Source organism: Amborella trichopoda, chromosome 11 (genome assembly GCF_054954075.1).
Source record: "Amborella trichopoda isolate Santa Cruz 75 chromosome 11, AtrichopodaSantaCruz75HAP2 v2.0, whole genome shotgun sequence".
NCBI lineage: Eukaryota > Viridiplantae > Streptophyta > Magnoliopsida > Amborellales > Amborellaceae > Amborella > Amborella trichopoda.
In genome coordinates, this window is record NC_142346.1 from 15,358,841 (window position 1) to 15,430,929 (window position 72,089).

At 37.3% G+C, this 72,089-nt stretch overlaps 1 protein-coding gene and 1 long non-coding RNA gene across 40 annotated transcripts; both read left to right on the forward strand.

The window, feature by feature from the left end:
- Nucleotides 1-17,449: 17,449 nt before the first annotated feature.
- Nucleotides 17,450-33,806, forward strand: LOC18444850 (Thioredoxin superfamily protein). 39 transcript variants are annotated; one of them, XR_002282780.2, is made up of 7 exons: nucleotides 17,456-17,830; nucleotides 17,901-17,987; nucleotides 22,932-23,115; nucleotides 24,387-24,412; nucleotides 26,401-26,562; nucleotides 26,842-26,905; nucleotides 33,410-33,806. XR_002282780.2 is itself a non-coding variant. In XM_088852573.1 (7 exons), the coding sequence occupies exons 5-7, from the start codon at nucleotides 22,945-22,947 to the stop codon at nucleotides 33,627-33,629; spliced, it is 417 nt and encodes a 138-aa protein (XP_088708699.1). In that variant the 5' UTR covers nucleotides 17,705-17,830; nucleotides 17,901-17,987; nucleotides 20,558-20,625; nucleotides 22,472-22,665; nucleotides 22,935-22,944; the 3' UTR covers nucleotides 33,630-33,806. The 39 variants fall into 39 exon arrangements, 32 of the variants coding, with proteins under 32 accessions (XP_020529628.1, XP_088708679.1, XP_088708680.1 ...); XR_016045039.1 differs by having other exon boundaries at nucleotides 17,658-17,830; nucleotides 22,927-23,115; XM_088852573.1 differs by lacking the exons at nucleotides 26,401-26,562; nucleotides 26,842-26,905 and adding exons at nucleotides 20,558-20,625; nucleotides 22,472-22,665 and having other exon boundaries at nucleotides 17,705-17,830; nucleotides 22,935-23,115.
- On the forward strand, nucleotides 30,093-30,613 carry LOC148779770 (uncharacterized). The gene is made up of 3 exons (XR_016045042.1): nucleotides 30,093-30,197; nucleotides 30,347-30,421; nucleotides 30,518-30,613. It is a non-coding gene; the product is annotated as an uncharacterized LOC148779770 (long non-coding RNA).
- Nucleotides 33,807-72,089: the final 38,283 nt, after the last annotated feature.

The following is a 72,089-nucleotide window of genomic DNA, read 5'->3' on the forward strand; positions in this document are numbered from 1 at the left end:
TCATTATATACGTTTCTGTGTCGCTCATCAAAATTTAGCTCGTACGAGAGCTCAACTATGTACTGCTTTCTGTCTCAAAATGCATTGGGGACCTCAGAGCATATTTCCTTTTCAAGAGTCGTTTTGAAATCACTAATCTCTTGTTGTAACTTAGAAGATGACAATTTTTTTTCAATGGTTTTATATTTTATTTCCTCTTTTAAATAAAAAAGGAATTTCTCTTTAGTAGAGATTTTATTCTTAATATTGTTTACCTCATGAACTCTAGGTTTATCAACGAAGTTAAATTTTACTTCATGTCCTTCAATATTAGCTTCAATTCCTGTATCATCAATTTTTATTTGGTAGAGTATATTTAAAAAATGAGTTCTAAGAATAACTGGCTGGCTTGACCCTTTAACTATAATGAATGAGATTTTAAAACAGACCCCATTATTGCAAACCTCAGCATCAGACAATTTGTAGTTTATCATTATTTTACTACCATCAGCAATATTTAAAACCTGAGTAGTTTTGCCGAAGTATTTCGTAGGGACTAAGCCCTCATTTATACAATTTAAATTAGCTCTTGAGCCAATAAGAGCAGTGGTTTGAAAACTATATTCTTGTTGTACCACTATTTTAACAGTAGTAAACCATCGTTGTGTTACAACCTTATCCAAAATATTAATGTATTTAAGGTCTTAAAATGGAGGCTTTTCTAAGGTGTTACACTGAGACCCTCCTTCCAGAACTTTTGGTAGAGTATCTTCTACTTCGAGTAGTATGAGATTGTAAGGATATTCGTCTATCAAGTCATTAATTCTTCCTCAGTATTGAGATCTTCTTTTCTTTCCCAAGAGTAGTAGCTATTTCTAGGATTTGCACTCTTATTTTAAGAGTTATTAGTTCATTGCGAACTTCATTAAGTTCATGTTTTAATTTGGGAACTAAAGGTTCTTTATTAATTTGAGTTTTATTTTGAATCCTTTTTAGAATATCTTGAAAACTGTATTCCTCTTTTGTTGGTACGAGAGAAGTCTTGGGTGTTGAAGGCCTGGATGGATTTTTGGCCATGTTTATGTATTAGATTAAGGCTTCTTTTTAGCCTCTGGGTCATTAATTTTGTCTATCAATTCAATGATTAAATTTTCTTTTTTTGTAAGAGTATCCAAACTTAGACCATTTATATCCATAATAGCTTTGTAAAAATTACATTGGCAAGAATCGCACAGTCAAAGTACACACAAAGCACACTCTAACTTTCGATGCCTTCTTGGATGGGGAACTCCTACTTTTATAGGCAATATGTATCTGGACTTGAAGGATTTGAAGTCTGTCGGACTTGAAAGGGTAAAGTCCGTCTTTAATAATTGTATTGTCTATAGTAAGATTGCTTATGTCCTTTTGTACAGGGAAAAGGAGCCTTGCATTATTGGTGTCGGTGGCTATAATAATATTATGCATTATTGATGTCGGTGGCTACAATAATATTCTACATTATTAGTGTCGGTGGCTACAATAATATTCTGCATTATTGGTGTCGGTGGCTACAGTAAAAAGGTGCCACTTAGTATCTTGTTGGGACTCGTGTCTTAAGTAGTGTTGGAGTCATATCGCCCCTTCTGTTTCTTTTATTTTATTTTGGGGGAAAACTGATCCCTGCACAATCATCACCGTTTAGAGGACTATAGTCTTCATCTTATTTCTCATCTTTTGTTGATGTGGATATTTTATGACCGTCTTCTTCTAAAGCTAGTAATAGCTTCCTTTTAAGCTCTAATTTTGATAGTGTTGGATGTGTTGCATTATTGCCACATATTCCATTATTTCAATGTTAGGGTTTGGTGAAGAGGATACTAGTTTCATATTAATGTTTTCAGGGTCTAGGATTCATTCTTATAATTATCCAACCATTTTACCGAAATTTGTCGGCGTAATTAAGGGATATAATCTCACCTATCCATATCATCTTCTGAAATCTGATATGTCCATTTGAGAATCCAAAGGACTAGATATAAAGCCATGAAGTAAAGATGGTAGTTTCAATTTAAACAATGCCTGTTATAATAAGAGAATTTCTCTGGGATACGTGCATTTTCTCTGGGAGTATTTGGTCATATCATCCCCATAAGTAGAATAAACTTTTGAACCAGTTTGGAAATTTTTCAAATTCAGTTAGTTTAAACTGAATATACCAGCTGTGTGAATTTTTTGTATTATGATAGGCAAATACTTCATCCCATGCTTTTATGTATTCAAAATAGTGGTAGGATTTGATTTTAAATCCTTTGGTGTTTAACAACCTTGGTTTTGAAGGGTCTAGTCCCCATTCTCTGTAAGAGATAATTTTGTGTATTTGGAATTTTGAATGCGTAATTTCGGAATCATTATTCTTGTAATGGTGGACTATTGTTGCCGATCCTGATTCCACGGGTATAGGCTCATAGAATTCTCTACATCTTTCCCCCATATTTAGGTGTATATGGTTTTTTAAATAAATCGCTGCTATTTCAGCGGGGTCTTTTAACTTATAGTCTTCTTCAACAATTATCAAAGGTATATAAGTTGTTTCAATAAAGGGAGTCCTATTAGGACTTGGACTAGGACTATTAATCCTTAGAGGGGATTGTTGGTGAGATATATCAATCTCTTGGGTTTGTTTTTTTTATTAAAGCGCTTGGTGATTTTGATGATGTAGACAAGCATTTACTTGGGTTGGGAACTATCTCCATTGGTTGCTTTTGGAATCTGTTGTCCACCCTACAAAAATTCTCAGGTTAAAAAGTCAGGAAGATGGTTAGCTTTTCTGTAAATATTCAATAGTAAATTCAAATGTGGAAAGGATACCTTGTCATCGTGCAAATATTTGTTTTGAGACGAGATTTTTGACATCTTTTTCGAGAATGTCCTTGGATGCTTTACAGTAGGTTTGAATAAGAAAATGTTTATTGAGCAAGTGACTTTGAAATTTTGTTACACAGTGAACAATTACAAGAATTTCTTTTTTAACTGTATAATAATTTTGTTGAGTTGGATTCCAGGCTTTTGAAGTAAATCGGACCATTCGTTCTTTTTCATGAAATTTTTGTTTGAGCACTCCTCCTAGCCCTTGCTCAGAAGCATCGGTTTCAATAATTTTAAACGCTTCGGGACTAGATAATGCGAGATAGGGTAATTCTTTGGCCTTAAGTTTAATTTTCCTAATGGCTTTGGTATGCTCATCAGACCAATCAGGAGGGTTCTTTTTTAATTGTTGAAACAAAGTTTTAGCGTCAATAACAAAATCTTTGTAGAAATCAGAAATATAATTCAAACATTTAAGGGATCTTTGGAGTTATTTCATATCTTTTATAATATCTCGAAATTTGTCCACAAACTCAATTACTCTATCAGTGGGAACAATTCTCCCCTAATAAATATTGTGGCCAAGGAATCTTATTTTAGCTTGGAAAAGACTTATCTTTTTTGTTAATACGACTAACCCAGCATTTTTTTATAGCTTTTAGAAATATATTCAAATGTTTCAAATGTTGGTCAATAGATTCAGAGAAGACAAACACATCATCAATATATAATATCATGAGTTTAATGTAAGGATTAAATATGTCATTCATGATATTTTGAAATTCAGATGGTGCGTTTTTTAAATCGAAAAGCATGACATTCCATTCGTAATATCCAAAATGGATGTTAAAAGCTGTTTTATATTTATCTTTCTTAGCAATTTGAATTTGCCAATATCCAAACTTTAGATCAAAATTTGAAAACACATAAGCACTAACGAGCCTATCAATGATATCTCTTTTGTTGGGGAAGAGATATCTTATCCATCGTAGGGCTTTATTCAGTGGTTTATAATTGATAACCAGTCTTGATGCTCCTATTTAAATTTTAGAAGCCTTTTCGACATAAAAGGCTGAGCAACTCCATGGTGATGCACTTTTTCTAATAAGTTTTTTATCAATTAATTCTTGCATTTCTTAAAAACTTGAAAGGGTTTGAAGTCTGTCTTTAATAATTATACTGTCAATAGTAAGATTCCTTCTGTCCTTTTATACAGCGAAAAGGAGCCTTGCATTATTGACATCAGTGGCCACATTAATATTATGCATTATTGGTATCGGTGGCTACAGTAAAAAGATGCCACATAGTATCTTGTTGGGACTCATGTCCTGAGTAGTTTTGGAATCGTACCGTCCCTTCTGTTTCTTTTATTTCATTTTGGGGGGAAACTGATCGCTACACAATCATCACCGTTTAGAGGACTATAGTCTTCCTCTTCTTTCTCATCTTTTGTTGATGTGGACATTTTATCACGGTCTTCTTCTAAAGCTAGTAGTAGCTTCCTTTCAATAGCTTCAGATGTTGTTGTTGCATTATTGCCACATATTCCATTATTTCCTTGTTATATTAGTTTTATATTACTATTTTAGGGTCTAGGGAGTCATTCTCATAATTATTCCACCCTTTTGCCAAAATTTGTAAGCGTAATTCTGGGATATAATCCCACCTAACCATATTGTCTTTTGAAATTTGATATGTCCATTTAAGAATCCAATGGACTTGATATAAAGCCATGAAGTAAAGATGGTAGTTTCAATTTAAACAATGCCTGTAATAAGAGAATTTTCTCTGAGATGCTTGCATTTTCTCTAAGAGTATATATATATATATATATATATATATATATATATATATATATATATATATATATATATATATATATATATATATATATATAGGTAAATGCTTGCACACGTCCAACGGTTGTAATTCGTTCAACGAGAGAGAATGGTGTGGCTTCTTTTTTTCAGTCATCTCACCCGATAGAGAACCTGACATTTGCTGGCCTCTCTCGCAGGCTACCTCCCATCTTACCCTCCCTCTCTCTCAGCTCACCCTCTCTCTCTCTACTCGACAGGAAGACTCTCTCTTAGCTCTCTCTCTCTCGCTTTCTCTCTCAGCTCATCCTCTCTCTCTCTCCCTCTTAGCTCTCTCTCTCGCTTTTTCTCTCAGCTCATCCTCTCTCTCTCCCTCTTAGCTCATCCTCTCTCTCTCTACACGACAGGAGGAAGCCGTGAAAACAAGAGGAAGCCATGCGCCTTCGCTGAGCTTCATTGTTAACAAGCTTTTCTTCTCTCTCAATCAGAGCATTTCGATTTGCCTTCTACTTTTAAGGTATTTTCCTTCTATTTATTGATACTTGATTCATGGTGTCTACTTATGTAGGTTATTCTGGACTTGTAGATTTCTCTATCATTGCCACGGGGTCATGCTACAATTTTTGCTTGTTTTATTTTATTTTGATCTACTTCTTCTAATAGAAATTGTTCTGGTTAAGAAAATCGATACAATCTTTTGGGTACAGAGTTAGGGTTTCAATGTTATTTTCCTCTTCTGGATTCCTGCATGTTGTTTGTATGTTGTTGTGGTTGGATATGTTATTTTGATCTACCTCTTCTAATGGAAACTGTTCTGGTTAAGAAAATCGATACAATATTTGGTATACAGAGTTAGGGTTTCAATGTTATTTTCCCCTTCTCTCTCTACAATAAGATTTGTTTTTTTTTTTGGCACATATGCACATATGTAATTTACTGAGAAGCTGCTCTGTAAATTAAAATTCGACTGTGAGGATGAGGACCCATTATAGCCATTGTAGTCAATGCAGCTTTGAGAGAGTTTTCCCTTTTTCTTTTTATCTCATATTACTGAGATTCTCTTCACCATGATGAATATTTTGTTTGGTCATAATAGTTTGAAGTTTGGATGAATTTTTGATGTCAGCAACTGCATCACTTGTATTGCTTTCTCAATGATGGAATTTTTTATGATCGGTTGGCATGATAGTTTGAAGTTTGCATGAATTTTTGATGTCACGATTTGCATGATTGTATAGTATAAGCAGACCCTTTATTCTCATTTTATTGTTGATAAATTTGGTGCATGAAAAGTGTGATACTCTGCTCATAATCTTGTCTCCTAATTAGCTATGTTGAAACTTTGGTTATCGTTACAGTAATACCCACTCAAGTACAATTTCGTTTAAAATTGTCAAATTCTTTTTTTTCCACCGACAATGTGTTTTAGAGTTTTAGCAAGAAATATTGCGTCGGTGTCTGTAATACGGCTTGATAACCAACTAAACCTAACAAACAAAAGAAAAGATATGCAAATTGTCAAATCATTTATTAAAAAATATGTGAAGTGTTGAAGTAATTAATTGACAAATAAAATGTATTTTATGTAGGATAATTTTAGGGGAGACCTACTGTCACAACCCCACTTCCTGGCTCCTACCGTACCTTACCGGAGGACGACAGAGTGCGGGGTCACGACCGGAGGTCACGTATCATCAACACGTGTTATAAATGTGGAATCAAAACAAACGATGAGAAATAAGCGAAACACCCACTAGAAACATAACAAAAGCTGGATAAATTAAAACCATTTTGTATCCATATACAGTCTCCAAGGTTATAAATAATATCAAGAATATTACAATTCATCCAAGGCACTATAGGCCTAACCACAAAATACATAACTTCATAAAACAACAATTACATGGCCGACGACTAGCAAACACCTACACAAGATCAGAGATCCACTCGTTGAGCACGGGCTTTCAGTCCACCAAACACAATCACCTCCCGCAGTCCTCGACCTACAGCAGTCAATCTATAAGAATGGAAGCAAAGGAATGAGCAAAAAAGACAAGTAAGTAGATCACAACATCATGCTTCCCTTCCTATGGATACCATCTCACAATACATATTAACATTCTAAGCCATGCTCATAAAAGAGGAGTCATGCATCACAATTATGTCACAATTATAGGATGATGTTTTTCATGGTAGAGCAGACACAATATAAGATATCATATATCATATACGCTAGCAATCTATCAGATTCAACAAATCAACACAAACAAGAGAGCATAACAAAATCAATAGACTCTAACTCACTCCCTAGCCCTATGCATCAGGCCAAACACATATCTCAGATAAGTCATATAACTCAGGTAATCATATATCTCAGGTCAATCTCATAACTAAGGTCAATCTCATAACTCAGGTCAATCACATATCTCAAGTCAATTACATAACTCAGGAAACTACCTACCTCGGGAGATGCAATTTGCACAAAGCATTACCGGGAAGTCACATATCACCTCGTGCGCACTTCACTGGTGTCAGTCATGGCCATGCGATACACTCAAAGCATGCCAAGTAATCATATAACAGTCACAATATCACAATATTCAATTACCAATGGGTGACTCATTGCGTAGTGGTCAATATCACATCTGCTCACACATTCACAGTATGCCAACGGTTATATATCACCTCATGTGCACTCAAAAGTCACATATTCCAATCAATGCAATATGCCCAAACCATGTCGAGAAATCCCAAATCACCAGAGATATCACCATGTTAACAGCTAGCCGTGCAATACACTCAAAGAACGCTAATAAATCACATATCACAGTCATATCATATCACATCGTCACACTACCAATGGATGACCCATTGTGTAATGCTTTATATCACATCATGGCATGTCTCATCTCATAAGCATTATCTGATTTAGAGCATTCACAGTTTCATGATATTCACTAATTTAGAGTATTCATGGTATTCCCTATTTCAAGTGTGGTAGGTTCACAGAAAATAGGCATAGCACCTGATTTATAAAGAATCACAACTTGGTCACAACATGACAATTGAAGTAAACACAACTATCTCGCATCCAAAAGTGGTATGGAATCAATTGAGAGCCGTTTGATCAGTCTACACTTGGGTACAACAGAAACATCAGTTTAGGGGTTTTTTGCATTTTGCTAACAGTGACATGTCCCTCTTTACAAAAGCGTAACTCTCAATCTAGAGGAAATGTCAAGATGATTCCAACATGAAACGTAAAGAACACATACAGATCTTTCTAATGGCAGTGGTTTGGGAGCAATAGGACTCTATTTGGTCAGCCAAAACCTATAGCAATAGAGGCAACAATTTGGCATTTCAGTTAATCAGCTAACAGTGATATGCTATCACAATTTGGATCATAGCTTCCCAATTATACAGAATTAGAATCAGGTTAAAACATCAAAATCACAATAGACTTATGTATCTTTTAAATGGATATAATTTTGTGTCATTTGGATTTCAATAGGTCAGACAAAGTCTCAGTGCAACAGAAACAATGTTCCTGAAAATTGTCATAGTCTGCTAACAGTGACATATAAGCACAAAACGAAGCATATCTTGCAAACCATCAAGACTATCAGCTAGTCATAAACACCAAACTAAAGGTAGAATCATAGACCTTTCACATGATAGTGATTTGAAACCAATTGGATATCATTTTCTCAGTCAAAGTCTTATTACAAAAGCATGTAAATTCCTTGGAAAATACAGTACAATCATGCACATTCCAAAGACCACTCCATAACTTCAAATCCATACAAGATAACAGCATGAAACATTTTCTATCTTAAACTAGATTCACACAAGCGTCATTCAACAAAATTTTAGAATCCACAAAAGTGATAATAATGCCCAACTTATCATACAAATAAGACTTAATTGCTGAAAAAACATAACACAAACATACATGCTTAACTTCAAGCCTAATCCATGCTTCATTCATGGTTAATTCACACTTTATTCATGCTTAATTCATGAAAATTCATGCTTAAATCTCATACTTTCATGCTTAAGAATCATGATTCACACTATGGACACATAATAACATAATCTACTTACCTTGTGCTCCAATTGTGATTCCCGATCCTTTACACAACTCACTCTTCAAGCTTCCCAACAATGGGCACAAAGGGCTGGAATTTCTAAGGGTTTAAAGAGGGAAAAACGTGGCGGAGAGAGAGAGAGAAGATACAAAACTCTTGAGAAGGATATGGTGGGGGGTACTTATAAGCATAAAGGGGAGGTAACATGCAAGTGACAAGTGTCATTCATGCAAGGCCTAAATGACATACAAGTGTCATGTGGTGTTCATGCTCATGCAAGTGTCATGTGGTGCTCATGCTCATGCAAGCACAGTATAAAAAGGTTTCTCCCTAGCATTCACGCACGATGTTACCCATTACACATATGGCGATAGCTCTCTCTTTACACAAACGGCACTACCCCTCTCTCTTCACAGCCGGCGCTGCCTCTCTCTTTACAGTCGATGCTGCCCCTCTCTCTTCACAGCTGGCGCTGCCTCATACCTATCAATGATAGATATGTACCTCGGGCTGAGATAGAGGCAGAGAAAACGAAAGAGAAGGAAGTTACCCGAAAGTAAACATTTTCCAAATGGAGTGGACATGGCAGAAGGAATTGTCCAGATGTCGCATGTTTAAAGTGTGAATGAACTATTGCTCAATCTTTCGTACTTTTTGTGATGGTAATACGAATTCCTTAGTTATAAATATTTGAAGTGGGTTGTCTTCATTTAGGTTAAATGTTAATATAAAATGCATAGATGGATCAAGTGAGAGTGTGGAACACGATGAGTAATGGTAAGAAATTTTAGTGCTTTGCATTGTAATCAGTAAACTAGTATTTGTTGCATTAAGTTTGCATTGTAAGAAATTTTATTGCATTCAAATTTTCATGCTTGTGTGTTTAAGATATACTTTGGCAGGAGCAATTATGCAATTCTTTGATGAATTGATGTTACTTTGAGAATTTGTTCTTTCTTTTGATTGGTGAATGAGGTATGCAAATTTGTAATTTATGGTGCAGGACTCAGAACCCTAAACAATGGGATTCTGGAAAAAATTTTGTCATTTATTATCTTCTTGTATGGCTTTTGGAGTAATGCAGTAGATTGTGGCAGGATCTTTTGCATAATGCAATCGACATTTTAAATGAACTTTTTGTAATTTCTCCTTGAAATGGTTCAATTTGTTTTGGGAGGCTTGCTTTTATGAGTATTTAAAATTTTGATGAAACCAGACATTGTAATTGATCATTAGAATACAATCCTTGTATAGAATTGATCAATGGTACATAATTTTTAATGCAAAGCCAATTTGGTCACTTGACAAAAGTGAATGGACTGCTAACAATCACTTGGAATTTGCTTTCCTTAGGATCTTTGTATTACTGAGCCATCGCCGCCATAGAAGTAAATGCTTGCTTCACTTGGGTGGTGAGTATCTCCTAAAATTTTATATTAGGCTATATTAATTCGAGAGTCATTCTGGATCTAGCGAACAATAGCATGGCCTCATTCATTTATCCATGTTAATTTTTAATTTTTTTTACACTTTGTTCTTTTCCTATTCACAACTGATTTTATTGTTTTTCTTCTTTCAGGGGCTTCCAAGTTACTTTGGAGTAGAGAATATCTATACAACATATAAGTACAACTGACTAAATCAAGCAAGCATTGAGCTTGTTTTTTCAGGGCGTATAGAAGCATCATATTATGTTGCGCCTTAGCTACTCTTTTAAAATGGAACTATTACATGTATCTAAAGAATTTTAGTTTTGGAGAGACCGAGCTGTCATAACAGCGGCCTTACTGGACTTGTAAAGCAGTGGTTATCTGTAAGTATTAGTGAATGTGTGTTTAGGGCCAAGTGCTTGTATGTACAATGAACTTTATATTATATATGTGTGCGGGCAAGCGTGTGCGAACAATTATGCAATTCTTTGATAAATTGTTGTTTCATTGAAAATTTGTTCTTTCTTTTGATTGGTGAAGGAGGTATGCAAATTTGTAACTTATGGTGCTGGACTCAGCACCCTAAACAATGGGTTTCTGGAAAGAATTTCTCATTAATTATCTTCTTGTATGGTCTTTGGATTGATGCTGCAGATTGTGGCAGAATCTTTTGCATAATACAATCGTCATTTTAAATGGACCTTTTGTAATTTCTCCATGGTATATTTCGGTTTGTTTTGGGAGGCTTGCTTTTATAGTATTTGCTCAGTTTTCGTTGAAATTGTTTGCCATTAGGTTCTATGTGATGCTCTTAGTGGATGCAATAATGGAGGACTAGTTATTTCTGTCTTTTTTCTTTGATGGTTTTTTTTTTTTGTTTGTTCCTTCTATTTTTATTCTTTTATAGCTTTTGTTTCTTTGAGTTTTTCAATTTTTTTTCTTATTTGTTTTGAAGAAAGTTAACAAGGATGATGGATTATTGGTTAGAAGTTTTAGATATTACAAGAGGTTTTAAAACATTTAGAGAGTTGTTTGTTAATATGTAGGGATTTTGGTTTATTTTTTATTTGTTCTATTTTATCTTTTTGATAATATTAACTGTTTATTTGTTCTATTTTTGGGTATTGAATTTGAAATTTGTGTAATTAGTTTCTTGGAAAAACTGTGAATTAAATTCTGAATGTGTAATTCTTTTAGCTGGAGTTCAGTTAGGAGCTGATTGGAAAATATGGTTCTTCTTTTCACTTTTTTTCTGATAGAAAACTGAGGTGTATCAATCACTGGTTGAAATCTATTTCGAAAACCATTGCTTAATTTATCTCTCTCTCTTTCTCTCTATCTATCTATCTATCAATCTATAAGACATTTGTTGGAATAGGACAGTTGTTGGAACATTGGCATTTAGAATGAGTTGACTTCCACAATGAGAATAATTACATTAGTAACAGAGGCAACCCAGAAAACTATCACATGTTTCGAATAAGGACTACAAAAATAAAAAAGATGAGCACAAGCAAGCACATATTTATTATACATATTTGTTCATTGTACATTATAAAGCTCAATTATTTAAGTTTGGTTTGATCATGCTTGCACAATAAACTCTAGGAATAATTGTAATCATGCAAGTATAGCTTTTAGGTTTGCCACTCTTCTCGGTGGCTTTTGAGCCCAATGGGGACAGCTGTTGTACATTCTCTACTTCTACTCTTAATACGGGTTAACAATTGAAAAAAAAAAAAAGAAAGAAAAAAAGAAGATTGGAAGGCAGAAGATGAGCTAGAAAGATTTGAAATCACCTATCGAAAAAATATAATAGGCACCAAAGTAGTTAGGAAATAGCCTGCGGAAGTTTCGCAAGAGTCTATCAATACTCTTAAAACATTGACAAATTGAGCTAAGGAATCTCCATTAACCTAGGCTCTAAAAAAAATTTCCTACAGTTATTTAGGTCAATAAATTTCACTTTTATGTGAATTAACAAATGAAATTATTTCACTTTAAAAAACACATCAACTTATATGATCAACATGCTTATCCATATGCAAATTATCTGATGAAATAAAAAACCATAGTTGGACACAAACCTTGGAAAGAAAATTCAACTGCATTAAGCCCCAAATAGTGCTCATTGGGAATTGGAAATTGGTAGCAATTCAGCTTTTAAAATTGGTAGCAATTTAGATTTTCAGCTTTTAAAATTGGTAGATCAGTTCTTAGAATATGGCTCAAAGTCGAATCTTATTTTGGGTCCTCATCCTCACAGTCAAATCTTAATTTAGAGAGCAGTTTCTCTGTAAATGACATATGTGCATATGTGCCAAAAAAAAAAAAACAACAATCTGGTTGTAGAGAGAAGGGGAAAATAACATTGAAACCCTAACTCTGTATACAAAAGATTGTATCGATTTTTTTAACTAGAACAACTTCCATTAGAAGAAGTAGATCAAAATAACATATCCAACCACAACAACATACAAACAACATGCAGGAATCCAGAAGGGGAAAATAACATTGAAACCCTAACTCTATACACAAAAGATTGCATCGATTTTCAGAACAGTTTCCATTAAAAGAGATAGATCAAAATAACATAAAACAAGCAGAAATTGTAGCATGACCCCATGGCATTGATGGAGAAATCTACAAGTCCAGAATAACCTACAGAAGTAAACGCCATGAATCAAGTATTAATAAATAGAAGGAAAATATCTTGAAAGTAGAAGGCAAATCGAAATGCTCTGATCGAGAAAGAAGAAAAGCCTGTTAACAATGAAACTAAGCGAAGGGGCACGACTTCCTCCTGTTTTCACGGCTTCTTCCTATTGTGTAGAGAGAGAAGAGAGGATGAGCTGAGAGAGAGAGAGAGAAAGAGGCCCTGTCGCGTAAAGAGAGAGAGGATGAGCTGAGAGAGAGAGGCTCTATCAAGTAGAGAGAGAGAGTCTTCCTGTCGTGTAGAGAGAGAGAGGATGAGTTGAGAGAGAAAGAGGGTAAGATGGGAGGTAGCTTGAGAGAAAGAAGCTTGTGAATGTCAGGTTCTCTATCAAGTGAGATGAGTGGAAACAAGAGGCATCATCGTTCTCTCTTGTTGAATGAATCATAACCGTTTGGCATTCCCATTTCTTATACGTGAATGAGCGTATGCAAGCATTTTCTATATATATATATATATATATACTCCATGTAATTGCCGTTAGATTGTGTAGTTTCTTGAGATACGGGTGGAGTAACGTATTAAACAGGTTGCCTTTTCTTTCTTGTAAATGGTCTCATTGTATACTTCTCCATATATATATATATATATATATATATATGGGGGAAATGACCTTGTGTGACCCTAATTGTTGCCTCTTAAGACTCCATGTAATTGTCGTGTAGTTTCTTGAGATACGAGTGGAGTAACATTTTAAACAGGTTGCTCTTTCTTTCCTGTAAACCTCTTTCTAATCTTTCCAATAGTAGTTGTTGCTGAGAGATAATGGTTTGGTAAAAGAGAACGAAGGGACCAACTTGGAGGGGACAAGAAGAGGTAAGTATTTTGATGGTAAAACATGGATTAACCCCTCCTCTTTTTATAGGTTTCCATCTCTCTCTTCTTGTTCCCACCTCTTCTATAAACTTATTTATTTGTGATTAAATCTCTCATTTTCACTCTCACTCTTATTTTCATTTTGTATCCATCATGTACATCTTCTTTGTTTGTCTCTCTCTGCAGTCTTATGTGTATCTTGTGAGGTAGATGGTTTAAGTCTATATGCTATGGATGGGCTGCAACGAAAGCACTATATGATACACACCAACACAAGAATTAGGGTTTTGGAGACCTCTGAATCGTCATTCTGAATCTCTCTCCACTAATATATATATATATATATATATATATATATATATATATATATATATATATATATATATATATATATATATATATATATATATATATATATATATATATATATATGAAGATGCTAGGGTGAGCCCACTAGCTCACAGGAAAAAATGGGCCCAACAACCCAGATTGAATCTGGGCCGATCTGAGGATCACAGATGTCTGGTAGTGTTTAAAATTTAATGTTTTTTTCTTAGAAATCTAAATCATTTAAAATTTGGAGCGTATGTAAATAAAAAATAGATGAATCTACGAAAAATATCAAAAAAATATTTTATATGAATTAAATTGACCAAAATACCCCCAAAACTTTTCAGAGAACAATTTGTTTTCACAAATTATCTTTTTTATATTTTTATAAGGTGCGGTTTGATGAAAAGAACACACGCCCAAAAATTTTAGTGATTTAGATGTTTAGAAAAAAAATTAAAATTCAAACACTGCTGGACATCCGTGATCGTCAGATCGGCCCAGATTCAAACTGGACCGTTGGGCTCACTTTTTCCTGTGAGCTAATGGGTTCACCCACGATTTAACGCCTATAGGTGAAAATGAATAGTGATTTCGCCGACCCCCTCATCACGGTCCAAAGTTCATTGCACGATCACGATCGTCTGGTAGTGTTTTATTTTCCATTTTTTTTTTATAAATCAGAATGACTTGAAATTCCGAGCTTGTGTTCATAAATAATAGGCGAATCTACGAAAAATATCAAAAAAATATTTTACACGAAAACAATTGACCAAAATACGCCCGAAACATTTCAAGGGTATTTTGGCCATTTTTTGAATTTTTTTGTTTATATTTTTATTAAGTATGCCTCACTAAGATGTTCACATGTTTCAAATTTCAGTTTATTTTGATTTGTAGAAAAAAAATGAAAAATAAAACACTACCAGATAATCGTGACCATGCAATGAACTTTGGACGATGATGAGGGTAGACGAAATCACCGTTCATTTTCGCGTATAGGTGTTGGGAAGACTTTTCCTATATATATATATATATATATATATATGGGAGTCCATGCTGTATGCCCATACGCGAATGGCCCAGATTCAATCTGGGCCATTATGTGACCCATCTGACGCTCACGGATGTCTGATAGTGTTTGAATTTTAATTTTTTTTTCTACAAAACTAAATCACTTGAAATTTTAGATATGTGTTCTTCAAAATAGGCGAATCTACAAAAAATATAAAAAAAATTTTACATGAAATAAATTGATCAAAATACCCCCAAAAATTTTTGGGGGTATTTTAATCAATTTAGTTTTCTCATATTATTATTTTAGATGTTTATTAGGTACGACTTGATGAGAAGGACACACACCTAAAATTTCATATTATTTATATTTGTAGAAAGAAATTAAAATTCAAACACTATCGGACATTCGTGAGCGTCAGATCGACCCAGATTCAATCTGGGCCGTAGGCGTTTACTGTAGCAGTACGCACCTGGGCGCACATCATCTTTTCCACACACACACATATATATATATATATATATATATATATATATATAAGTAATGATCCTATGAGACCTTCCCATACCCATGTGTGTAGGACCCCAAAGGATCACTATTAAATTTGGCACAGATCTCTAGCAAAGTCAAGTACATACATGGGTGTGGGAGGGTCTCACAAGGTCATTTCTCTCTCTCTCTCTCTCTCTATATATATATATATATATATAGGGTTTACCAAAATAAATCCCAACGGCCAAAATCTTCAATTTTGGGTCGAACTCAATTTTTTCAATAGCAGCGTTTTAGGCCAAAATCGACCTACAATTTTATATAGATTGAATAAATTGAAACAAAGATTTCCTAAAGGTTCCTATTATCTATCAAACGGCTAAAATTTCATGAAAAAATCATTCGACATTGAAGATTTATCTATTATCTATCAAACACCCAAAATTTCGTAAAAAAATCATTCCATATTTTGAAAAATGACAGAAATTTCAAAACCTGTAAAAAACCATCATTTTAATCAACTGAAACTCTTATTTATTTATGGATATTTGATTCTATAATCGTTGTGTTTATAATGATTTACATCAATAATAAAAAATGCTAAAATATAGCGGAAAAAAGAATAATAAAAAGCAAAAAAAAGTGACTCACAGGATTTGTGCCGTAAATAACGGTGCCTGTGTGAAATAAAAGTTCCCTACGATATTTCAGGCCAGATCGTGCACGAACTAGCCGGTTTTATCGGGGACCGGAAGGATCACTGTTTTGGTTAGAACCGGCCGTTTTTTCAAACATCAGTTGTATGCCTCTCCTTGTTGAATAGACCAACTATTCATCAAGATCACAGCTGGTTCCATGATTCCATCACTCATTTATGCACTCGAAAACTAGGGATGGGTCCATAACGGAGAAGTCCCATGGCCATTATTTGAGGCCATCTAATCCTCCCAACAAATCTCGATCCATGTTGTCTTCATAGATTCTAATATTGGAATAGAGAAGCAAGTATACCTGAAACGCTTGGATAAAATGGAAGTTCTTGCAAGAGTGAGAGAGTGCAATCAATGACTACATTAGAGAGAGAACTGACATATCAGTCTAGGATGTGGTATCAATTTTCCTAAAAAAATGACCAGGGGAACTTGGGTTTCTTCCATGAAAAAGCATGATGGCATTGGGTCTCCAAAAATATCGGGAAAATCAGGTATAGTGAAGTTGGGTCCCAAAAAATCTAGGGACTGTTTGGGTACATGGACTTTAAGGCATGAATTTCTAATAACTTGAATATAGCTAAAATCTATGGTTTGGATGGCTTAAAATAAAAAAAATCAAAATCATAGAATAAGGCCTACTTTTCCATGATTTCATTTTCATCCCAAAACCTATTTTCTTGAATTTCCAAGGCCTATAGATTTCACTCGTTGGCCCCCCTCAAACCGAAACATAGGAAACATTTGATAGGTATGAAAATTTTAGAAAGAGAGAGTACCTAATTTTTTTAAACAAAGAAACTATTTCAAAATTTTTAAATAGAGAAACTATCTTAAATTGTAACTTTTAGATAGAGAAAGTATGTTAAAATTTTAGATAGAGAAAGTATGTTAAAATTTTAGAGAGAAAAAGTATGGTAAAATTTTAGAGAGAGAAAGTACCAAATTTTTTTAAAGAGAAACTATCTCAAAATTTTAGAGAAAGAAACTATCTCAAGTTTTAAGTTTTAAAAATAAACTATCATATTTTAGAGAAAGAAACTATCTCAAATTTTTAGAGAGAGAAGCTATTTCAAAATTTTTAGAAAGAGAAACAATATCACATTTTAATTTTAGAGAGAGAAACCACATCAAATTTTGGAAAGAGTATATAAAAAGTTCTAGTGATAGAGACTAAAAAAAATAACAAAATGGCAAGGCTGTGGCCGGTTGTGTGTGACGATTGAGTTGGCCAGTGTAGGGGGGGTCCCGACGTATTTGAGGGATTTAGATCGCCGTTGACGATTATCAATCTAAATCAGGCGATTCTGATATGGATCGTCGAATTTTCAAACCTTCACTTCACCCATTAATCTCTTCTGACCAATTACGCCGTGTCTCTATGGTGTGTTTGATAAGAGGGAGTTGCTTCCTGGAAGTTGGAACTTCCGTAATTACTCAGCCGCTCAGCACCCCTCTCTTCGCAATTAGCCGCTCAGCAAAACAGCAGCTTCACTGCGAAAGTTTTCTCTCGCTCTCTCTTCCCAGTAAAGGCAGCCTCTCGCTCAGTACTATTCGCGGCCTTGCAACCTCAACAAGTACCTCCAATTAGTGAGTTCTTTGTTGATTTTGCATTTTTCTTCTTCTTTTTTCTTGCTAATTTCGGATTTCTCTGCGAAAGTTTTCTCTCGCTCTCTCTTCCCAGTAAAGGCAGCCTCTCGCCCAGTACTATTCGAGGCCTTGCAACCTCAACAAGTACCTCCAATTAGTGAGTTCTTTTTTGATTTTGCATTTTTCTTCTTCTTTTTTCTTGCTAATTTCGGATTTCTCTGTTAACAACACTGTTCTCAGTGTTTGTTTTGGAGGAAACCCTATAAAAACATTTCTAGGGTTAAATCTACTTATTTTTGTATAATTTCCTATGTTGAATGTAATATTAAATTGGTTTAATAGTTTTCTATGTTGTAAATCGAATTCTAAGGCAATGCAAAAGCTTTATTACGGGATTTTTCTATGTTGTAAATCTAGATTCAGGGTTAACTGATTGTTTTGAGTGCTTGAAATCAAGTTCCCTGACAATCTATCCGTATTAGAGTGCTTGTTGGTTGTCTGCATGATAAGATATTAGAGAGCTTGTTGGTTGTCTGCATGATAAGAATATGGATGTGCACAATCATTTGATAGTTTGGGTTCTTGATGGAATCAGTATACTGCATTCCAGACTGCTGTAATTTTGATTGGCTTGATTCGCTGTGAGATTGCGACATTAGCATCAGCCTAGTTCATGCAAACCTTAAAATTTGTTATATTGTTTTTATTATGGAAACAATCCCATAAAAAATTCAAAAAATTGAATTAGAGCTCCAAGAATGCTCAAGATTAGGAAAAAAAAAAAGACTTACTTTGTTCAGATTTTCAGATTAGCTTGGGTAATCTGTAAAAAAAGTAGTTTTGATTAGCTTGGGCAATTCATATTTTCCTGTATCTCTCTCCTCTACCTCTTCTCCTACTTGCTTGGTTCAAATCCACACAAAAAACCATATTCTCTTCTCCTAAACTCATTCTCCAATTCAACTGCAGATTGTTTTGGTACTGGGGTAAGGCTGGATCTCCTTACTCTTCACCAATCTGGACCCTTTATGGACTTTGAACACCACCACTTTGATCCTTCACTTCCAAACCTATCAGACTATGAGACCACCATCCCCAACTTCTTCGAGTTCTGTGATACCAAGCACAAGGACTATTTGTCCATGCCATGGCACCAAGAGAGAGAAGAAATTTGAAACCCATATACTATTTTTCAGAGACTATTAGCATCAAATGAGGATTATTGGTTTTAGTTTTGTAGGACTTTTGTCAAGAAACTTTAGTTTCTGGGAATGGTCATAGTCAAATTTGGAAATTGGAAGGTGGTCTAGGGTTCATAATGAATGAGGATTTGGTTTCAGTGCTCTTATTGAACACTGATTTTCGAAGTGATCAACTTTACTTTCATGGCTAATTAAAATGTTGTTTGTCGTTTTTTCTGTATTTCTGTTTAACTAATCCATGTCACATCCTTATTTTTGAAACTGCTCGGATGTCGTTTGGATGACAATTCAATTTATCCATTAACCTTTTCAATGCGCTTTAGAAAATTATTGCTGAGTTATTGAGAAGGTTTTCTTCATTATGCTGCAAATTGCGGCAACATTCTATCATGAATATTAGCATCCTATCTGTTATTTACTGTAAGGATCTTCAGTTGTATTTGGTTTGAAGGAAACAATAAGATTGGCTGCAATGATTATGATGGCATCACAAAGTTAGCATGATTTAGTCATTAAGGGGAAGGTGAAGTTATCAGGTGAGATGTTTTCATGCAACATGTGGGTGTAGAGAGAGAGAGCATTAGCTGGGGATGGACTTGATGACAATATTCTGATTATGACATGTCATATGGAATGGCTCATAATGGAAGACATTGCTTTAACCGCAGATGAGACCTTGGGTTCTCTTCTTATATGAGATATTTCCTTGTTCTGATACTTATCTATTTCTATGCTCTCTAGTCTATTAATTGCCATTTAGCTCCTTACTGATTGTGTATACCTGCCATATTCTATGCACCTTTTGCTTGGGTTTTTATGAATGTGAATTTGAATTATAGACAACTTGAACGTAGAGAAACCTATGCTTGAAGAATAGTCCCTTGCTAATTATCTTGCTCTCTTTTATAGGATTTGATTAGATTTATGTTATTATGCTCTCTTTTGTTATGCTTTATTTATGGTTCAATAGTACAGGGTGGTTATGTTTCTGGTTGAGCATGTACATTTCCAACATTGTCTTTTTTGGCATCCTTGGGAACCCTTTTGTGTGCTAAATGCTAAACAGTTCAGCATGTTAAATTGTGGTCAATGCATTCGTATTCTGATATTTTATGTTGAATTCTATGATGGTTTTACTTTGTACTGTTTTGGCATATTCAACGCATTGAGTTTCCTTAAGCTCTATATGACAATTTGTTGCGTTGTTTCTTTTTAAAGTGTCTAGATGATATAGATCTGCATTGTCGTTGTTGTAGAACTTGGTTATTGGATTGTACTTTGAACTTCCAATGATTACTAAAATTCATTGTGGTACTTTGTTTTGGCTTTATCTGCATTTTCTCTATTTATGTTTGAGCTATAATGCCTTGTACTTTTTATTAATTATTTATGCTTAATATTTAGTTCCATCTAGTTTAAAGAAATCAACCTAACGAGGCTTTATTATAACTGCTAAATATTACCGTAACAATATGCGCCAGTGGAACCCTGTAGAGGAGGCCCACTAACTTCTTTAACTTCCTAGGAGGTTATCAAACACAGAAACCAGGAACTTCTTTAACTTCCCAGGAGGTTATCAAACACAGAAACCAGGTACTTCTTAAGTTCTCCAGTTCCAATTGTGATGATGTTCGTTTTTGGAGCATCGCCATTATTTTACAGTGACAAAATGTGAGTCTTAGGTGAAGGAAGAGGAAAGAAAACATTGGTTTTCACTCTTTATGAGAAATAAGAAAAAAAATATGCAAAGAGAATATATATTTTTTGGTTGAATATAAAGAGACTATTTACTCTTAGTACAAGTCACAATCATTTCTTCTTAAAAATTTAAATCGAGCGGTCTGAATATTTTAAGGGAAAAGTTTATATAGAGTCGAGGCTCTAAACAATCACATAAGAGCCTACCTCAAAAATTTCACTAGAAAAGATTGTTTTGATGCCCAAATATCCTCAAATTGATAATCTCGACATCAAGATGCATGGACATGAGAAAAAATGGATTTCAAGTTTCGGAAATAATGTATTCTGTAGCGCATTTTTGGATCGTCAATTTTCAAAATTTTCAAGTTTTCATAGATCTGTCGATCTACACTATTTTTGAAGCTTTAAACTTTACAAATAAAATTGAAAATATATTTTAAAACTATCACAAAGATTTCCAATATTGAAACCACATTTCTCGACACTATTTGAAGGTAGGCTCTAATTTGATTATTTAGAGGGCCTAGGTAGGCTCTGCACAAACCGCACCCATATTTTATATTTTAAATCAGGTTGTCGTAAGTGTATCATCGACAAGAGTTAAAATTCAAAGAAAAATCTTTTGCATACCTCAAGACATCCAATTCGAAGTTAGTGTTGATTGTAACCTCACTTTAATCACAGTACACAAGGATGGCTAGTTCAGGGGGGGCACGGCCAGATCTCGACATATTTGAGGGATTTGGATCGCTATTGACGATTCTCAATCTAGATCAGACGATTTTGATCTGGATCATCGAATTTTCAAACCTTGACTTGACCCATTGATCTCTTACCTGTTACTCTCTGTCTCTATAGGTGGTGGAGAAGTCCCCAATTCCAATTGTGATGTTGGTGTTTGGAGCATCGCCATAATTTTACAGTGACAAAATGTGAGTCTTAGGTGAAGGAAGAGGAAAGAAAACATTGGCTTTCACTCTTTATGAGAAATAAGAAAAAAAATATATAAAGAGAATATATATTTTTTGCTGAATATAAAGAGACTATTTACTCTTAGTACAGTCACAATCATTTCTTCTTAAAAATTTAAATCGATCGGTCTTAATATTTTAAGGGAAAAGTTTATATAGAGCCGAGGCTCTAAACAATCAACTAAGAGCCTACCTCAAAGATTTTACTAGAAAAGATTGTTTTGATACCCAAATATCCTCAAATTGATAATCTCAACATCAAGATGCATGGACATAGAAAAAATGGATTTCAAGTTTTGGAAATAGTGTATTTTGTAACGCATTTTTGGACCGTCAATTTTCAAGATTTTCAAGTTTTCATAGATCTGTCGATCTACACTATTTTTGAAGCTTTAAACTTTACTAATAAAGATGAAAATATATTTTAAGGCTATCACAAAGATCTCCGATATTGAAACCACATTTCTCGACACTATTTGAAGGTAGTCTCTAATTTGATTGTTTGGAGCCTAGGCTCTACACAAACTGCACCCATATTTTATATTTTAAATCAGGTGTTGTAAGTGTATTAAGAATTTAAAATTCAAAGACAAGCTTTTGACATACCTCAAGACATCCAATTCGAAGTTAGCAGTGATTGTAACCTCAACATAATCACAATACACAATCCCATGAAAGGAAGGTCCGTAAGAATCCGAGAGTTCCCGTATGAATGAGTAGGTCATCTCCATGTTTGGCTGAACCTCCTGTCTTTTCAAATGAGATAGTTCGACGAAGAAAGAGAGCAAGCATAGAAGGATAGAGAGACATAGAGAGCACCATCGTTGCAAAGAATGAGAGTGAGAGGACTGGTTCGGGGTCAGAGAGAGGGGAAAACCTTAGACGGAGGAGAAAGATAGAAAGACCCTAATTGGCTCCAGTCTTATCGAAGTCACGGTGCTGAAATCAGAGCATCTCTTTGGTGAGTTGAAGAAGGGCTAGTGCATCTCTGTGTAAGCTAGATTTTCCTAACCTCATATTCACGCTTTTTTTCTGCTTATTTTGTGCTTGGAAATGTTTCTTATTTGGGTTCATCTGGTGTGTTAGGGGATTAATGGAGGTATATAGGAAAATTTAGGTGGAAATTGGAGTCTTCCATGTCTGTGTTCCTCTCTTTGATGACCTCTTATACTGTATCCGAGCAGTTTAGTTTACTGAAATTTTCCATGTGTATTTGTGGAAGGAAAGCAGTAGAAGAAAAATGGGCGATCATTCGATTGAGAGTGGTAATGAGGCGGAGGCACCAAAAAGAGGAGGATTGGAGGGGACGGGCTTGAATCTGCCGACAAACCTCCATATGAACCTCAAGAAGGCATCGAGTGACAAGGACATCAAAGATTTGCTCGACCACCTCAAACGTACCAAACATCCTGTGAGTCTCTCACTTCGATCGTTCTTTCATAGGTTTTCTCTCTCTGTCACTTGAACGTCGAAATGACTTGGCTCGGTTATTCTCTCCCTCTATACATGGGGAGTGATTTCATGCAACTCTCTTCTAGTTGAAATATACTGTAAAAAATCATGTTAGGAGCACTTGTTTGACCCAGATTTTTGAACATACACTCAATTCACTATAATGAATAATCTAAAAAAAAAAATGGAAACCAACCATGAATCTTGCATTTTTCAACCCAATCAACATAGCACCATCCATTTGATGGTATGATTGGATCAAGGCCTTTCACGGTTTATTTTCCGGTCCCAAATCTTGTCCTGAATTTTGTAGATGGCCTTATGAACGTTAGGTGAGCAATTCTCAAAGCAAAAAATTGATTTTGATTTCTTAAAAGCCTAGATCTCAATGTCCACCAAATGGATGATCTGGATTCATTGTTGAAGTGTGACTCATTTTGATATTTTCTAGGGCGAAAATTCAGCTTGTTTTCTTTTGAGCATTGATTAGCATTGATTGTTGGGATGACAAGAGTGCGATTGCAAAATTTGAGATCACACAAATACTACAAATATGGTTTTTTAAAACCGTGGTTCCATTATATTATAATATAATGCTGGCATCAATATGTCAACCTTATACTATTGAAGTAGGGCGCACTTCAAAACTATATTGAAAGATGCAGTTTCAGTGTTGGAAAGCATTTCAATAACATTATAATCTCTTGTTATTCCTAATTATGAAATTCAAGGCTCTAAAAAGGATGCAGATAGCGTAGACATATGAACACTTAAAATTTTTTAAAATGGATGGTCCAGACAATGTGTTACAAGATGCACTATCTTTTTAACTTAACGCCTTTTTTTTTTTTTTTCACTTCTATACATCTCGAGGTTGAGATTATCAATTTCAGTCTTCTTTCATTAGAGCAACCTTTTTCAATCGGATTTTAAGATGTGCCTTACTTCAATAGTATAAGGTTGACACCTCATATTAACTTTCTCCATAAGCACACACACTTAAAGATTGAACTGTACTGAATCGACATCTTAGGCTGGAATCCGGCGCTGATCTACCCATAGAGGAAGAAAAAAATCGGCATCAAGTCTGATCTTGCTTGGAATCTAAACTTTGGGATTGTTGCAGTGTCTTTTATCCCTTGGACTTAATTTTCTCCTTTAATGTCTACCCAAAATGGGCTGGATTATACTGAAGTTGTTCATGAATAGTTTTGGGAATTTTATGTGCAGGCTATTATCAATTATGGAGCTTCTTGGTATGCTTCTTCTGTCTTATTGTATTTTTTTTGGTCTTTTCTTGTATTATCGGGAAAATTGGTGTGATTTTCATTAATGGTAACAATTTTAGCTGGTATGGGGATTATGGTTTGATATCTACTATGATAGTTTGGATTTTGTTTGGGAAAACTGTTTTAAATAACTTATCCAAAAAAAACTAAAAAAAGCAACTGTTGTTTCAATCAGCGAACTTGGCCGTAGATTGGAAAGATGCTTTCTTTAGCTTTCTAGGAGTTGTATTATGGATGTCTTTGATCATAACCCTCATTTTCCTAATCGATTGGCCATGTTTTTTATGCAAGCTTTTTTCTTTGAGTACAATTTGTTTTGAATGTTTAATCTTAGGTTTGTCCTCTTCAATGACCTTTAACTTCTACAATTTTCTTAAGATGCAGGGAGTTTGAGTTCTCTTAATGTTGGTACCGTGAGATTCTTGATGATCAATTGTGTTTGAGCATGGCAAGAAACTGTGTAACTTGTGCTTCTGCCCCTAATCTCTATGAGTGATGGATTTCTAGCTTCTATCATTTTAATCTGTGTATTTCATACCTTGTCAATATGCAATACTGTTTTGCATATTGATGGAGATTAAAAACATGAAGTCAGGGTCAAACTTGCTAGGATCCCAAGCCTGAGTCATCCAGTTTGACTCGGCAAAATCTCAACATGATACAGCTGAGTCTTTGAGTAAATAGTACAGTAGGATCCAGGACTCAGTGCTACTAGACAAGTTGTAAGGTTTTTAATCTGGAACGGCATCCTACCAGACCTGAGCAACTGGGGTGAGTCTGTGCCTATATCCTGGTGCTTTAAATCACTAGTGACGTGTATATATAAATCTACCATGATCACATGCCTATGCAACATGTAACTAAAAATCTAACATGGTGATATAGGTACAAAGTCATTAAAAGAATAGTGAAGTCAAACTTTGAATCTAAATGAAGAACTTTATTGAGATTTCCAAAGAATGGGTAATAAATTATGCTGGGGTATGTCATGAGGGATGGGAAGAGTGACATATTGCCCTTCTCTGAGCCTATGGTAGTGGGGATTCAACTATGGGTTGTATTGTTGGGGTTCTTCTTAACACATGGTCTTTGTGAAACCTATTAGAAATTCAGTATTTAAGGGAATTCCATTGATCTGTTGATTAGTTGTAGGACTGACTGTATGTCCATGGTGGTTTAGCAGTATACTACCTATAGATTTTGGTTTGTTATGTTGTCTTCTTATGTATGATGTACCAAGAGAAGTAAATTTCATGGGAATGACTCAAGTAGTTTAGGTGTAATTAGGGAATCTTCTTATGGCAATGAAAAGCTTCTTTTACATAGCTGTGTCTTCACTTTGGGTTGGAACTAGCAATGCAGAAAAGACAACTATGTGCACAGGTCCAATACTTTCTAGATTTAAGATGGTATACTGCTCTTTTTTACCTTGGCCTCTGGGCCCGGGTGGCACCTTTTTTTTGTGAGGGCTGCTACACCCAAACTCTTGTAACTTACTCCTTGTTAATATCAGTTAACTTTATCAAAAAAAAGAAGATGGTATACTGCTCATTGAAAACAGATGGATGTGGCTTTATCTAAAGGTAATTAGATTCGATTGTCTTACCGGAAATTGAATTGGTAAAATCGATATGCTCCCTTTTGTCATAAACAGCTATATGCAACAACTGGAAAATACCTTCTGCTTGTACTGCATGATTTTTATTTTGTAAATTTGTAGCTCCCAAATTGTGTTTAATAAATACACCCTATTATCCTCAGCCAATTGGATCCATTTTCCTGTTTTCTACCAGTGTAGTTTATAGTGCAACAATCTGCAGTTCACAGGAATCAGGTTGGATCTGTAAATGGGACCATGATACCCAGATATTCCTGTTCGACTTGAATATGATGTGAGGTTTTTGTGATATTATGTATATTCTTTCTATTGAGCATAAATAAACTGTCATGTCCAGGTGTCCGTTCTCACTTCTCTTATTGGAGTTAGTGAAGTCAATTACTAATGGAGATCTTACTGCATAACAAAATCTTGTTGGCTTCTTCAGAGTTTGTCTTTGTGGCTTACGCATGTGTTACCCGATCTAATTGACAACAAAGGGCTTAGCAGTTATTTGAAGGTCAATTATTGTACTCTTTCTACATGGAATTTGAAAAGAGCAAGATTATAGTTCTTTACGCATCATGATCTACTCTTAGTTTTTGATTTGTCTATAAGATCTCTTAGATCTTGCATCATTGCATCCCAAATTTAACCCTTAGATTGAGTCTATAATTCCTTTTGACTTTTGAGTATTATGTCACATGTTCCTTCCTGTATTCCTTCACAGGATATTTTATCTAAGTCTTGTGATTAGGAACATATTCAAGATTACTGATTCCATCCTTATCACTTCCAGGATTGTTTATGCCATTCATATGCAGAACGTGAGCAAACATCTTTTAGGTTGACTGCTTCATCAAGTGAGGATGATTATTTGCACTTCTTTAATATCATCATGAACAAAAAAGGATCCTTTAAATTTTCTAAACCATGTAACGCTACTTGGGCTGTAAGTAGGGCTGCCAATGGAACGGGCTTGAGCAGGACCTTAAATGAAATCTCGGGGCTAGGCCAGAACCTTGCCTGAATGCCTCAGTTGAGGCCCAAGCCCGCCCTGACTTAATAGCTTTCTTATTAAGTGAATTTGTAGATGAACTTAAAAACATTTTATACTTGTCCTTTACCTCTACCTCTCTCTAGTGGATGTGGGACTAAAGAGTATCGATGGAGTGAGGTAAGACAGAGTGAAGATGGATGCCCCAACAGTTTCTAGAGATGGAGACGAGTTTCCTGGTTTTATAGAGAGAAAAAGAAATGTTGGGTCAGTGGTCTATGAGAAGAAATTTATTGGTGATTTCGGAGCTCTCGAGCTTCTAGTTTTGTGTGTCTTTAATGGTATTCTCTTTGCAAAGGGATCAGTTGTGGTTAATGGTTTGATTAGTGGGGTCGATTCCTTATTGGATTATATTCTTCTTTAGGCATGAGTTCCTTACGTTCTTGATCTCATTGTCCATTCCTCCAGGTAGCTGATCTGCTATCCGAGACACTGAGACCACCAGAAATTGTCCAACAATGAAAATTTCATAAGGGAGAGAAAATGTGTCCCATCGCTCTCTCTCTCTCTCTCTTTCAGTTTTCTGACATGTTAAGAAGTGAAGCTCTCTCTCAATGTTTTGACACATGCCAAGAACTCTCTCTCCCCTCGACTACTTATTGCTGAGAACTGCGTCAGCGATTTTGACACTTAATGCCATAACCCAAATTCAAATGTTCATCCAATTTTCATAGTTTTTAGTATGAAGGCAGGATTCCTCTCTCTCAAGACAACAAGGGTGTTCATACTCCAACCATAGTGAGATCTCTTCTGAGGCATGGAAAATGCTACTTTCTGGGAGACTGCAGTTCTGGTCTTTTCCTGGTGAAATAAATTCTAAATGGACTTGAGTGGGTACTTTGAATTTTGGCAGGAAACTGCATATTTTGGCACCACTTCCATGGTTCTCACTTCAATGAGAAATTCTCAAGAGCTTATGACCAGTCTATTAAAGCACTGGAGGACTGAATTTTAGGAATGGTGCCCGATAAGAGATCGTGTCGGAGGCTGAGCCCTCTTAGAGAGAGAAGATTTTCAGTGATTTTAGGGCTTTTGCGAAGGTTTTACAAGGATGGAGCCTGGTATTTGAGTTGGAGCTCAGGTCAAGGAGTTGCAGGCTTGACAGGTTAGAGACTTAATAAGGCAAATAACCATTGACACAGTTGTTAGAGAGAACGTGCTTGTTGAGGTTGGCTATAGCTAAAAGGGCATGAATAGGGAAAGGACCAGTGAGATTATCGTTGGAGTGATTCATGTATTTGAGCATGTCTACTCTTTAGTCCCACAGTGACTAGAGAGAGAGGGATAGAGCCAGAGCACACATATAAATGGTGGTTGAATGGGGTTTATTTATATTGATTTTACTCTTTGTTATTATTTGTAATCATGATCCGTAGACCATTTCATAGTTTGAATGTTAGTCTTTGGATTATATATTCTATCTTTAATATGCAAAATTCATAGTCTATAGTATATGAACTCTAAAATATGGACTAGAAAATTCTAGTTCATAAACTCTAGAATATGCAGTTGAAATGAATATACTGTAGAAATTCCGGCTGGGATTCTTAAATAATCATGTAATTTGTGTTTCAAAACAACTATGAGATTTTATAATTGTTTAGGACGATTTCTTAAAGGGAGAGAATGCCTTAGCGAAGCATGTGAAGAGTGCATAACGGCACATTCATGTGTGAGCAAAGGCAAATAACCATTGACACAGTTGTTAGAGAGAACGTGCTTGTTGAGGTTGGCTATAGCTAAAAGGGCATGAATAGGGAAAGGACCAGTGAGATTATCGTTGGAGTGATTCATGTATTTGAGCATGTCTACTCTTTAGTCCCACAGTGACTAGAGAGAGAGGGATAGAGCCAGAGCACACATATAAATGGTGGTTGAATGGGGTTTATTTATATTGATTTTACTCTTTGTTATTATTTGTAATCATGATCCGTAGACCATTTCATAGTTTGAATGTTAGTCTTTGGATTATATATTCTATCTTTAATATGCAAAATTCATAGTCTATAGTATATGAACTCTAAAATATGGACTAGAAAATTCTAGTTCATAAACTCTAGAATATGCAGTTGAAATGAATATACTGTAGAAATTCCGGCTGGGATTCTTAAATAATCATGTAATTTGTGTTTCAAAACAACTATGAGATTTTATAATTTGTTTAGGACGATTTCTTAAAGGGAGAGAATGCCTTTGCAAAGCATGTGAAGAGTGCATAACGGCACATTCATGTGTGAGCAAAGGCGAGGGCGAGAGTTCTAGGTTGGTTCACATTCACTCGTTGCCTAAATTTTTGGCCTTCAGAATCATGTGGTCTCTACGGACCATCATAATATTTTAAAAAGAAAAAAGGAAAAAAAGATCTCGGAGAACTCTTCATGGAGGAAAAGGGTCAAGCAAAGGAAAACAAGATAAACCGCTAGGGGATTGAAATGGTAGAGGAAACTTAGAAGCCAAGCTCCATAGCCACACCTTACAATAAAAAAGGAAACCTTAAGGATAGAAGTAAAAAACTAACCTCACCCTACATCATAACCTATTTAAATCCATAACCCTAGCCAAAGTACAAGCTGGACCAACCATTACAAACTTTAAATCACAATCGTAAACATAAAGCAAGAAAGCAGCAAAAGGCAATCTAGTCCAAAATGCCCATAAAGATGAAACTACTGCTATAATTTCGTAGTTTGCACTTTGAATGCCATTTTCAGGCCTCTATAAGCTTTCTTTGACAAAATCGGTTTCTGCAATACCACCTATTCTGAGCTGCAAGCAAAAGTTCTGCATTATCGAAGGCATGCTGCTCAACAAAACTGCCAAGATTAATTTCCCTTGGGTAGGGATGACTCGCCCTTGAGGCTTGCTCAGCCATGATCCTCCTCCACGCTTCCTCATCAATCTGTTTTAGGTCCTTTTCTCAGATCCATGTGGTATATTATTCCGATTTACCCCTCCACTGGACTAGGTATTGGTTATATGAACAACGCCAAGTGGTGATGGTCCAAATATCCAAGACTTCGTGAATGACTTCAGCTGCTCGCTTATGCAGCTGGGCTTCCAACTTGGATGCTCACAGGTGCTCCATGATATGCATAAAGGTCAGCAACATTGAAACATGGGATATGTTATACCCCTCAGGGAACTTAATTTTGTAAGCGTTGTTACTTATTCTTTGTAGCACTCGAAGGAGCGGACCTTCTTGTACTTCAGTTTGATAGGTGCTAACGAGGAAGTGCTCTTGCCACAGGTGCTCCATCATACTCATAAAGGTCAGCAACATTGGAACATGGGATATGTTATACCCCTCAGGGAACTTAATTTTGTAAGCGTTGTTGCTTATTCTTTGTAGCACTCAAAGGAGCGGATCTTCTTGTACTTTAGTTTGATAGGTGCTAACCAGGAAGTGCTCTCGCCGCAGGTGCACCATCATCAGATCTTCTTCATTATACTGTTTCTCTCGTTTGTGTTGATCAGCATCATCCCCTTATACTTGGCATGGTTCGCGTGTAGCTTCTTTCTCACTTGCCTGTGGATGTCATCAAGTTGCTCGATCGGTACCTCTGCATCATCACTAGCTTGTTCTTTATCGGGAAGGGGAGCTAGGTCAAGCACTTTGCTTCGCTGCTGACCATACACAACCTCAAAAGGGAACCTTCCTTTTGACCTTTTGACACTAATGTTGTAGGAGAACTCGGCATGGGATAGGACCTCATCTGGGCTTGTCCTCAGTAAGACTCTGAAGGACATTTTCCAGGCTTCGGTTCACCACCTCTGTTTGGGGTTCTGTTTGTGCGTAAGCACTGCTGCACTGAAGTTTGGTGCTGACCTTCCTTCACAGATTTCGCCAACAGTGACTCATGATTTTGGGGTCTCCATAGAGGGAAACAACTTCCTTGAGGAATAAATCAACCGCATGGGTTGTGTCAAGGTTATTTCTCCATGGGATGAAGCGTGCCATCATCAAAAACTGATAAACCATGACAAAGATGGACTTGCAACCTCTAACTGTGCGATGTTGTCCCATCACAAAATCCATACTAGTGTCTATCCAGGGGTTGGAAAGGATGGGCAGAGGGGTGTATAAGCTTGTGTTTTGGGACTGAACTTTGTTCAACTGGCAAGTTTGGCATCTCTCCACCAGCTGACTGGCATCTCCTTTGAGTCTAGGCCAGTAATATTTCTCTTCCATAGTTGCAATTGTCTTATCTCGAAGTGACCCTTTTGGGATTCACAGTCTACTCCCTTTGAGAAGGAAACCATTTTGCAATACGAAGTCAGAAGTAGGAACCTTGAACGATTTATGTAGTTTAAAATTTTTCTTTTTCCAAATCGGCTAGGACACTTACATAAATCCAAAGATTACATTGAATACTCAAATAGATAAACAAGAACTCAAATTTGGATTCTCACTTGCTGTCACTCTCTTTATTTCATAACCAAAAGTTTGAACTTGGGAACAAGAAACATAAAGTGCAATAACTTGACAGAGATGCCAAAAGATTACCTCAATTGGACTTGATACACCCCACTCCGGGTCTCCTCCACTGATGACGCATGGGAACAAGGTATTTCTTAAATGTCACAAGTATGGAAAGCTTTGTTTAGAAACCCTTCAGAGGATGAGAGATGTCTTTTCTTCTCAATCTCTATGCGTGGGGTGTGACCCTCTAGAATTCTATCAATGGTTGGGACGTGCCCCTTCTTTTGTCAAAGAGAGAGAGTTTGAGCGATGAAGAGATAAAGATAGAAATAGATAAGAGAGGGTGGCATGCCACCTTGAGGGGGGAGAGAGATGTAGGTTGTGGTGTGGAGAGGGATGGTCCCCCATAGAGATCTTTTATAGACTTGTGGTTACGGTTAGGGTTTCTAGGGTTTGCCATCCTTATGGAGATTTCATTTCGACCATTGATCAAAGAGACCTTTGGGGTGAGAAATTTTAGCCATACAATCTATAAATCAGCTATCATGATCAAATAGAAGGTGTCAGAACATTATCTCTTAGTTTCTTTAACCTATCCGATTAATGATATAATGTAGAGAAATATAATGCACCTTCCTTTTATTTTCACTTAAATCTCTACATATTCTTCTTTTGAAAAGTTAGTTAACCTTATTACAAAACCGTCATATTTTATTTCATTCAATTGAATGGCCCATCATGCAAGCCAACCAAAATAGAAAGAGAGGGAGAGATGTGGGGTGTGCCACCCATGGAGGCACTTGTGGAACCTACACCTTCATCAAACTATGCTATAATGGTGGGGCTCATAGAGTATAATGCCCACCATGAATTTTAATAATTTTAAAACCTATAAAATAGTTTTTAGAAAACCATAAGCATTTGTATTTTCAATTTGAATAATTGTGTACTTGAAAATGCAGTTTAAGCTTATTTAAAATCAATTTTGAACAAATAAAATATCCAGAGAACTCGAAAATTTTTATTTTATTAATCTAAAAATCATTTATAATTAAATTAATTATTTTTAAATTAATTTAATGGGAATCGGATCCAATTTCATTAAGAAAAATGCGAAAATACTGAGGTACTCCATCTCTACTAATGTTTGTGGTTGGAAGCACTTATTGCCTTCAGAATGATAGATGGATAGTCGCAAGTTTTCTTTTCCCAGAAAACCAGAAATTAGATAGCAGTTCCCTTGTGCATGCGATTCATCTCCAGCATACTTCTGAGACAGAATCTTTTATGAGCTTTTTTGCACATATAGGATCGGGGGTTATTTTTTGAAGGCTTTATTTGATGAACTCCTATGTATCATCAGCATAATTTATTTTTTATATTCAGATAAAACCAACTGGTAATCTGCATTTTGTTTGGCCATACTCAGGTACTAGCTTCATTTGAGTGGTTATTTCAGATTGACATTAATTTTAAATAGACGATTTTGATTTGAAAAGCTCATGCCTTTCTGGAAACTCTGAAACATCTATTCAGAAGCTATCCTGTTTGTACTTTTTTACAGTAAAACATAGCGAACTGTTTTATTTGCACTCCAAATACCTTTGCACCATTATGCTGTCATTCATTTAGTGGTCTTAGTCAGGGGCCCGTTTACTTATTTTGGAAAAAGATAGAATGTCGTGCATTTGAAGCATTCACAAGGTTGTAGTGGTGCAGTGGTAATACCAGATTTTAAATGTTTCTTTTGTGTCTAGAATTGTTAGTGGTGATTAAAATTGAGAGCTTGTAGAATAGCTGCACTAGTATTTTGATCTGTATATTGAACAATCTTTTGTTTCTCTTTTTATGCTTTATACTATAATTATTGACTTAATCACTTCTCTGCAGGTGTCGTGTTTGCAGCCAAGTCCTCCCTACCTTCTGTCATCTCAGCAACAAATTTCCAAATCACACATTTATATATGCAGATATAGATGAGTGTCCCGACATGACTCAAACTATACGTTACACTCCGACTTTTCATTTCTTTCGAGATGGTGAAAAGGTAGATGAAATGCTTGGTGCTGGAGACCAAAGGCTACATGATCGGCTGTGGCTGCACTCCTAATCCGCCAACGCATTTTTTTTTCTTTTTGGGGTGGGTTTGAGGTGTGGGGGAAGGGATTTTGGGGTTGGTTGCTGTGGCACAATGGCATTCTAAGGAGATTATGTTCTAATCTATGGTTGTCAGCTTATCTCCACTGATTGCATTTATAAGTGGCCAATTGATATTTGCTTTCCTCTACGTATAGTACTCGTCTATGTCAGTATCTTGCTCATTTCCTCCAGTGTGATTATTTTGAAGTTAAAAATAGAAACAAAAATGTGTGTATGCCTGCATGCATGCGTGCTTGTGTGTGTGTGACAAGAAAGAGTTCTGATGATGGCCATCTAAATCCCACCTCCTCCATTGACCAACGAGTACCATTTTCTCTCTTCTACCCTCTCCCCTCTGCCTTTTGCCTTCAGCTTGGTTTCTCTGTAGCATGACATAGCCAAATATAAAAAATATTAATAAATAAAAATAGAAGATTCCCTTGTAGTGTGTGTGTTTGCAAAATCATTACTTCCCATAAGAGTTTGTGCTTAAGATGGCAAATCATTACTTTCATTGTAGTGTATGTATTTAAGTTGGTTGATTTGTTGTGCTGTATGTGTTTACTTAATCGGCCTTTATCTGTCAGTTTGGCAGAGCCCCTCATTCCTAAAGAGTTCAGTTGAATGATTGAAGGAGATCTGTTGTATCAGTAATTTTTGAACCTCTACAAAAGGTTACCTTTCACAAGCTGGAGAACACTCTGTGATGAAGTATTAAATGTCTTTAATTTGCATCTGACACGGATACCGATTATAAGACGTAAAAAGTCTATTGGGGGAATAAACCTTTGTATTACGTTGATTTATTGACATTGGATCAATGAAGAATGGTTCCGTCCACTTTGTAGTCACCTTTGTGTTAAAATGAATTGTGATGAAAATTGGATATCGTAATGGGGATGAGAAATGTTTTCTGTGTTTTTGTGCCTTACATTGTCAAACTGGCCATGTAGTAAATCCTTTTATAGTAATACCACAGCGTGTAAGCTGCAAAACCTGCGCATATGTGACCCCCCTCAAACAAAAGGAAGAATTATTTTGAATAAAGGGAAATTAACACAAGCAAAATGGTTAGATAGGGCTGCAGCCCTATTAAAACAAATAAAGCCTCACCTCATAACTCATCGAAAATTGCAATTCAAGCATTGGAGAACTTTTACATCATCTTGGATCTCGGCATGAACATTATCGTTGTGAAAAAAAGTTAGGGTTTCAAGCTCTAAAAGTAATATATATTGCAACAAATTATCAGGACCATCTATTTCGCCCTAAAAATAAGTGTTCATAGATCTGCAAGATCTGTTTTTTGAGTTTCAAATATTATTGTCGGTATTGGAAATTGATTTTAGAGCTATCATGGAGATTCTATTGTCGAAAGTGCTTTCGGGATGAGGATTTGAGATGAGGTTTGATTTTGTTTTCATAAAGCCTAAGCTTATAGAAACCTCAGCCATATATATACATATATATCAAGGGTCCAGTGTTTTCCCCTAAGTGGCTCTCCTGGCCTTGGCAGGTACTTTGCTTAGAGTTCTTTCGTCTCTGGCCTTTAACTCTCAGACCAACTTTCTTAGATGAAAATTTAGTTAAGTTTCTAAGATATTACAGTAACTTTTACTGGTCAAACTCTAAGAGTAATAAACAAGGACATAGTAATAAATGATGTTGAAAAACATATACAAACTTGGAATATTCCCAAAGTACCTATCTCAGATATTTATCAAAGGAGAACATTTAATTTAAAACTAGGATATGCAATTAAGACAGTAGAAGAAAGTTTATCAGTAACACAACATCAGGAAGACTTCCAATTGTTATCTCGAAAAATAATAAGAAAACATAAAGAGAATAATTATAAATATTTACATATTGGATTAATCCAAATAGCAATAAAACCTTTAACCAGGTTAGGTTTAAACACTTCAGTGCTCGTATGCCTAAGAGATACGAGGCACAATAAGTTTTCGGACTCACTCCTAGGCATGGTTGAATCCAGCCTTTGCAGTGGACCCATTTACTTTAACTGTTTTCTAAATTTTTCTATCTCATTAACAGATCCGAATATCCTAGATATATTAACAATAAACCTTAAAACACATGGATTCCATATGACTCTTGGATATCAAAACTTAGCCATAGTATATCGTATCTATTACAAAGTCGTGAATACTCTTTGTCCTAATATTATGCAAATAGATAAGAAAGAACAAACTGTATTATTTCAAACTAATATAGAAAAATCGAATATCATTATTCCAAGAACTATTTCTTGGTCAGATATTATTTTACCCCAGTCATGGTCAATTCAAAATGACAACCAACCAAAAGAAGTACCTATGAATCATCTTCCTAATCAAATTATTGAACATCAAAACGGTAATATAGAAATAAAATTTCAAAATAATAAACCAATAGTACAAGATGACTCAGAACTAAATAAGAAAAGAATTAGAAAACCAATAGTTCCAGCAAGGAAATCTTGCGATACAACTCCAGAAATAATCATTCTTCCTTCATCAACACCTACATGATCTTCAGATTTACAATTACAAGGAACAAATAAGCCGCAGATCATATAATCATACCTACTTATACATCTGAACCAGATATTGCTGACTTTCAAATATTAACCCTACAAGTCAAAGAAAACATGGAGATAGATGAATACCTAGTAAAACCAAAAAGAAAAAAAATAAATATCGAATATATAAAAAATGATTATTTGGCTCCAGAAAACCAAGGTATTAGGGAATGGTATCTTAAAGCGTTTCAGCCCCGATTAGTAGAATTATTTAATAAAAAATACAATAAATTTCTAAAGAAAGAAAAACAAACAAAGGGATTTTTCATATGATTACAAGAAATCTGTACCCAATATAATATCCAAATTCCTCAATTTGACATTCAAACAATAGAAGAGAAAACATATATAAGTACAGATGGTACAAGTACTGCAAGTATTCACCCTCTTGAAAAAAGTATAGTCCTCAAAGGAGTAAAAACTCCACCACTGAAAGGTGAACCACCACAAGCCTTATACGAGATTATTGCAACACCTTATAAAGTTGTACCCAAGGAAATGACTAAAAAACATGAATTAATACTCCATATAGTGCAATAAAATAATTATACAAACCTATATATGCAGTCCTTAGGAAAACAAGCAGAACGCATAGAAGAGTTAATTACTCATCAACCTAAAATAATAGTCCCTCCTGTTCCTAAAGCTGTTTTATTCAAACCTCCTCCGGAACTAAATAAAACTAAATTTCATATTGGAGAAGATAACAAAACATTAATGGATCAGTTAATTTCAAAATTAACCCAATTAGATATCAAAGGAATATCCTCCCCAACAATAAATCTTTCAGTACTTATACCAAGTATCCCAGAATCATCCGATAAAGGAAAACAGAAGATTACTGAGCATGAAACCTTAATGCTCCATGAACCTCCTGAATATGAAAATTTAAGGCTTCAAGAGGAAGAACCAACCATAGTAGATAATTTGCGAAATAGAGAACTAGCCTTTATGGATACCTCAACCAATAACCTAAATAGAATAGCCTATGGTAAATCATGGAAACCGATTACCGCTTTACCATATTATAAAAGACTTACACCTGTTGATGTCCAATTAGAAGAAGATGCCATACAACAGGCAGTATTCTATTCCTGTAGATCTATTGTAAATTGGACTATTGATGGTTTATCTGATTTAAAAATATTAGATGTAAATAGACATATGACTATGTTTGCATTCACCAATAAGATGACTGGTAACCCTGATCAAGAAGTTGCCAAAGCGATAGTTAACGGATTTACAGGCTGGCTAAGAGGCTGGTGGGATTTGTATGTTGATGATGAAACAAAAAATAAAATCCTAACCAACACTAAGCAATGGACAGCCAGAAATGAACATAATCAAGAAATAATCTATACAGAAAGTGATGCTGTAAATACTTTAATTTATACTATCACCTTACACTTTGTAGGTAGTACAACTTTATTAGTAGCAAGATCAGAAGATTTGCTGTCAAACCTAAGATGTCCTACATTATCCCATTATAAGTGGTATAAAGATGTATTCATTTAAATATTATGGATAAGAGAAGACTGCCAACTTGATCATTGGAAGGAAAAGTTTATTGCTGGTCTTCCTTACTTATTTGCCGAAAAAGTGAAAGAAAGACTTAGAAAGAAACATAATGGAGTTATAATTTATTCTGCATATACACTAGGCGAATTATCAGCAGAAATATGTGCTGAAGGATTAGCATTATGCACAGATCTAAAACTCAAACGCCAACTCGACAAACAACAAATTACTAAACGGAAGGAGCTTGGTGATTTTTGTGAGCAATTCGGTTATCATCTAGATAGAAAAAATAAACTAGAAAAATTATATAAGAAAAAGAAAAAATATCATAAAGAAAAATTCAAGACAGATAAATCTCACAAAAAATATAAAAAGTCTAAAAAACAAAAGTTTATAAAGAAATTCACTCCTCATACTAAAAATAAAAAGAAAGTACCTGTATGCTACAAGTGTGGAAAACTTGGACATTATAAACACCAATGTAAATTAAAAAAGAAAATAGATGCTTTACAATTAGATGAGATATTAAAAACTAAAATATATACCATTATCGATTATGATAGTACATCCTGTTCGAGTACAAATTCCAATGAATCTTTGATAGGAAATATACAAGAAGATGATTTTGAATGGACAGATTCTTCAGATTCCTCTTCAGATTCCTCTGAACGATCTTCTTATCTTATGCAAGAATCAAATTGTGCTTGTCCCATCCAAACGCATAGTCTTCATACCTTAACATAAGAAGATAATTTGATTTTAGATCTTATGGAAAAAATTACAGATCCAAAGGAAAAAAGATCTGTTATTACGAAATTTATTAATCTAACAAAAACCAAATAAAAAACACCTCCTATAGTTAAAACACCAGATGAATATAATTTTGCAGCTATTATGAAAAAAGTTAGTGAACAACATCTCACTAACAAAAAAGAACCTTCTATTTCTGAGTTAAAACAAGAAATAAATGAAGTAAAGAAAGAAGTACACCATTTAAAAAATAGAATAAAAATCTAGGAATTACAAAATTTATCCAATCATAATTCCGATACAGATGAAGTAGAATTCAACCATCTAGTTACAACATATAGTCCCGATAAACCAATAGAGACTCTAGTAAATATGCCAGAAACTTCAAAAACTAAACCACTTCTGACAAATGATTGTCCTCCGTCTGTTAACCTTCTGGATAAAATCATTATACAAAAACGGCTTGTATTAGTAACTATTATAGTAGCAGAAGACTATAAATTTCAAACATCAGCTTTAATAGACTCAGGAGCTGATTTAAACTGTATAAATGAAGGACTGGTACTAACTAAGTATTTTGATAAAACAACTCAAATATTAAATACTGCAGATGGTAGTAGGCTTTTTATCAATTATAAACTATCGTATGCTTCTGTTTGTAATAACCAACAGTGCATCAAAACACCTTTTATTATGGTAAAAGGACTTAGCCAGACAGTAATTTTAGGAGTCCCATTTCTTACATTATTATATCCTATATCCATAGACCATACAGGAATAACATCTACTTACCAAAATGTCCAGATACATTTTGAATTTATTAATAAACCAAAACTTAAGGAAATAAAAAATATGAAAAGCCAACTGAAAAACAAAGAAAAGTTTCTCTGCACTTTAAAACAAGAAATTAAATATAAGAATGTAGAAGAAAAATTACAAAATCCATTGATTATACAAAAAATTCAAGAACTCCAACACCAGATAGAAACTTCTATTTGTAGCGAACATCCTAATGCTTTTTGGGAAAGGAAAAAGCATAGTATAACCCTTCCATATGAACCAGGATTTGATGAAAGACAAATTCCTACAAAAGCAAGACCAATTCAAATAGATACTATTTTACTAGAATGTGTAGAAAAGAAATTGCTGAACTCCAAAATAAAAATCTTATTAGACCAAGCCTATCACCATGGAGTTGTGCAGCTTTTTATGTCAATAAGAATTACATCTTTATACCACTTACAATGGGATAATGTAGGACATCTTAGGTTTGACAGCAAATCTTCTGATCTTGCTGCTAATAAAGCTATACTACTTACAAAGTGTAAGGTGATAGTATAAATTAAAGTATTTACAACATCACTTTCTTTATAGATTATTTATTGATTATGTTCATTTCTGGCCATCCATTGCCTAGTGTTGGTTAGGATTTTCTTTTTTGTTTCATCATCAACATAAAAATCCCACCAGCCTCTTAGCTATCCTGTAAATCCGTTAACTATCGCTTTGGCAACTTCTTGATCAGGGTTGCCAGCCATCTTATTGGCGGATGCAAACATAGTCATATGTCTCTTTACATCTAATATTTTTAAATCAGATAAACCATCAATAGACCAATTTACAATAGATCTACCTGAAGAGGATACTGCATGTTGTATAACATCTTCTTCTAATTGGACATCAACAGGTGTAGGTCTTTTATAATATGGTAAAGCGGTAATCGGTTTCCATGATTTATCATAGGCTATTCTATTGAGGTTATTGGTTGAGGTATCCATAAAGGCTAGTTCTCTATTTTGCAAATTATCTACTATGGTTGGTTCTTCCTCTTGAAGCATTAAATTTTCATATTCAGGAGGTTCATGGAGCATTAAGGTTTCATGCTCAGGAATCTTCTGTTTTCCTTTATCGGATGATTCTGGGATACTTGGTATAGGTACTGGAAGATTTATTGTTGGGGAGGATATTCCTTTGATATCTAATTGGGCTAATTTGGAATTAACTGATCCATTAATATTTTGTTATCTTCTCCAATATGAAATTTAGTTTTATTTAGTTCCGGAGGAGGTTTGAATAAAACAGCTTTAGAAACAGGAGGGACTATTATTTTAGGTTGAGGAGTAATTAACCTTTCTATGTGTTCTGCCTGTTTTCCTAAGGACTGCATATATAGGTTTGTATAATTATTTTGTTCCACTATATGAAGTATTAATTCATGTTTTTTAGTCATTTCCTTGGGTACAACTTTACAAGGTGTTGCAATAATCTCGTATAAGGATTGTGGTGGTTCACCTTTTGGTGGTGGAGTTTTTACTCCTTTGAGGACTATATTTTTCTCAGGAGGGTAAATACCTACAGTACTTGTACCATCTGTACTTATATAAGTTTTCTCTTCTATTGTTTGAATGTCAAATTGAGGAATTTGGATATTATATTGGGTAAAGATTTCTTGTAACCATATGAAAAATCCCTTTGTTAGTTTTTCTTTTTTTAGAAATTTATTGTATTTTTTATGAAATAATTCTACTAATCGGGGTTGAAACGCTTTGAAATACCATTCTCTAATACCTTGGTTTTATGAAGCCAAATAATCATTTTTATATATTCGATATTTATTTTTTTTCTTTTTGGTTTTACTAGGTATTCATCTATCTCCATGTTTTCTTCGACTTGCAGGGTTAATATTTGAAAGCCAGCTATATCTGGTTCAGATGTATAAGTAGGTATGATTACATGATCTGCTGTTCTTTTTGTTCCTTGTAATTGTAAATCTGAAGATCCTGTAGGTGTTGATGAAGGAAGAATGATTATTTTTGGAGTTGTATCGCAAGATTTCCTTGCTGGAACTATTGGTTTTCTAATTCTTTTCCTATTTAGTTCTGAGTCATCTTGTACTACTGGTTTATTATGTTGAAATTTTATTTCTATATTACCGTTTTGATGTTCAACAATTTGATTACAAAGATGATTCATAGGTACTTCTTTTGGATGGTTGTCATTTTGAATTGACCATGACTGGGGTAAAATAATATCTGACCAAGAAATAGTTCTTGGAATAATGGTATTCGATTTTTCTATATTAGTTTGAAATAATACAGTTTGTTCTTTCTTATCTATTTGCATAATATTAGGACAAAGAGTATTCATGACTTTGCAATAGATACGATATACTATGGCTAAGTTTTGAGATCCAAGAGTCATATGGAATCCACTGGTTTTAAGGTTTATTGTTAATATATCTAGGATATTCGGATCTGTTAATGAGAGAAAAATTTGGAAAACAGTTAAAGTAAATGGGTCCACTGCAAAGGCTGGATTCAACCATGTCTAGGAGTGAGTCCGAAAACTTATTGTGCCTCGTATCTCTTAGGCATACGCGCACTGAAGTGTTTACACCTAAACTGGTTAAAGGTTTTATTGCTATTTGGATTAATCCAATATGTAAATATTTATAATTATTCTCTTTATGTTTTCTTATTATTTTTCGAGATAACAGTTTTGGAAGTCTTCCTGATGTTGTGTTATTGCTAAACCTTTTTCCACTGTCTTAATTGCATATCCTAGTTTTAAATTAAATGTTCCCCTTTGATAAATATTTGAGATAGGTACTTTGGGAATATTCCAATTTTGTATATGTTTTTCAACATCATTTATTACTATTTCCTCCTTGTTTTTTACTCTTAGAGTTTGATCAGTTTGGGTTACTGTTTTACCTTTTAGATTTCTAATTAAATTTGCCTTCTGTAGATTGCGGATAATGACAATCTGGACGATCAAGGGTCCATCGTTTTTCCTTAAGCGGCTCTTCTGGCCTTGGCGGGTACTTTGCTTAGACTTCTTTCGTTTCTTGCCTTAATTCTCGGACCAACTTTCTTAGATGGAAATTTAGTTAGGTTTCTAAGATATTACAGTAACTTTTACTGTTTCATATATTGTAAGGCTTTCACTGTTGGCTCTGTAAAAGGACTTAGCCAGACAGTAATCTTAGGGGTCCCATTTCTTACATTATTATATCCTCTATCTATAGACTATACAGGAATAACATCTACTTACCAAAATGTCCCGATACATTTTGAATTTATTAATAAATCAAAACTTAAGGAAATCAACAATATGAAAAGCCAACTAAAAAACAAAGAAAAGTTTCTCTGCACATTAAAACAAGAAATTAAATATAAGCATGTAGAAGAACAATTACAAAATCCATTGATTATACAAAAAATTCAAGAACTCCAACACCAGAGAGAAACTTTTATTTGTAGCGAACATCCTAATGATTTTTGGGAAAGAAAAAGACATAGTATAACCCTTCCATATGAACCAGGATTGGATGAAAGACAAATGTATCTGTAAGCTGTAAGTGTTTGTTCATGTTTTTTCTGTACGATTTGCTAAAGACTGTAAACTGTAAGTGTTTGAAGATATGCTACAGTTAGTTTGTTGTTATACAGATGGTTTGTAATCTTTATGTAATCTAATGCAGTTTAAACTTGTGTTCAATATTAAAATAAGAAATTACACACACACATCGTGGTTTGTAATTGATATTTCTGTTATTCTTTTTATAATAATAATCTTATTCTGCCTAAATTATGTTCGTATCTCACATATAAAATCACTGTAGGTCTTGGTCCGTTTTGGTATCCGAGCCAACAATGAAAACCTCACAATATATGAAACAGTAAAAGTTACTGTAATATTTTAGAAACCTAACTAAATTTCCATCTAAGAAAGTTGGTGCGAGAGTTAAGGCAAGAGACGAAAGAAGTCCAGGCAAAGTACCCGCCAAGGCCAGGAGAGCCGCTTAGGGGAAAACGTTGGACCCTTGATCGTCTAGATTGTCATTATCCGCAACCTACAGATGGCAAATTTAATTAGGAATCTAAAAGGTAAAACAGTAACCCAAACTGATCAAACTCTAAGAGTGAAAAACAAGGAGGAAATAGTAATAAATGATGTTGAAAAACATATACAAAATTGGAATATTCCAAAGTACCTATCTCAGATATTTATCAAAGGGGAACATTCAATTTAAAACTAGGATATGCAATTGAAACAGTGGAAGAAAGTTTATCAGTAACACAACATCAGAAAGACTTCCAACTGTTATCTCGAAAAATAATAAGAAAACATAAAGAGAATAATTATAAATATTTACATATTGGATTAATCCAAATAGCAATAAAACCTTTAACCAGGTTAGGTTTAAACACTTCAGTGCTCGTATGCCTAAGAGATACGAGGCACAATAAGTTTTCGGACTCACTACTAGGCATGGTTGAATACAGCCTTTGCAGTGGACCCATTTACTTTAACTGTTTTCCAAATTGTTCTGTCTCATTAACAGATCCGAATATCCTAGATATATTAACATATATATATATATATATATATATATATATATATATATATATATATATATATATATATGAGAAAAATACTGAGATTAGCCCACTAGCTCATAGATATATATATAGAAAAAGCTGGGGTTAACCCACTAGCGCATATGAATATATGAGCCCAATGGCCCATATTGGATCTGGGACGATCTGACGGTCACAGATGTCTGTCAGTGTTTGAATTTTAAATTTTTTTCTACAAATAAAAAATAACTCGAAATTTTAGACGTGTATTCATCAAAAATAGGTAAATCTTCGAAAAATATCAAAAACTTATTTTACAAGAAATAAATGGATTAAAATACCCTCAAAACTTTTTGGGGGTATTTTGATCATTTTATTTTTTACGAATAATTTTTTTTTATATTTTTATTAGGTGCGCCTTGATACGAAGAACACACACCTAAAATTTCAAGTAATTTAGATTTATAGAAAAAAATTAAAACTCAAACACTGACGAACATTTGTGACTGTCAGCTCGTCCTAGATTCAATCTGGGTTGTTGGGCTCATATGTTCATATGAGCTAGTGGGCTAACCCAGATTTCTCCTATATATATAGGAAAAGCCTTCCCAATGTCTATAGGTAAAAATGAACAGTGATTTCGTCTATCCTCATCACCGTCCAAAGTTCATCGCACGGTCACGATTGTCCGGTATTATTTTATTTTTATTTTATTTTTCTACAAATCAGAATGACCAGAAATTTGGAGAGTGTGTACATCTTAGTGTGACACACCTAATAAAAATATAAAAAAAATAATTTGTAAAAACAATATTGACCAAAATATCCCCAAAACATTTAGGGGGTATTTTAGTCAATTATTTTCATGTAAAATATTTTTTTGATAGTTTTCATAGATTCGTCTATTGAATACATGCTTCAAATTTCAGGTCAATCTAAAATTTAAAATAAAACAGGCGTGCACACACACACAATCAAATTTATATACATGCATAAAAAAATACATGCATTAGTTAGAAGCAGTCAAGAAGAAGAAGTTATGCTATGCATTCTAGAAAAGCAAATGCATAAGAGGCTGTCAGTGTTCTTCAAGAAAATATGGAATGACATGGGGCATATTAACTTAGCTTGTCACTGAGTACCTACAATTGAATCAATCCCAATTGGATGCCCTTTCATATTAAAAACCACATTCACAAATTCAGACTTTCATTGAATATCTACAAGTGAATCAATCTGAATTGGAGGCCCTTTCATCACAACAACCATATTTATAATTTCAGACTTAAAAAGTAGGGTAAAAGAAAATAAGAACGAAGAAAGAAAAGAAACTAATCTTATAACTGGTCATCCTGAATTGTACTAATGAGAGCAAAAGATACAATTGTCCATGGTCAAGAGTATGTGCACTCCAAATCATTCAAAAATGTAGGAAAAAGTATGTGAATATGTTGTTTATTACATGTCCAATATGACACAGAAGTATCTAACAACGCAGGTCATCTATGCATTTATTCGACATCAGTTAATTCCACTTCCTTCAAGATGCAGTAAATTAAGTAATCACTATTAGAATGAAATTATAAAACAAAACAGTGCACACACACACTCGATTAAATTTATACACATGCAGAAAAAAATGCATGCATCAGTCAAGAAGTAGAAGTTACGCTATGCATTCCAAAAAAGCAAAGGCATGAGAGCTTGTTAATGTCCTTCAAGAAAATATGGAATGACAGGGGGCATATTAATTTAACCTGTCATTTAGTACCTATAATTGAATTAATTCTAATTGGAGGCCCTTTCATTATAACAACGACATTCACGAATTCAGATTTTCATTGAGTACCTACTAGTGAATCAATCTGAATTGGAGGCCCTTTCATCACAACAACCACATTCATAATTTCAGACTTAAAAAGTGGGGTAAAAGAAAATAAGAATACAGGAAGTAGGTGTACCTAGTGTCGTCTTTCGGTTTTGGTATTGAGAGAGAGAACCCAAATCTACAAAAGTGAATTTTTTATGTTCAGTATTTTCTATCTCACACAGTGTGGTTTCTGCATGTATGACAATGTCAAATTCATTTGCAATTAATACGAACTGTGGAACAGTGATCTGGAGCCTTGCATTGGAGATTTTGTAGATGAGTCATTCTGTAAGTGCTGAAATAAATAGTTGAAAGTCTTGATAAAAGACGGAAGCAACAATGTCTTGTCCCTGTAAAAATATAAATCGATTAAACAACTAATGCTATAAGTGTTGACGAAATTAATAGAAATAAGTAATTTATGTACCTCTGTGTCGAGGAATATTAGCGATGAACTGTTTTTGAGGGTCATTTATGTATGACCATATTGGTGAGACATGCTATAATCTGCATATGAGAGACATAGTTATGTGGTCTCGGAGCAATTCATTGAATCTGGATAGGTATCTTTGTGTTTGTGTTGAAGGTGTAGTCATTTGCTATGATACAATGGTAAAGATAAATTTCATGTAATATAGTATAACAAAAGTGAATGATATTGAAAATATTGTATAATCAATAAAGAGTAAATGCAAATGTTAGTTTTTTTTTTTGGTTTCATATATGCCAAACTGACCAGAAAAAGATTAAATAAAGCAAGTCGGAATATTTTTTTAAGATAATATTTCAGTGTTTATGATGTTCATGGCATCATAATCTTTATTATGTTGTATTTTTTTGGCTCAATATTTTGTTTGTATTTCTAGTAGAAGTTCCTGTTGACAAAGCAACATAGAATTGTCCATGCGTAAAAACATATTCTGATAAATATATAGCAAACTTATGGATGGTTTGTCGTTGTGATTTATTAATAGTCATTGAAAAAGCTAGTCGTATAGGAAATTATTTTCTTTTAAATTGGATGGGTAATTTGCAATGGGATTCTTGGGAGAAAGACTATTTGTCTAGAATTATTTCATGTGATTATTTGTGCTTCAACTGTGTTTTTGTGAATGTTTTGCAAATAACTTTAGTTCCATTTACATAATCCTTGTTTGGGATCTAGATTACGTTATAGTTCACTTGGGTTTTTTTTAGATTTAATATGTGCGGAGGTAGTGCAGCTGTTTTTATACTGTTAAGGTATTCTTCGGGATATAAATTGTATTTATAATAAGTACTTGAGTCGAAACTATAGCATATTTAAAGTTGGCTTCCCTATTATCTTAACCGTGGAACTCAACCAAGAAGATTTTGAAAGGGGTTTTGAGGTAAGAGGAAGATTTTAAGAAAATAGATGTAAAACGAAAAAAAAGGGTGAAAACCATAAATTAGCAATTAAATTTGGCAGATGCAAGTAAACATGAGTAAATAATATAACTATTACCTGCAAGAAGAATAATAAATTAAAAAGCATGGAGGCAAAGAAATGAGCCTAATCTAAGCATGCATAACATAAGATGAAAGAGAGAGGTATTACCGTGGGGATGCAGACATGGTTACGAAGAAGGAAGATGATAAGATCCCCATCGATGAGATAGAGAGTTATGAGAATAAAATACTAATAAAGATAAAAATACAACATGAGGAGAAATAAAATAGAAGAAAGGAGAATGAAAGATGGCGTATATTAATATGTAATGTACAACATAAGTAATAAGGATAAATATAAAAAAGAAACGAAGGAAAGAGCATGAGAAAGAGGGTTAAGATGAATGAAATCATGAGAAACAAGGAATGATTCATTAAAACAGGAAAGAAGAAGATAGATAAATACAAATCTTTAAGAGGAAGTAGTGTAGATCAAGGAAAGCAAATATAACAAGAAGAAAAGAGGAGAGGCTAAGCTATTGAACAAAATCTAAAGAAAAAGGAAAATAAGTATTAAGAGAGGATAGGAGATGAGAGGGGTGGATAAACCCAAACTATATGATTGGAAGGAGCTAAAGAAGACTAATATATATTGAACAAACTATAAGGGAAACAGATGAAATACATGTAAGAGAGATTTGAGAGTGAGAAGAATGGAGAACATGAGATTCAAACCATAAGGTAAAAAGAAAGAGAATAGATTAATTCTAAAGCCTCTAACTAAGACGGAAACACCAAACCAATAAGCATTAGGTTATAAGACATGAGAGATGAGAGAGATCTACATTATTACATGAATAAGAGAAGGGAAAGAAGAGTGCACGCAGCTAATCAAAGAAATAAGTGAAGTAAAGTAAGAAAATACTATTACCAAACAGAGAGAATATAGATTACGGTGAGGATAGAGAATCCATGCTACCAAGAAAAGGGAAACAAAGAAGAAGCATAAATATAATCTAACCAAGAGGAAAAAAGATCGCTAGTTGATGAGGAAGAATGTAAGGGAGAGTATGATCTACATCATTAAATGAAAGAAACAAAAGGAAGAGTAATGAATACCCAATCAATAAAAATGAAGGCACATCCTTTTAAAGGGAAAAGATCTTATGAACAAAGAGTTAAAGAAGAGAAATGAGAGTAAATACAACTAACCTAGTACAATAAATACTACATTAAATAAGATGATCATGAAAAGGGTAAAAAATGAGAGAAAATAAGGGGAAAACAAACAAATCTAGTTAAAAGAAATAAATACGAAGTTCATGAAGAGATTAAAAGGGAAAATACATCAAGAAGTAAATGAGATGGTAAAAGAAATCATAAATGTAAATGATGTGTGAAAATAAATCTTAAGAAAAATAAATAAAAAGGAGAAGTGAGGATAAAACGACATATGAGCTAGGTCCCCAGACCCGGCACCTAGAGTTGGTGCCGAATTAGATAGTAAATTTTCACAATTAAACTAGAACTTTCTCTGTTCTTAATGTGACAAGTAGAAATAGGAAGAAGGGGCACTAGAAGGTCTGATTATCCGAACTGCCTTCGATTTGAAGTGTGGCTTAAAGGAGTTTGTGTTTATAGCTTTGAATTGAAGGGTTTGATAAGATGGGGATTGCTCAAAGGGACTCTTTTCTCAAGCTAAGCCTAGGCTCAAGATCAAGAGATTTTTGGGCATAGCCTAAGCATAAGATCAAGAGAACTCAAACCTTTTTCTTGAGGCAAAGGGGGCTTTTTATAGGTGAAATGAGCCCATAACAGCCCATATCCAGTTTTGTAAGAAATTTGGTATCATCAGAGCTTTGACGCCATTTGGAATGGCGTTGGCTCTGGTTGTAATGACACCAAGTCATTGCTTGTCAAAATGATAGTCAGTAGAAATTAATTGCTCATTAATATTGATCTATACTATCTGTTAGATTCCGGTGCCATTGGCAATGGTGCCGACAACATTTAGACTTCCGCCCAGCACTGTTCAGGACATGTGCATGCTCTGATTGCTCTGATTTTGTCAATCGCAGTTTGAAACTATTCTGACTAGCGTCGGCGACATTCGGAATGTCGTCGGGTACTAGATGTCCAGTCGTCTTGATTGTACTTGCCTTTGACCATCATCCAATAAACAATCGACAACCTAACTCCGTACTGACAACTGACATGTCAGTTCAAGTTTGTCATGGAGGCTGATATGGACTAACATGTCAGCTCGTCACATCGGTCACTTCGGCCAGGCCGTGTCTCGACTGTTGAAGGGCTCGTAACTTGGTACTATTGGAAATGGCGCTAGTAGCATTGGCTCTGCCGTCAGGCATCTTGATCATATTCTGGTCTTGAAAGCTGGATCCTGTTGGGGCTTGAAAATGGGGGCTCGGGACTTGGCACAAATGGGAATAACACTGGCACCAATGGGAACAACACCAAGCCTATGGTGTCCCAGGTCGCCCATGCTATGACTTGAGTGCTTTTGGTATCTTGCTGTCAGAGTTTTGGTAGGGCTTTGGTGCCCATTGAGGTAACATCATAGCCTTTCTTCTTGAATGCTTCATAGTCAGGCCGCTCTAGGTCTACCTCGACTTGTTCAGCTTCTTGACGCCCTTGGTCCCACTTGAGCAATGAGGGTTTGGTGGAGGTTAGGCTTATGGAGAATAAGTACTGGTGGGGTGAATGATTCAAAATACCTAGGTTGTCTGCCTGGGACATTTCAACCTATCAAATTTCCAGTTGAGATCAGAGTGTCTACACTACTGAAGTTAACCTAGAACGTCTTATGGAGGGTTTTGATATAGGCCCGAAGACAGTAACTATTAGGAGGGACATGGATAGAGGTAAAGCCAAAGCTGTTCAATCCAAAACTTCCCCGACTACTTCGGTGGTCACCCAAACAGGGAGAAGAATTATCTACCGGCCAGAAGTTAGGAATATTCACAACTGTCCGGACGTGGATGAGGAAGAGGAGGAAGAGGTGGCGCATTAACAGGGAGTATTCCTTCGATAAAGACTAGGTTTTTGGGATCTTCAAAAAGCATATAGCGACTGAGATCATTACGCTTCCAGTGCTAAGATATCCTGAGCAGGTTAGTCAAACAGATCGAATCGACTACTGCCCATACCATCAAATGTGAGGACATGTGATGAAAGATTGCTATCCCTGAAAGGATATCATTGAAGGCCTCATCAAGGACGAAAAGCTCAAGTGTGCTGATCAAGAAACCCCAAAGGCCAAAACTGTGACGACCAACATGGTTTCTTTTATGAAAGCTCAAGTGTGCTGATTAGAACTTCCTATATCAGTGGCCCTTTGACTTTGATAAAGTCATGATATCGGACATATATGAGAAGCTCCTCATTATGGGACTTATTCTCCTCACGAAAAGGTGGAAAATATAAAAAAGGACTCCCTTAAAGGAGTTGCCGATATCATTGTTCCCATACCCACGGGCTGGAAGATTGTTGGCCAATGATGGATCTGATACATAAATGAGGGGCCTATAGTCATCAACCTTATCCCTCCCGAACATCAGACCTACTGGGGCCCTGTGTTAGAGAAGGTCGAAGGTTGTACTCATCTGGAGCTATACGAGCAATGCTCAGAATACTCTATAACTCTCAACTCCTTAGTTGATACCGAGGAAGTGTTAGAGCACTGCTGGACTACATACGTAAGCCACAACGAGAAGCATCATATGCAAGTTGAAGCCATGAGAAGAGTCTGTTTGAAGGAGCTGGAGATGACACTATCACAAGCAAACATAACCGCAGAAGCCCCTCCCATGCCTCAAAATGCTATGAGCTGGGGAAGAGGTAATAAAGGTTCTCATTCAGCAGAACGTGCTCATCCCACTTTGAAAGACTTTATGCCCAGACTCTTGATGATGAAGGGCCTTCATGAGCCAAAATCAGCGGATGACGCCCCTCACGGGACAACTGCCAATGCGACTTGGGTAGTCGAGGTTGAATCCAAGCTTTAGGCCATGCAGTTGAAGTTGAGATCTGTCAAGAAAACTACAAAGATTAAACCACCCAAAGTCGCTCCCCCTAAGAAGGTGACGCCTATGATAGAGGTGCAGGTCGAAGCATCCAATGTGACTAGACATTCAAAATAGCCGGCAGATGGAAAGACTGGTGACTACAATGTGGCTTCTCATTTAAGAAGAATCTTGACCACCATAAGCATCTATGACACCATTTTTATTTTGAAAGAACTTCGGACTGCTTTGATACAAGCCCTCTCATCTCCCAAAGAATTTCAGGCTGAAATGGACCAGGTTACCCAGTAGTCTGCCTAACGTTATGCCAATCACCTTTTTTGACACAGATCTACAACTAGGGACAAATCCCCATACTCGCTCTTTGATGGTGGAGGGGATCTTACACAACGTACACATTAATCCGATAATGATCGATGGACGATCAACGGTAAATTTACTTCCCCTAAGAACTTTGAAGTTTATGGGGATCGATGTCCAGAACTTGCTGGAAGGGCATATGGTGATACAAGGTTTTGACCAGGCTACCCAACATGCTGTAGGGAACATTACATTGAAGCTCAGTACTGGCGAGCTGGAGGCCTATGTGACATTTCAAGTCATTGAAACTGAGGCGTCGTACAATGTGTTATTAGGGCGCCCATGGTTACATGACAATGGTGTCATTCCCTCAACTATGCATCAATGCTTCAAATATTTCCATGAAGGGAAACATCATATGGTTTATGTCAATCGAAAGCCCTTCACTAAGGTAGAATCCCATTATCCAGATGCCAAATTCTATAATCTCGAGAATCCTGACCCCCTCTCCATTGAGGAATTAGAGAGCGAAAGTGATTCTAACAAAGATTATGGGATTGAGCAAGCACTGATCAAAGCTGTCAAATGTTTAGATGTCGAAGAAGGAGCCAAGCCGCTCACTACCATCATTTTGGTGAGCGTTGATCCAGAGATGCCGTACTAGACCAAAGACGACGTACTCAATTCTTTCTTGAAGACGAAATTCATGAGCCTTGCCCCTTGAAAGATGGCACTTCAAAACCACAATGGTCCCTCTATAGCCTTCATGCTCACATGATCATGAGGAGTATGAATTATGACCCATCCACCAATGAAGGCCTAAATGGTAGAAAGGCAATGATATCACCTTTTCAAGAAATCGAAGATATATCCCGAAATAAGTTTAATAACGAATGGCTCGGGTATACCTTGACTTTTAGGACTGACTCAAAGAACATGCACAAAAGAAAATGGACGGTCCATTGTGCCATGGCGTCCTTAAGCAGCCATGATGATCAGCGTTTAGGATCAGAAGAAGAGATGGACACTGTCCCAAGCCAATTGGAGGACAGAGGCGTGAAGAAGGAGATCACAGACCCACCTTCTTGAGTTCATTTTTGGAACCAAAAGAAAGGGAGCAATATGTTGATTTCCTTCAGCTTAACTGAGATACTTTTGCGTGGAATTACCATGAGATACCCAGGTTGGACCCCATTGTGGCGACTCACAAGCTCATTGTCGAACCTCACATCAAGCTAGTGAAGTAGCACTAGAGGAAATTTCATCCAGATATAGCATCTCAGATTGAGGTCGAGGTTAACAAATTAGTTAAAGCCGAGTTCATTAGGGAAGTCCTATACACTAAGTGGCTTGCTAATATCATCTCGATAAAAAAGAAGACAACTGTATGCATTGATTTTTGCAACCTCAAGTCAGCTTGTCCCAAAGATGACTTCCTTTTGCTTCTCATCGAAATCATGATTGATTCGATTGTAGCATGTGAAACCTTCTAGTTTATGGATGAGTATTATGGTTACAATCAAATCAGGATGGCTCCTGAAGATGAAGAATTGACAGCCTTCAAAACCACGAAAAAGATATATTGCTATAAGGTGATGCCCTTTGGATTGAAGAATGCGGCTGTCGATTATCAGCCAGCCATGACGATCATATTCAAAGACATAAGCCACAATGTCGTGGAATGCTATGTCGATTATCTGGTCGTCAAATCCAAGCATCGGTCCGCTCACCTCACAAATCTCGAAGTCATGTTTACAAAGTTGAGAAGACATCAACTGAAGATGAACCCCTTGAAGTGCACCTTCGGGGTGAAATCGGGGAAATTTCTAGGCTTCACTGTGAGGCATCAGCGAATCGAGATTGACCTTACCAAAATATGTCCCATTCAAGAAATGCCTCCACAGAGGAACATGAGGGAGTTGAAATCTCTCCAAGGTCGATTGTTGTACATCCGAAGGTTCATATCCAACCTTTCAGGGCGATGTAAGCCATTTTCTAAGCTCATGAAGAAAGATGTCCCCTTTGAGTGGGATGAATCCTTTCATAATGCCTTTCAGGACATCAATGACTATTTACTAAATTGGTCGGTTCTCATAGCTCTTATACCACACAAACCGCTTATTTTATATGTGATGGCTTTGGAGGGATCATTGAGTGCCCTTTTAGATTAGTACAACGAATAAGGGAAGGAAGTAACGCTGTACTATTTGGGTTGCACCATGATGCAGGCCGAGCACAATTACTCTCCCATCGAGAAAATGTGCCTGACACTAATGTTCGTAGCCCAAACGCTAAGACATTATTTGCTCACTCGCCTAGTGCAGTTGATTTCTAGAGTTGATTCAATTTAATATTCATGACGAGACTGGTCTTTTCTACTCGACTGACTAAGTGGAATTTACGCTCTTAAAGGGCAAGAATTGACCAACTTTTTAGCCGCTTATCGATTGCCCGAAGGGTCCCCTTTGAATGAAGACTTCCCTGATGAGGAAGTCAAGTGTTCAAATAAGCTTGCCTCATGGCAAATGTTCTTTGATGGTGCTTCGCAAGTAAAAGGCTTTGAAGCAGTGAATCCTGCCTTATGTGTTCTCATTAAATCAGAAATGCTCAAACAATGAGGCAGAATCCCAGGCGTTAATCATTGGTCTAGACATGGCACTAGAACATGACCTGGGGTCCCTTGACATCTTTGGTGATTCCCAGTTTATCGTCCGAAGTTAAAAGGATATACGAGGTCCGCAAGGATGAACTCAAGCCCTATTATAATACCGCAAGGTACCTCTTAGGGAAAATTTATGAGGCCACTCAGACCCATATTCCTCGAGGATCAAATGTTCAAGCCAATGTACTAACCAAGTTGGGAGCCGCCATGATCATCGAGCCCGGGGTACAACTTCATATCCCCATACAAGAATGGTGATCCATCACTATGATGGAAAAGGCAGATTCTAAAGATGAAGAGAATCTATGGATGGAGTTTCCCCCATACCCTCAGGGAGCTATGAGGAAGTTGGTGGAGGAACCTGTTCCCAACGATGTCATTGTAGTGACCTGAGGTCAGGAAAGAAAGGCTAGCCCTTAAAAGGTGATCCATGAGATTCACTCTCATGGATGACCAACTATATAGAAGGTCATATGATGGAATGTTGTTGAGATGCCTTTCGTATGAGGAAGGACATGCTGCGGTGCATGATGGAGTATGCGACATGCACTAGTATGGACCCAACCTTTACCACCAATTGCATCGGATGTGGTATTTCTAGCCCACTATGGCGAAAGATGCAATTAAATATGCAAAGAAATGTCATGCGTTCCAAATACACGCCGACTATATTCACCAAGCACCAGAACCATTGCATCCCACCCTTATGGCTTGGCCCTTTTCTCAGTGGGGAATGGATATCATGCGACCCATTACCCCAGCATCAGAAAATGGCCATTTATATATATTGACTGAAAGATGGTTACTTTCTTGTTGGGTTCAGCATGATGACCGATTTGATACCAACTTCGAGCTACGGATCATGTTTTTAGGCCACGATCATGCGACTTGAAATTTGTATGAATCTTAAAACTTTTGATCGATAGTGCGCTAGTTTCTTAATATATTTCCTTAGTTTATTCACTGAATCACACTGAACATGCCGTCACGATCGCATTGCAACAAACGCAGCTCGATTTTGTATTCAGATGAAGATTTTTCCATAATTTAAATCTGATGGTCGGAATTTATAGCAACTTTGACATCGTCGTATGCAGAATCTAACCATTCATCACTTATGGGGTTTGGACCAGACATACCCTGGACACTACACACACAATGCAACTGGTTTCGTATTGATTGGATATGCGAGCGCCGTGAAATGGCCACTCGAGTGGGACCTGTTGTTGTTGATTTTCCTGCAACTGTCTCCACAATAGCCAACTTCTCTCTAGCTTTTCTCCCTGCTCGGGGGTCGTCACAGGGTATGCCATATATCAAAACGCTCGTCTTGACAAGACAAACATATTCGCAAAATTTGAGCTTGATTCGACTCAGAACGAGGGAGATATGGTGCTTGAAAGTTGCTGCTCGTGATCGTGCAAACTAGTCTCCTTTAATGGAGATTGGTCCAAGGAGGCTGCAAGGGAATAGCATGCGACCTACCCCTTTTCAATGTTTCATCCATAACTTTGTCCTAGAACATCTGTTTAAGTTGAAACTTTTCGACCATGTCGGATCCAATGGCGGTGGTCCCATAGTCATTTGACGTATTGAAAATCGAGTTTTAGTTACGGGGTCCATTTCAGGTTGCGAAAGGCTAATTTTTTTAAAATTGTTTCCTTGTCTGCATTGCCTTAGACATGTCAGATTGTGACGAACTTGGAAGTGGCCTTTTGAAGTCCTTAAGAATATTTTGACTCGTTTTGAGGCAATTTTGAGACTGTAAAATATTCCACTGTAAGTCAGGGCTTTATTTACCGGCTTCTCTTTTATTCCGCATCGGGGATCAAAGGTGTTGAAAAATGTCTTCAAAAAGTATCATACAAAGGCCAAGTGTCAACAAAAAGGCATGCAAGTGCCACTTAGTACACAAGGGGCATGCAGACAATCATGGGAGAATTGTGCTCGGCGGTATCATCTTTTTCTTGTGCTTAGCGGTGAAGTGCGCTCGGCGGTATCGCACTCGGCAATTTCTTCTTCATCCAAGTCATGCACGATGGTGAAGTGCACTCATCAGCATCATGTTGAACGATGTCTTCTTCATCCAAGTTGCGCACGGTAGTGAAGTGTGCGAGGCCGCATTTCGCTCGGCGGTGTCTTCCTCGTCCAAGTTGTGGATGGCTGTGAAGTGCACTCGACAGCATCGTGTTCGGCGGTGTCTTCTTCTTCCAAGTCACTCATGGCGGTGAAGTGCGCATGGCAGCATCAAGCTTGGTGGCATCACGCTTAGCGACATCGCGCTCGACCGTGTCTTCTTCATCCAAGTTGTCCACGGCGGCGAAGTGCGTTCAGTGGCATCACGCTCAGTGGTACTCTCTCTCTTCTGGTGCGCATGACAACACTCTCTCTCTCTTCTGGCGCTCACGGAAGTGCCTTCTCTTCTGGTTTGTACGGCAGCACCTCACATGCCGACAACGCGTCGGTGCACTACTACATGTTGAAACGTCCTAGTCCTCACACCATCCCCCCTTTAAAAAGGATTTTGTCCTCAAAATCATATATCTGTTAATCAAATAAATAGGGGTACTTATCACCAATCTCCTCTTCTTGTTCCTAAGTCGATTCATCTCGATAATGGTATTGCCACAATACTCGAACCAGAGGGATCTCCTTGTTATGCAACGCCTGCACCCTTCTATCCAGTATCTCAATTGGCCACTCGATGAAGGTAAGGTCTTCTCTGATTGGGATCGGTTCGTATTTCAAAACATGTGATGGGTCGGGCTGTTACTTCCTTAATAAGGATACATGAAAGACATTATGGATGTTTGTTAACTCTGATGGTAGGGCAAGTCGATAAGCCACTCCTTCAAATTTTTTCAGAATCTCAAATGGTCCAATATAACGTGGACTCAACTTTCCTTTCTTGCCAAATCTCATAACGCCCTTAGTTGGCGACACCTTTAGGAACACTCAATCACCCACCTCAAACTCGAGGTCTCTTCTTCATTATTGGCGTAATTCTTCTGCCGAATCTGAGCTGTCTTGAGCCTCTCTCTGAGGTCACTTGAACAATTTCTGGTCCTAAAGGTCTCCTTTCACCGATCTCATCCCAACAGATAGAAGATTTGCACTTCCTTCCAAACAGGGCCTCAAAAGGCGGCATTTGAATACTGGCTTGGAAGCTGTCATGGAGCTCTGTCACATTCGTCGGTCTTCCCCACTTTAGCACAGCTTCAATATTAGAAGGGTCAATGACGACCCATTCCTTAGAAACAATGTGTCCCAGAAAGGCCACCCTTGGAAGCCAAAACTCACTTTTGCTCAACTTGGCATTCAGTTTCTCTGACTTTAAAGCTTGAAGGACCACTCTCAGATGCTGCTCATGCTCCCCTGGGCTCCTTGAATATATTAGAATTTCATCAATAAAGACCACAATAAAATCATCCAGAAAGGGTCTAAAAATTCTATTCATCAGGTTCATGAAGACAACTGGGGCATTAGTCAGTTCGAACGACATTACTAAAAATTCATAATGGCCATATCAGGTTCTGAATGTAGTCTTGGGGATGTCTCCTTCTCTGACCCTCTGCAGTTGATGATAACCTAATAAGAGATCAATCTTAAAGAACACTTGGGCCCCTTGAAGCTGGTCAAAGATGTCATCAATCCTAAGTAGCGGATACTTGTTCTTCACTGGTACTTGATTCAACTGCTTATAGTCTATGCAAAGTCTTATGGACCCATCCTTCTTTTTCACAAAAAGAATTGATGCACCTCAAGGCGATAGACTAGGTCGGACGAACCCCTTCTCTAACAGATCTTGCAATTGTTCTTTCAACTCTTTCAGTTATGCTGAGGCCATCCTATAAGGGGCCTTGGAAATTGGAGCTGTACTAGGGACCACATCTATCTCAAACTCTATCTCCCTAACTGAAGGCAAAGAGGTCAATTCCTTAGGAAAAACTTCTGGGTATTCTCTTACTACAGGTATCTCTTCTAACTTAAAGTGGATGTCCCGATTCTCTACTACATAGGCTAAATATCCAACACATCTTTTAGCCCGAAGATGGGAAGCCCGAAGGGCAGAAATAAGCAGTAGAGGGGGAGCATCCTTGATACCCACAAAGTTGTAGACACCCCATTTTAAATCTGGCAAATTCTATGGTTTCCTGAACCATTAGAATTACACTATCCTAGTAAATCCAAATCCATAGCCCACACAGCCTACCCTGTGACCCATAACCAATTTGCCTACCCAAAACCCCACAGATACCCTGTTTTGACCCAGAATCTTGCAGACGCCCTGTTTTACCAAAAAACTCATTAAAAATAGGAAAAATCCTTTTTGACCCAAATTTTCTCTGGGAACTTCAAAAGAGGCTGAGGAACATACCTATAGTGAAATAATCTAAATTTGGACAAATTTTGGTTTGGGTGACACCAGGAGTGTTGCCCAGCCTAGACTGGGCGACATGAGTGGTGTCGCCTAGACTAGGGCGACACTACTTGTGCTGCCAAGGCGACACCCATAGTGTTGCCCAGCCCCTTTTGGCCAATATTTGGAATTTTTCTTCTTGGGTCGATTTCTTGACCCTTGGTGATGTTTTTTACTATTTTATTTGGGCGGCACTAGGCGTGTCCCCCGGGTGACACCATCAATGTCACCCAGATCTAGACCCCGAAAATTTGCATTTTTGGTTGGAGGATCTGTGGGTTATGGAAAGATATCCTTCCCAATAGATCCTTGGCCCTTATAAAATCTCTTTTTCGTGGCCATTTGAGGGGAAGAAGATTGAAACCCTAGAGAGATCTCTTGAGACTTTCTCAGAGAGAAAAAAACCTAACCCTAATCCTAAGCCTAAAAACCTAGACTTAGTGCACACAAACCCTAGATCTAAAACCATCATTGGGTAACAACAACCCTTTGAAACTAGAGATCTGCTGGTCAACATCCAAATCAGAGAGGCAAAGAGGACGCTGGTTCTGATATGGCTGAGCCCTCGAAGGTTCGGAGTCCCGGGCCATCCGGCTCGGTTTGGTATTGTTTCCTTCCCTTTTCTTTCTTCTCCTTTTGCTGTTTCTAATTTCATTTTGATTTATTTTGATTATTTTGATTTAAAATTGTGTTTTGATGGTTTGGATCATGCTGGCTATACCACAGATATGAGAGTGGATCTGCGAGTTTCAGGCCAGATCTGGCCTTAGACCTGAATTCGATTTGTCCCACCTACTCTACAATCTTATTTTCATCAGTTTAAGTTGTCAAGATTCGAGAGATCTTCATTGGAAGATCTGTCTGATTTTGTATCGTAAACAGTTTGGCACCCATCGTAGGGCATTTCGAGCTTGATTAAAGTGCCAAAACAGAAGTTTTAGGTACTGTTTTTCACTTTTTTTTAGTAAAAAAAAGTCCCAAAAATCTGCTGTGACCCTGACCTAGGGTTTGGTGCTGTGAAACCCTATCTGTCTTGGGCGACACCAGCAATGTCGCTTGGGCGACACCACCAGTGCCGCCCAGGTCTAGGGCAACATGCCCCCTGTCGGCCAAACTCAAAAGTTTCAAAGTTTTTTGAAACTTTGCAGTCTGGTTCTAGGGACTCTCTTGTGACTGGTCAAAAAATTGCAAATCAAAATAAAATCTTTAAAATTATAAAAAAAATATATTTTTATGTTCTATATGCGCTTTTCTGTTTTTACTTTATTTGAATTTATTTCATTAAAAAAATTATTTTCCCTATTTTTGGAAATTTTTTATTACCTTATTTCATCAAAATATCATAAAAATAATAAAAAAATAACTTTTTTTTTGGCGACACTTGGAGTGTCGCCTAGCCTGTAAGGGTGACACCAGTAGTGCCGCCTGGGCGACACCACCAATGTCATCCAATTGCAGTGGTTTGAGAAAATTATTGAGACCCCACAGACCTCTTCCAGAGGCTTTTGGCTTCCTGTACACCTAACTTTTGATTAAAATAAAATTTTAAAAAATAAAAGAAAAATATTTTGCTTTAGATAGGTTTGTTCTGTTCCTGGCTTTTTTATTTTATTTTTAGTTTGTTGATTTTGATTGAAATCATGTTTTCCCTGCTTTCAACATGCTTAGTTTAACTGTGTTTCATCAAATGTTAAAACATAAAAGAATTTAAAAATAAAAAAAATACATCGAGGGTTGCTTGCACCGTCCCTGAACCGTGTCCCGTTCGAGTCACCCTTGACTCGGGCCGCGCTTGACTTAGCACGGACTGTGCTTGGTGTCACTGATTTGATTGTACCTTCTTAGGGGTTGCTTACCCCTCCATCTATACTGTGGTTCGAGTGAGCTTCGCCTCAAAGTGTGCATCTCTAGGCACAACAAGTGCCAAGCACTCGTTTTATTTCTTTCTTGCATTATGTGCCTGCCTGCTTGACAATTATTTTTGATTGCGTGCTTCTTTACAAAATCCAACACACACCAGACAGGGAATGCCTAAGAAACCAGCAAACAAATATTTTGAAAACCCCTAAAATCCGCATTAATGGCATGAGGGGAACCTAGCTTTGAGAGTTAAGGTGGTTGGGATTCACATAACTTTGGGCGCTCCTCCATAATCCTTTGCATCTAAGCAACTCCGCGTATAGTAGGAACTGGTGAACATCCTATAACAGGAGGCCAGGACCTATGTGGGGACCTATATCAGCCTAGCCGCATTTCAATAGTTAGGAACCCACTCTCAAGCCAAGCCTACCTATAATCTAAGTCAAAAGTTTTCGTGTGCTCTGCTTGCTTATTTCTCAGTTTGGACCCTCTTTTGGTCTACCCAGCCGGACTAGGTTTCACCTTGGTCCGAACTTAGGCCCCCTTTCGGTTCGAGCTGAAGGCTCGTCCCTAGTTCACCTTTGATCTAGTCCAGGTCTATACCTGGTCTGATCATCAAAATTCTCTGGGTCCAAATTCAGGCTTAAACCCAACCTAGCCCAGGTCCGAACCAGGTTCACACCCTGATCCGATCCTAGGCCCTTTTTGGTTCGAGCTAGGGGCTCGTGCCTAAACCAACTTTGATCCAGTCTGGGTACATACTCGGTTTGATTATCACAACCCTCTAGGTCCAAGCCTAGGCTTGCACCCAGCTCAGTTCAGGTCCGAAACCAGGCTCACACTCAGGTACAAACCTAGACCCGACTCTTGGTCCGAGCAGAGACGCATACCTATCTAGTCTAGATCTCAGCTCTAGCATAGGTCTTAGCATAGAGTTGCCTCTAGAGCTAGACTAGGCTTACCCTAATTCAGGGTTTAAACTAAAACCCATTGAGTCTAGATTCCAGTTTAGTCTTAGCCTACGTCTTAGTTAAAGTTTTTCCCCTAGAGTCAACCTAGGTCTGCCTTAAGTTGTTGAGTCTAGGCTTACCTAAGTTTAGAATCTAGAACCCCACGAAAGGAAATCACCATGTCGGTCACTCAAGGCTACTATGATGATTGTTCCACGGTGACTCTAAGCTTAACCTGCCCAAACCTAAGAGCCAGTATGCCGCGATCCTTTGAGATTATCGGCAAAACTCAAGTCAATCCATTATTCAACGACCAGGTGTTCAATTAGAGGCAGAATCCCAAGGGTCCACTCTTAATCTTGAAATCTGTGTGACTTGAAAAGTCAGCTCCGCTCGAAAAACTTTGAATAGTCAGGGGGTCCGACCTGGTGTCGTCCTACAAGGACTTTCAGGCAACCAAAGTAGGAGCCAAGCAAGGGAAGAAGTTTAGGCAGTGTCAAATGCCAATTCCGATAACTCGAGCCGAGATAAACCCGGGGCACAACGATCTTAAAATCAAGACCCTTCTAGGTCTAGGGAATCTAACCCAACCTCGAGCCACCATACTACAGCTCATGTTGTCCTGAACACTGTACGAAGAAGAGGTGTCAATCTAGACCGACCTTAGGCGAGATCGACGTCCAAGCTGCCCTTAAAAGTTTTGTTGACCTAGGTTACACTGTTCATGCCCCAGCTCACGGGTCGATCCCAAACTAACTTAATGGTATAGGTCAACCCCCAGCACAACTGAGTCATCCAATTCCTCAATCGGTCCCTTTAGTTCATCCGGTCAAACCGACTGTGAAATTTCCACAACCGGTAGTGACACCTATGGGTTAGTACTCCCCCGGTGACTACGGCTCATCAATCTCAGGCCCATGCAGGCCAACATATACCCCAAATCTCGAGTTATCAGTCTACGCTTGGCAACCCATCGACCGGTGGGCCTACTGTCATGCCAAAAACCCAACAAGAAGGCACCACAAAAGCAATGCATGATATGCTTGTAAGAATGGGCATGCATGAAATTGTACCCTCGAAGGCTTATGTTCATGGGACCCTTGGAGGCATGGAAGACCTTCCCTTGGGATTTGTCATCCCATAATTTAGAAACAAGTTCAATGGGAAGAGCAACCCAGATACTCATGTCAATGTGTACTTTCTCTCCATTCGAGCTTTATGAGACAAGCCTAATTAGTTGAAGGCCCTATTTTCTCAAACACTGACCAAGGGGGCCTTGAACTGGCATCGGAGAATAATGTCCACTCAACCACATATCAATTCAGATGAAATGTTCAATCTATTTGTCTCTCACTACCGCAGGTCAACACCAAGATCTATCTCCCTGGGTAAGCTCAGTGCAACGAAACAAAACCCAGGAGAATCCTTCGAGGATTTCATTGGTTGATTTCATGAGGGGGCGATGTGGGTCATAAAATGTTCACTTACGGACCCAGCCAAAATCTCCATGCCTTAGAGAATGCCGCCCCTGAATACAAGACCTTCTTTAGCCAAGGTCTTATCCCCTACTCATTCGACTCCATGATTGAGCGGGTGAAGCGACATGAAAGGGCTAGTTCCTCAGCACTAGGCCCAACAATAAACCGATAACAACTCCCCAAAATAAGAATAAAAACAATAACAAGGGGAATGCTTTCGGTCAGGTTAACGAGATTGTCGCTAATGGACCGCTTAAGGGTCAGCCACTCAGCACAACAATTGGAACCAAAACTGAAGAGGTCAACCTAGAGCCAATGCTCAAAATAATAACCAAAGGTAAGAGAATAATTTCACCCCTCTCAAAGACCCATTAGAAAAAGTGCTGGAATTACTCCTGGCTAGAAATATGGTTTATCTCCTGCCACCATCTGAACCATCATTTCAAGTCACGGATAAGAGAAAGTGGTGCAAATGGCATCAAAACCATGCTCATGATACGAAAAACTGCTGTTTTTCAAACTGGTTATTCAAGGGTTAATCAATAGGGGAGACATCACTGTCGCACCTAAAAATCAATCTGTCGAAGAACCTAATCAAAAGATGGGTATCTTCACAACCCCTCTCCCGAAAAATATGGTCACAACGATTGAAAAGCTGGGAGCTCAAGACAACTCAAAAGAGAACGTGATCATTCACATGATTGAGAGAGGAGATCATTCGAGTTAATTCATATTTGCTTATGGTCATCACTCTCAAGAGCCCGAAGAAGATATTTTGAGCCTTCTAAGAGGAAACCCTTCACCTCCAAAGCTCGATAATCTTCCCAAATGGGACCAATTTGGTGAAGATGATATGCTAGAAATCGATATGGTCAGAACCAATGAACAGGTGTCATCTCCCGAACAAGTGGCCAACACCCTGAAATTTCCCATTACTCTCACTAGGGCTGACCCTGTCGAGCTTCAGACTGACGAGGTTGATTACCTAGTCCGAAGAGGCCGAGTGTTTAAACCCATTCAATTGATGGCCGATACTCTCAATGAAAGAATGGGAGACACCTCAAAAGCTAGACAACCAGCAAGGGTCGCAGATCACGAATTCAAGGATCGGCAACCCCCTACGATTTACCGGCTCATCTCAAGAAGATCCAAGCTTAGATCTCCATCTTGGAGCTACTCGCCAATTGACCAACACATAGAGCCCTGATAAAAAAGGTCCTCGCCAAGACACATTCCGATCAACACACAGTCGGATGAGTTGTGCAAAATGATCAACCAACTAATGGCACCAACGCCAATCGTGTTCACGGGCGATGACATCTCAACCAGCTTCAACCACTTTCATGTCCAACCTCTACACATCACCGTTTTCATGCAAGGATATGAAATACAAAGAGTGCTTGTTGATAATGGGGCATCCTTAAACATATGCCCTATGAAAACAATGAAGCAGATAGGCAAAACCCTGAATGAATTCGAGCCATGTCAACTAATTATCGCTACATACGACGAGACCAAGAGGCAAGCTAAAGGCATACTGCTGCTCACACTCAAGATCGACCTTATTGTCCAAGTGATAAAGTTTTATGTCTTGAACATAAAACCTTCATTCAACATGCTGCTAAGAAGACCGTGGCAGCATGAAAACCTTGTGGTCGTCTCTACACTCCATGAATGCATCAAATTTCTGACTAAAAATGGCGTTGCAAAGGTATGTGTTGAACCCCTTCTTTTCTCAATCCTAGTATAGGTAATGGGAAGCTAGCTGTAGGGGTTGAGCTTGGAGAAATCCCACTCACTTCCTTCGAGCAAACCAATTGTGCCACCTTACGCCTAGAGGCCGGCGACCCTGTTCGCCAATCTTGCAAACTTTCGCATCGATGGATGACATTATACAATGTCAACATCGATACAGCTTTGGGTCTCTCGAGGTTTGGCACATGCTCTTCTCCCAAGGCTTCCAACCTGGTCAAGGCTTGGGAAGTCAAGGGCAAGGCGTAACAAAGGCAATCTCTGAATCACCCCAAGCCAATATTGAAAATGGGGATCGAAGTGGTCTTGGGTGTTCTCTCACCTTATTGCAAAGCTAGATGAAGCCTTCATGCATCCTGGCTTTGTATCTGAAGGCATTCAAAGCCTCGATCCTCTCGAGGCCCATCCTTCAAAATGACCAAATGTTATCCTTGATTCCCCAATGGTCGAGAATTGCTTTTTTGAACCACAGCACACACAAGAATTGGGGCTTGAAGACCTTTTTGCTGACCTAGATTTGAAAGTATGCATAATTGGCTCTAACACAGCCACATGCTCATCCACGGATACAATCCTTGGAACGAAATTGATCGATCACTCCTCTATCTCGAGAATCACTGGATGCATACCAGCAACACCTTCAGGTCTCGGTGCCAAAAAATGGATAGGCGCAAGGTTGCGACATAATCACCCTGCACGTCCAGTCCCCAACATATCTCTCGCGAGTTGCATAAGGGACACCTCTTGCAATATTTCAAAAATCGAGGAAAAATTCAAAACATGATAAAATTGATAATAATGAAAAAGAATTTTCAAACATGGCGATGACTCAAGATAGCCCAATAATGGTGCATAATACCCAAGACAACTAATTGGATTAAGAGAACCAAGAGTCTGAAAAATCCCTCAACTTGAAGAACTCACTTCCCATGTTGAGCAATTCAAGAAGAGGTTCGATGGTGACCCAACGGCTATCATTGAATGGACGATCGACGCAAACCTAGGAACTGAGAAGGGCCTATGGTTAACCACGATCGGAACCTCCCTATCTCCGGAGGGGCTAGAAAATATGATTTCCTTTCTCAAGGAATATCATGATGTCTTCGCCTGATCATACGATAATATGCATGGGTTAGATCCCACATTGGTGCAACATCACCTAATATTCAACGAAGGAGCAAAGCCTGTAAGGTAGAAACTCTAATGTCAAAAGACCCACCTTGAGCTCAAAATCAAAGAAGAAATCGATAAACTGCTCAAGGCAAAGTTCATTACCCCTGTCGATTACTCAGAATGGTTGGACAACATAGTGGTCGTACCCAAGAAAGACGGGAGGATTCGAGTGTGTATCGACTACCGAGACCTCAATAAGGCATGCCCAAAGGACAATTTTCCATTACCAAACATAGATGCCTTGATTGACAACACTGCGAGGCACGAGTTGTGTTCATTCATGGACAGCTTCTCAGGCTACAATCAGATCCTTATGGCCGAAGAAGACCAAACTAATACTTCATTCATAACTCAATGGGGAACTTACTGCTACAAAGTCATGCCCTTTGGCCTCAAAAATGCAAGGGCAACTTATCAAAGGGCAATGACCAACATCTTCCATGACTTGATGCACACCATCATGGAAGACTATCTCAACGACATTCTGGTAAAGTCGAAGGCCAGGTCTGATCAAGTCACCAACTTGAGAATCATTTTCGAAAGACTGTGGAAACATCAACTCAAATTCAATCCATAGAAATGTGCCTTTGGAGGTGAATCCGGAAAATTACTAGGCTTTATAGTATGCTAAAGGGGCATTGAGGTGGACCCATTCAAAATACGAGCCATTACTGAAATTCCCCCTCCCCGGAACATCAGATAAATCTATGGGCTTCAAGGTCGAATACAAGCCATAAGGAATTTTATTTCACATCTAGCAGACAAGTGCCGTTCAATAGGCTTCTTAAGAAAGATACCCCATTCATATGGGACAATGAATGCCAAGAGGCCCCCGAAAAAATTAAGGAGAACCTCACCAAACCACCCATCCTTAGTCCTTCAAGTCCAGATAAACCCCTATTCCTATACATAGCTGTGAAAGACATGACCATGGGGGCAATGTTAGGACAATACGACGACCATGAAAAAGAACAAACGATATACTACATCAGCAAAACCATGGTCGACTATAAGACAAGATACACAGATGTGGATAAGCATTGCTTAACATTTGTGTGGTCCATGTAGAAGTTAAGACATTATGTCTTATCTCATACAGTCAATCTCATCTCAAAAATTGACCCACTCAAGTACCTATTGGAGAGACCAATCCTTAACGGACATCTGACGAAGTGGAGAATGCTATTGAGCGAGTTCGAAATCGAATATATTACTAAAAAAGTGATTAAAGGGCAAGCCATTGCTGACCACTTGGTTGAACACACACTGCCAGATAACACTCTAGTAAACATGAATCTCCCTGATGAGAACTTCTTCATAATCGAGGAATCAATTTGGGAGCTATACTTTGACAGTGCAAGGAAAGAATACGGGTCGGGTAAATGACTCATATTATGCTCCCCTGAGAAGATTTTAATGCCAACGACCATCAGATTGAATTTTCTATGTACCAATAACATTGCTGAATATGAAGCCTTGATAGCAGTCCTCGAGAACGTTATGCGAATGAAAATCTAGGAAATACGAGTGATTGGTGACTCCTTACTTGTCATAAACCAAGTTCAAGGGAATTGGAAGGTGAAAGAAGAAAAGCTCAAACCCTATTAAGAAAAGGCGGAAAAGATGATCCCATGTTTAAGAATATCACCTTTCAGCACGTACATAGGGAAAATAATCAGTTCGTCGACACCCTTGCAACCCTTGCTTTTATGGTTGATATTCTTCCAAAAATCACCATGCTGCCATTCTACATCAGGAATAAACATGTTCCTTCCCCACCAAGGATCAAAGAAGAAATAAAGCAAGAAAATGAGAACGACGGGGAAGTGTCTCTCGTGGCTTCAGATGCCCTAGTTAAAGTAAAACCATGGTTCCACGATGTTTTGTCCTTGTTGAAAGATGGTTTATACCTTGAAGGAGCCACCAAAAAGGATAAATAAGTCCTTCAAAGGTTTTTTGTGGGATTCTTAATAAGAGGTGATCTTCTGTTCAAGAAGTCCTTCGATGGAATCATTTTATGGTGTCTCGATCAGTTAAAAATCGACCAAGTACTGATTGAGTTACTCAATGAAGAAGGTAATTCTTGGGTAGCCGCCTTAACTTAGAAAATCAGGCGTCAAGGATATTGCTGGCCTACCATGGCTAAATATTGTTGGAAGTTCGTTAAGAGGTGTCCCAAATGTCAACTTTATGGATACCTCATCCATGCACCGTCCGTACCACTCAATTCAACACTGCCCGTATGGTCCTTTGCCATGTGGGGTCTTGATATCATCGGAATGATCTCATCAAAAGTTTCAAAAGGCCACCATTTCATATTAATGGCTACATAGTACTTCACAAATTGGGTAGAGGCCACATCATTTGTCAAAATTGAAGGACAACATGTTGCCCGTTTCATAAAGAACAACATTGTATTCAGATTCGATGTTCCTAAGTTAATCATTATTTACAATGGATCCAACTTCAAAAATGAAAAGGTCACTAAGGTGTGTAAAAAGTTTGGGATAATGCAAAAATTCTTCACACTTTACTACCCTCAAGGAAACAGACAAGCAAAGGCCACGAACAAAGGACTTCTCAGGGTTATAGATAGAATAATAGAAGGTGGCAGAGATTGGCATGAAAAGTTAAACGAGGTGCTATGGGCCTACCAGACTACTGAGAAGACTCCTACTGGCATGACCCCATATTCATTGGTCTATGGTATGGAAGCAGTGCTACCCCTTGAAGTTGAGATACCATCTCTCCAAGTTCTTATTCACAAAAATGCAGATGAGGAACAACAAATCGAAGCATGAATCACTGCCCTCGTTGCTTTGGATGAAAGATGACTATGAGCCACACAAAATATCTTTTCTTACAAGCGTAGAATCGAGAGGCCCTACTAAAGAAAAGTTGTTCCTCGACAGTTCAGAGAAGGGGACATGGTATTCAAGAAAACCTTCCACACTCCTGTAAATCCACACCCTTTAGGCAAGTTCAAACCTAATTGGGAGGGGCCATTCTTGGTTACCCGAGTGCATGTAGGAAATTCTTATAAGATAAAAAATCAGGAGGGGTACGAACTCAACGACCCCATTAATGCAATGTATCTTAGAAAATACTACTCGTAACGGGCTCAAAACGTGGTAAAAGCTTGAAAAGGCATCACAAAGAAAAACAAAAAAAAAAAACCGAGAAAAAATGGATGTGGTGAAAACCTGAAGAGTCATCACGGGAAAAAAGAATAAAAAAATCTCCAAGAAGGAGCTTCCGATTCAAAAGTACAAACAATTACTTGCAAGTTCCAACAATATTGCACAAGCAGACCTTGAGAATGAAGACTCCTACAAAACCCTGTAGGTTCCCATCAGAACTAACTCATAAATATGTGGGAGGGTGACATGAATGGAAAACCAAATTGACTTCGATGAATCCTGGAAGAATGTCGATACCTCTCCAAGATGGAAGCCCAACAAGAATCCAGAGAACTCTTCATGGACCCGCGAAGCACAGGATAAAAGCTCTAAAGGAAAACTTTGAGAGTTTTGAGTTCTCATGATCCCACAAGGAAATACTTTCATCATCTTTGGGTAAAACATAATAAAGAAAATGACCACCAAAGGGGCCACATGTGGAAAAACTGTAAGGCCTGTCCCTTTTGGAATTGCTTTTTCCATTTAATTGTTAAAATCGTTCATTTCCAAAACCTCTTTAGAAAGGACTTCCTCAATCACTACAAGAGGTTAAACTTTTAGTCGATCTGGCCTCGCTCTCGAAGTCAACTTCCTATGCCTATTATGAAGGATTGAAACTAGTCAGGCACTCCATGGTTGTATGAGTATAACTACCAACTACCACATATCGGAGATGGGTGAACCTCGCCAATGACGATATTGGCTAGTCTCAGAGCATTTTTCTCTCTACTGGATCCCCTGAGGCAAACTGAGGCAAGCACATCTCTCTGTGTGTGTACGATGAATCAATAGCTGGAATATCGAGACAAAAACCCTACAACTAGGGGACTAAATGTGTAGGAATTCAGTTTGAAAAGTGTGTGCAAAGAAAGTATTCTATTATGCTTCGATGAATCAAATATACACGTACAGATGATCAAGAACCCCCCAACAGGAGCAGCAAAAAAAAAAACGAAAAAAAAAGGAAGGGATTCCACATTCCCAGAGGACCAATCAAACTGTGAAATAAAATTCTGAATGTCTCAAAATTCCGATTTTATTCATCCATTGAAAATGGGCTTATTACATGCACTTACGCAATCAACTTTGGTTGCGAATGGTTAGATGCCTCGATCTCACCCTCTGAATCTAGATGATCGGGCAACACACGTCTCAGGTTTCAGGGAGACCCGGGACTTTTGAGATCACTCTCTCGGGAACCTTGCTCGGGTGCAAGGGCAGGTGGACCAACCGATGAGAGAGGAATTTAAGGTGGGTTCGGGACTTACTCGGGCTGGCTCGCATGGGCACCCTCTTAGATCATGAAGAAAGCCCCCCAATAATAAAACTAGCTCAGAATTGCCTCCCTTGGCATGTATTCTCATGTTTTCTTCAATCCCACACATATGGAAAATGTTATAAGATGGGTGGGTCAACAGACCTCACCTTGCCTTTTTGGTGAACATATACGGGCGTACACATTCAAAAAAAATGAGAGAAGAAAGATGAGGGAGAAAAGAATTTGACTAGGTAGGGAGATCAGCACAGTGACTAAGCTGGTAGGTAATTGACCTGGCGTGGCAGTAAAACGGGCTCGACAACTCAGATCGGCTCAACAAAATTACTATTAGATGAAAGTATCAATACTGACTAGCTAGACACGACGATTAGTCTGTTGTTGCGATAAAGTAGGAGCAATAACTTTGACTGGCATAACAATATTACGACTAAACGACATGACTACCATGGAAGGCTTATCTCGACCCCTTTTAATCAAACGAAAGAATAATAGAAAAGATAAAGATCATATAGAGAGAATAAGAAGTAAGATAAGAGAAGAAGAAGATAATAGAAAGAATAGGAGAAAGAGAAGGAAGGGAGAAGAAGAGCGTGAGAGAGGTTAAAAGGAAAAGAAGAGTTAAAGACAGACATAGACAACAATGGGAGAAGGAAGGAGAAAACTCAAACGGTGATGGCTTTCGCTGGTTGTGTCATGGAGAGAGAAGAGAGAGAAAGAGCATAGGCAGTAATGAGCTTCCATCAGTTTGATAGAAGCGAGAGAAAAAAGGAACACAGACAGCGAGATGTAGCGCCGTCTGTGATTGAAGAGAAAGAGAAGAGAGGGAACACAAGTGGCAATAGGCTAGTGCCGGCTGTGTCGAGAGAAGAGGCACTAGAAGACACAGGTGGTGCTAAGCCTTCGTCGACTCTGTTAGATAAAGAAGAGAAAGAGGACACATGCGGCACTAAGCATCGCCGAAGCGAAGAGATAGAACATAGGTGGCACTAGGCATCACTGGCTGTGTTAGAAGAAGAGGGGAGATCGGAGATAGGCAGTGTTAGGCATCACCGGCTATGTTAGAAGAAGAGAAGAGAGAGGACACATGCAGTGCTAGGTATCACCAGCTGTGTTAGAAGAAGAGGAGGGAGAGGACACAAGCGGTGCTAGGCATCACCGGCTATATTAGAAGAAGAGGAGGGAGAGGACACATACAATGCTAAACATAGTCAGCGGTGTTAGAAGAAGTGGAGCGAGAGGACATAGGCGGTGCTAGGCATCACCGATTGTGTTAAAAGAAGAGGAGGGAGAGGACACAGGCAGCGCTAGGCATCGTCGACCGTGTTAGAATAAGAGGAGGGAGAAGATACAGGCGGCGCTAGGCATCGCTAGTTGTGTTGGAAGAAGAGGAGAGATAGAGATGAGAAGGAGAGAGAAAAAGAGATAAAGATGAGAAGAAGACAGAGAGATATAGATGAGAAGAAGAAAGAGAAAGAGATAAAGATGATAAAATAGATGAGAGAAAGAGGTGAGGAGAGAGAAAGGGGGGAGGAGAGAGAAAGAGGGGAGGAGAGAGAAAGTTACCTTATCAAGAGATACCAGCCCTTTTCTTCTCTCTCCTCTCTCTCTAATCATAGATAGCCTCAGACCTTACGCACAAAATGCAATTGGATTCATGTCGATCTAATATACGAGGGTCATGATTTTGCTATCGGAGTGAGGCATGCTGCTGCTGAATTTTTTTCATGGATTAGCAACTTATGGCTAGTTTTTCTCCCTGCTCGAGCATCGTCACAAGGCATACCACATATCAAAATACTCGTCTCTACGAGACAAACACGCTCACAAAAATTGAGCGTGATTC

Coding starts and splice junctions, on each gene's coding strand:
- LOC18444850 (XM_020673965.2), top strand. CDS start 17,553: ATGGATCGTCGAATTTTCAAACCTTCACTTCACCCATTAATCTCTTCT. Junction 17,988..22,931: donor TCAACAAGTACCTCCAATTA/GTGAGTTCTTTT, acceptor GTGGAAGGAAAG/CAGTAGAAGAAAAATGGGCG. Junction 24,413..33,409: donor ATCAATTATGGAGCTTCTTG/GTATGCTTCTTC, acceptor ACTTCTCTGCAG/GTGTCGTGTTTGCAGCCAAG.